At 53.5% G+C, this 70,948-nt stretch overlaps 2 long non-coding RNA genes across 2 annotated transcripts; one reads left to right on the forward strand and one right to left on the reverse strand.

Moving 5' to 3' along the window:
- Positions 1-13,983: 13,983 nt before the first annotated feature.
- LOC131489325 (uncharacterized) lies at positions 13,984-18,950 on the reverse strand. Its single transcript, XR_009250485.1, has 3 exons — positions 18,614-18,950; positions 14,736-14,836; positions 13,984-14,302 (listed from the first exon to the last, which is right to left on the reverse strand). It is a non-coding gene; the product is annotated as an uncharacterized LOC131489325 (long non-coding RNA).
- On the forward strand, positions 18,796-28,803 carry LOC131489326 (uncharacterized). Its single transcript, XR_009250486.1, has 3 exons — positions 18,796-18,868; positions 23,584-23,795; positions 25,598-28,803. It is a non-coding gene; the product is annotated as an uncharacterized LOC131489326 (long non-coding RNA).
- Positions 28,804-70,948: the final 42,145 nt, after the last annotated feature.

Raw genomic sequence — 70,948 nt, forward strand, 5'->3', positions numbered from 1 at the left:
CTGGGGGCATCTCACTGGCGGCTTCCCAGCACTAGGTAACACTCCACGGTGTTTGCTTAGCCTGGGTCTCCCCGCGACCACCGCCCCGCTCCCGGAGTCACAAAGTCTGAGACTAAGACTGGGGTACTTTTTGGTCATTGGCTGGACGATCCCAGGAAGAGGAGGGAGGATGTCAGGAAGGAGGTGAGGGGTGGAGGTCACTGCGATAGGCTACTGGACCTCAACTCTGCTAGGACCTCCTGAGTGTATAGAATGCCCCCCAGGACTGTCCGCTTGAATAATGGGGAGTGGGGACGCTGGAGTATTTCTCCCCGAGCCTCCACCGGGCTCCATGGCTGAGAGGTCCCCAGGGGATATGAAATGCGCCCATCTGGGAGAAGGACCAAACATGCCTATATCAGACAAGGCCAAGAAGGACAGCATATGCTGGAGGCGGGGTCTCTTGGTGTGGGATGACAACTGAAGGGGTGCAAAGGGGATGTGGGGTGGGGGCCCAGAGGCGCCTGCTAGAGTCTGTCTCCCACGTGGACCTGTGTGCAACGCCTCCCACCATAAACACTGCTGGGATGAACATCCTCCAGGGTGTCCCTTTACGGACCTTCTGCGGGGTCTCCCTGGCCTCTATGCCCAGGAGTGGAATCCCTGCGTCGTGGGCTATTTGTACATTTAATTCGGCTAAGTCACGCCCAAGGTTGTCCGCAGGTGGGTCCCCCACATCCTCACCAACGCTCTATATCCCTCAGTTTTCTCTCGTGTGCCAGCGCAGCAGGTGAGACGCACAAACTCTACAATCGAATTTTTATATTGCACTGTATCAATGAACTGAGCAACGATCTAGGCAGATTCAAGGGCAGAAATCTACAGGAGAGAGGAACCCAGTGCCCACCGTGCACGGTGCGAGGCTTTCCAGAGGACCCCCAGAAGTAGAAAAGTGCAGGGACCCAGCGGGTGTGAATCGCCATCTTGCCCCCCCCCCATCTGCACCTGGGCTTGGCCGGGGGCGGGGGGTGGTCTCCACTTTGCCTGCAGAAGGAAGAAGGCCTGTGATCGAGCCCATATCATTTGGGGTTTGCTGTTGAATGAGTCCATGGACACGTGATGAGGCCATAGGCTTGTGGTCTAAAACACACACACACACACACACACACGCACGCACGCACAGCTCCAGACAAGGGAATGAAGACACCGTCACTTTCCTAATCTGAAAATCGTCTCTCGGTATTCCCTGGGAGGCTGTTTTTCAGGGAGAGGATGGAAAACCGCCTATTGATTCCCTTTGATCACGAACTGATAGATTTGCTGGCCGACACCATGAAGCACAGACAAGCACACGGGAGCCCGAGGGCTCCCGGCAAACAGAGCACCGTCTCCAGGCAGGAGGGCGCTCCAGCTGGCTCCCCCTCGTTCCCAGATTTGTGGGAATTTGGCAAGCCAGGTGCTGGACACAGCCACCATCGAATGGCCCTTTAAGTTAACTTACAGTTACAGAAATGGTCTTACAAACAAAAGGTCAGGCGAACTCAAAACTCCCGCTCCCTGGTTATTTTGTTACATTTTACTATCATCTAGGATCTTGGGGTTGTTTACCGGGACTGGATCTGTGTGGGGGACATACCCGACTCCGGTGGGAGTCTTTCCCCCGTGGAAATTGACAGGCTCTACAAATCAGAGGGAGAATTTTTCTTTTTTTCTGTTTGAGAGCGGGTCTTGAAGCGTTCACCAGCACAGGGCTGCCTAAAACCCACGCGGTGGCTAGAGACACAGGGTCCTTGCTGTGTGTGTGCCTGGCAGCAGGAAGCACAAAGATTCCTTGCTTTCTCTGGGGACGTGGGCAGGGCATGATACACCTCGCTCAGGTGCCATGTCAACCAGGGGGGAGAAGCGATCCCTCCCGGCTCCCAGGCCATCTATCCATCCGTCCTCCTCCTCCCCCGGCGCGGCCTCTGGGCAAAGAAAGGCCAGACATTATCCCGGCTGAATGTCCTCTCCTATAACCACATCTAACTGCCCTGTCTCGCTGGCCGCAGTCAGCAGCACAAGAATGAGGCGGCGTGTTTCCGTCCTGAGAATGACTCCCGATAATTGGGACTCCTACTCGCTATTTCTCTGCCCCCCTATTTTGCCCGAAAAATGCCTGGCGGTAATTGCCCATCCTGTGGCATGGAAAGGGAGCCCGTCCTTCTGCCGCTCGGACTCCCAATTGGGCTATTACACCCGGCCCACTTTCTCTTAAATGGCCCTGTGTCGCTATGTTCGACATTTCGAAGAGGGACTCATCTTTCTCACCTCTCAGACAGAAAGAAGAGAAGAGAGGAAAGCCCACGTTCTCTCTCTAGCAGGGGAGGCGGTGAGATCACTTCTCAGCCAGGCCCCCGGTTTTCTTCTTCTCAGTGAAAAGCCCAGCTTCCTCGTTGTCCCCATTTCATGGATGCGGAAACCAAGGCTGGTAACCGATGGCACGGCTCAATCCCATGATAAAGGTGGGAGGCGAGGCAGAACCATGTTCGGATATTAGTGGGCACTTGGACACTCTGACCCTGAAGCCCTTCCCACGTTATAAAACAAAACAAAACAACAAGTCAAAAACGAAATGCCCCTGGGGCTGGTTTTGCTGCAAAAAAAATATTTTTTAAGTTTATTTATTTATTTATGGGGCGCCTGGGTGGCTCAACAGGTTAAGCGTCCAACCTCGGCTCAGGTCATGATCTCAAGGTGCATGAGTTCGAACCCCCCCGTCGGGCTCTCTGCTGTCACACAGAGCCTGCTTCAGATCCTCTGTCCCCCTCTCTCTCTCTCTGCTTCTCCCCCGCTCATTCTCTCTCTCTCAAAAATAAACTTTTTTTTTTTAAAAAAAAGAACATTGTAAGACAATTTTTAAATAAAGCTTATTTATTTTTGAAAGAGAAAGAGGGCGTGCCAGAGCGAGGCAGAGAGGGAGAGAATCCCAAGCAGGCTCCGCGCAGAACCCAGTGTGGGGCTCAAACTCACGAACCGTGAGATCACAGTTCTGAGCCGAAATCAAGAGTTGGCTGCTCAACCCACCGAGCCACCTGGGCGCCCCTTGCTGTGAAAATTCTCGAAAGGATTTTTCACATGTTCCTTTTGCAGTTTGGCTGTAAGGAACTCACCCAATTGACAGCTGGCTAGGATTGCCCAGGGCCATCCTCCGTGAGTTTGGGAATACCTTGCCACGTGAGAAAAATCTGGACTAAAACCGAAGGGGATGTTTGAAAACAGAACTACGTGGTCACAACAATTTTTGAAAGAGAAAGACAAAACTTGGGCGGGTGGTTAGTCTTGCTGGGAGGAAAGGGACTGGAATCAGGAAGGGAGCACCAGGTCAGTGAGCGTTGCCAGTATTGTTCCAGACCTGGGGCGGTCCTCAGGTGTTCATTATATTACTGCAAAGGAGGGAAGCACGGGGGCGGGGTAGGAGAGGCAGGTCATGCACAGAAAGAACTAGAAAGCCTGGCCCCCTCACAAACGATCTTCATATGCAATGAAATTTCTTGGGAATGTCCAACTGAGCCATTAAGTACAGCTGACTTAAGCTCCATTGTGGGGACTTGAAATTCTGCTTTGATTCAATTTTGAATTGGGTGTTTCCTTTCCTTATCTTGCAGCCCGCCCTTTTCCTCCGGGTCTCCAACATTTTTCGGGAAGGCTCCAAAGCTCCAGCAAGGGCCCAGGCTCTGCCTCCGCCGGGATGCCCGGCTGGGATGCCCGGCTGGGATCCTCTGGGGTGCCCTGGAGAGTTGACGCAGAGCTGGAGGCAGAGGTTCGGTGCCTTCTCCCCGTCTCCCGGCAGCCTCCGGCTACTTTCAGAAATGCTGACCAAGCCCATACCAGACCTCAGATGTCTCCATTGCCCCTGTCACGCTCACACAGACACGCGCTCGCACACGCTCTCTCCTTCCAGACACACGTGCCGGCACCCACGCCTGGCCTTTCCATCCGAGGAGGCCCAGGGTGCAGTCCGAAGCCGGGGGGGCCTCCCCGGGCCTGGTTTCAGGGGTGGGGGGGGGGGGGGAGTGGGGTCTAAGTCCCAGAGGAGTCCCCCTCTTCCCCTCCCCCTTCTCTCCCCCCCCCGCCCCCCCACTCTCCTCCCCCTCCCCCTCCCCCAGGGTCTCTGCAGGCCTCACTTGATGGTGAAAGAAATAGTTGGCTAGGATGTTAGGTCTTTGTTGGGGCGGACGAGGACGCAACATGAAAGGTCTGAGAAAGTGGAATGGGGTGTGTGGGGTGGGGGGTGTGCAGCGAGGGGAAGAGGACGGATTCTCCGTATCTAAAAGGGAATTAAAGTGCTTTTACTGGAGTGAAGAAATCAGCTGAAGAATGGCCCGGGAACAAAAGTAGAAAACCTGCGGACAAGCCCCGCTGAATAGGGCCCGATCCCCTTAAGTTTGTAAGCCCCCCTCCCCCGCCCCTTAAGCCTTCCTTCCTTGCTTCTGCCGAGAACAAACGCCGAAGGAGGAGAACACGGCGGGGGGAGGGGAGGGGGGGGCAAAACCAGGGGAGAAAAACCCTAAAATAAAAGGTAATCCCTCGGGCACTTTGCCCTCCTAGTGCCTACCAGGGATCTGATTAAAGGTCCCAGATGAAGCCATTCGGCTATTCACATGCAAGGAGCAGGATTTACAAGAAAAGAGAGAGGAAAGAATAGGCGGAGAGGAGAAAAGGGGAATTATTTGTGTCCCTTAATGCTTGTTAAGTACTCCTCTTTGCTGCACACCAGACAAGACAAGGCTCAGAACTCGCAGAGAAATCTTGTGCAACCCACCCCCTGCCCCTGCGGCCTCCCTTGAGCCTCCCTTGAGCCTGAGGCCAGACTGCGCTACACACGTAAGTACACACACGCACACGCACGCGCACGCACGCACACGCACACGTCGCCGTGAGCGCAGCCGCCAGGCCAAGCCAGCCTGGCTAAAAGAGGGTCAATTAACCTCCTGTCCCTCGCTGACAGTGATCTAATCAAACCAGCCCTCCCTGACTCCTGCTCTGTGCCCCAGAGCCAGGACGCCTCCTGGGTCGGGGTGGGAAAATGAGAACCGGGGGTGAGGAGACACGAGTCCCGAGGGGCAGTTGAGGCTTCCTAGTGAGACTCAAGAAGCTGGTTGAGGTTCCTGCCCTCACCCCTCCTTCTCCCCAGAACCCCTGGTCTCCCCAGAGTTGCTCAGAGATCCCGCCCCAGGACCTTTGCTCAAACCTGGAGTGCCATTTCCTCCCCTCGTGGCAGAGCCACCTTGCAGCTCAGGCTGGGGGAACTATCCCTAACTGACCCACCCTGTTTCCCAGAACGCCTCACGTTTCTTTGTCCTTGGCTCTCAAAAGACCTTGTAACCAGGTAATGACACATTTATTTCTCGGTGCGTTTGATCAACATCCGTCTCCCCTACTAGAGTATCAGCCACGTGAAGGTAAGAACTGTGGCCGCTTCTGCCCCCTGCGTGGGACCCCAGGGCCTGGTCTGGGTCTTGGCCCTGAGAAACTGCTCTTAGGTTCTCGCTGAATGACTGACGGACGGACTGAATGAACGAATGGGTGAACAGGGAAGAGGCCAGCACAGGGCTGGCTTCTCCACCAGGCACCGTAGACACAGTCCTCGGGGCCCACACAATTTTTCACGTTAATTTTTTTTACATCAAAAGGAAAAACGAATGTAATGATATTGTGCATGTAATACAAAATCCAGCCCGGGTTATATGCCTTTATACCAACATAGTCAGAAGATGTAGTTTTAATTTTTGTTTTTTTTTTAAATGGATGAAAGTTCATAACGCAGCTCTGGGCCACAGGAGACCAATGAAGCAAGGGCACTGGAACTCTGGGGTCCTCTTTCCACCGTGGTGGAGGGCGTGGACGGTTCAAGGTCACATGGGTATCTTCCACTCATGTATTTATTCAACAAACATTAGGTGTCCACCGTGTGCCAGGCACTGTCCTGGGCTCTGGGGACACAGCAGTGAGCAAACGGGATGAGTATCTGTGCCCTGCCAGAGCTCATAGTCTGGTGACAGGGGCAGGTATTGGACAGATGAGCACAAAGAAAGATGTAGTCACAGGCCGGGGTAAGTGCACAGAAGGTTCTGTGACCCAAAGGAAGCCCAGGGATTTGCCAGAAGGAGAAAGAGAAAACTGTTCAGGGTGGAGGAAAACGGATGTAGGAAGGGCTTGGGATTGGAAGGAATGGGATCCACAGATGGGACTGGGAGCCACCTGAGAGAGAGGTTGAGGGACAGGGACAAGGGCAGGGGCTGGAGCATGAAGTCGGGCCACAAGTTGGCCAGGCCACCTTCTGAGTGCCTGAAGGACCCTCCCTCGCTGGGCCAGCAAAGGTAGCCAAGGAGACCCCCATCGTCTTCGACTTCCTCTCTCGGCCAAGGAAGGCCACCCAGATGATCACATCTTTGAGAAAAATTGGCATCTTTGAAAGAAATGTGCCAAAGAAATAGGGTTGGCTCTGGCTAATTCCTAGAAGATGCGTATGTGTTATTATTGCTGGGTCAGTGACCGTTCTCCGTGTTCAAGTGGGTTCGTGTGTCTGTGTTATGTTATGAATTCTTTTTGGGTGAAAACAATATGGTTCCCATTAATGATTTATTTCAGGGAGCATGGCACCATTTTTTTCGGAACCCAGTCAAGACAGAGCCACTAAAAATCAGGATTCCATTTTAGAGCCACTCAATTTATGACAAAGGCAAGTTTATATGGTAATAAAATAGATGAGGGGGCAGAAGAGAGAGAGAGAGAAAGGTGGGAGGGTGGGAAATCGGGGGGTACAAGAGGCACTTCACAGTGTATCAGGATATCAGTCCTGGCAGTGTTTTTTTGTCTTTGTTTTTGTTTTAAATATTTATTTGGGGGAGTTGGGCAAGGGCAGAGAGCAAGGAGAGAGAGAATCCCAAACAGGCTCTGAGCTGTCAGTGCAGAGCCCGACACGGGGCTCAGTCTCATGAACCCTGAGATCCTGAACTGAGCCAAGATCAAGAGTTGGGCGCTCTGGACGCCTGGGGGGCTCAGTCGGTTGAGCATCCGACTTCGGCTCAGGTCATGATCTCACAGTTCGTGAGTTCGAGCCCCACGTCTGGCTCTGTGCTGACAGCTCAGAGCCTGGAGCCTGTTTCGGATTCTGTGTCTCCCTCTCTCTGACCCTCCCCCGTTCATGCTCTGTCTCTCTCTGTCTCAAAAATAAATAAACGTGAAAAAAAAATTTTTAAATGGCTGACACAGGGGCGCCTGGGTGGCTCAGTCGGTTGGGCGTCCGACTTCGGCTCAGGTCACGATCTTGCGGTCTGTGAGTTCGAGCCCCACGTCGGGCTCTGTGCTGACAGCTCGGAGCCTGGAGCCTGCTTCGGATTCTCTGTCTCTCTCTCTCTACGCCTTCCTCTGCTCCTGCTCTCTCTCTCTTCTCTAAAAAATTATATAATAAACATTAAAAAAAATTACGAAGAGCAGGGCGCTCAACCAGCTGAGCCTCCCAGGCGCCCCTGGCACCAGTTTTCAACATATTATATTTCTTATTACAAAACCAATGGTCATTATAGAAAACGAGACTATCCAGGGGAATGGGGGAGGGGAGGAAGTCTCTAGAAAGCTTTCTAAATCACACTACCCAGAGAAGCCAGGTATATTTCCTTCCGTCTTTTCTTCCATGCAGACATATCCAGGTTTTACCTTATTCTTATAAAATCTTGGACCCTGCTTTCATCACTTCATATAAAAAAAGCCTTTATGTCAAACTTATTTTGTCTTATTTCAAAACTGTTCTTAAATGATATTTTTGAATTTGTAGTGATGTATTTTACTGATTCTAAGTACAGAAAAGCACCAAAAAATTTACTTCCGATCCCGTTCACTAGAGTGAATCATTAGTGACAATGTATTGTAATGCTTATGTTTTGCCTGTGTGTGTATATACATTTTTATAAATCCTTATTCATATGTAAAGTGCTGTATCTTTTTCTCTTTTGCATTCAGTGGCTGTAAAACAGTCCATCCTAACCAGAACTCTGCTGAAAACTGTTTAGATCATTCCTGGTGTTTTAAATATCATGAATAATAAAATGAAAGTCTTCCTATGTATGATATTGTCTGCATTTCAAATTATTTCCTTGGGGTCAATTCCTAAACAATAACAAAGCAGTCCACACCCCAAGACTCCCCTTGGTAGGGGCGCCTGGCTGGCTCAGTCAGCGTAGCGTCCGACTTCGGCTCAGGTCATGATCTCGCGGTTCGTGGGTTCGAGCCCCGCGTTGGGCTCTGTGCTGATGGCTCAGAGCCTGGAGCCTGCTTCGGATTCTGTGTCTCCCTCTCTCTCTCTCTCTGCCCCTCCCCTACTCATGCTCTGTCTCTGTCTCTCAAAAATAATTTTAAAAGTTGAAAAAAAAATTCTCCAACTATCAAAATGCCAGAAGAACTGGTCTGAGTGTCCTCTTACTGGGTTTCTTAATCCTCAAACAGCTTTTATTTCTTGTACTTTTCCATATTTCTAATGATTAAAGCCGCATCTTCTTTTAAGTGCTTTTTCCTTTTTTTCCATTTCTTTTCATTTCTGCTTCCCTATTAGAAATAGTAAGTCTCATTTACTTATATTTTCTATGCGTTCGCTCATTTGTCACTATTTTACATTTATTGCAGAGTCCGTACTTAGCACACTCATGGTAAGTGTGCTCATGAATTCTAATACATACACACCCACATCACCACCACCGGATGCAGATGTAAAATCTTCCAGTTCCCATAAGGCCTCCTGCGCTTCTTGGCTGTCGATACCCCTGCGCCCAGAGGCACCCCGGTTGATATGGCCACTGTTCTGACTTCTGTTTCCATCTAGTTGTTTGGTCTATTTTTTTTTAACTTTAAAAAAATGCTTATTTATTTTTTGAGGGAGCGTGCAAGCTGGGGAGGGGCAGAGAGAGAGGGAGACACAGAATCCAAAGCAGGCTCCAGGCTCTGAGCCATCAGCACAGAGCCCGATGCGGGGCTCGAACCCACGAACCGCGAGGTCATGACCTGAGCCAAAGTCGGACGCTCAACCGACTGAGCCGCCCAGGCGCCCCTGGTCTATTCTTGAACTTCATGCGAGTGGGCTCACGCAGTACGTACTCATTTGAGTTTCTGGCTTCTTTCCCCCTGCCCCCCACCCCCACCCCCTAGAATAATGTCTGCAAGATTCTTTAATGGTCTGGTTATGCATATAAATGCAGTTACTCTCTTCAAACTTATTCAAACCTGAATCCTTTGCCTTGACCCAGCATCCAATGGGTTTACCTCTATACCTTCTCCTGGCCTCCCCTGAACCCCACCCACCCCCCCAGGCTAAGCAGCCATCATTGCTCACCTGGATGGTTGTAGGTGCTTCCTCTCTGGTCGGACCACCTCCACTCTGCCCTCCCACCCTCACTCTCTTTTCCACAAGGCAGCCAGATCAACCTCTCAAACACAAATCCAATCAAGCCATACCCTGGCCTGCAGATTTTCGTTGGCTCCCCCCACCCCGCCACCCGCCACCACATCCTGGCCCCAAGGCCCCGTGAATCCGGCCCCTGCTCTCTCAATCCCATCACACCCACTTTTCTGTGTCCTCCACGAGTCACCCAGTGAACTCCTTTTACTCATCACAGCCGCCACGTTACCTGGCAAAGCCTTCCAGAACACACACACACACACACACACGTGCATACACACCCCAGCCCTCACCAGTATTCTGTTTCCCAATTTACCACCTCTGTATATTCCCCGCCTACGTTTATCAGAGTCCATAATTACATACCTGTGTGTATATTTTATTAAATCTGTCTTCCCCCGCTCCATCGTAAACTGCTAAAGGCAGAGTCTGGCTTTTTTGGTCCCAGCCACATTCCAGAGCATCCCGTAGGCCTTTGGGCACCAAATATTTGGCTCAAAAAACACTCCCTTTCCCCCAAACCTGGTGCTTAACCCCTCTCTCGTTCTGTAGTCCCAGCTGAGCCTCTCACTGACGGTGCCGTGCCGCCTTTCTGGTCTCTGTGTCTGCCTCCACGGGAGCATGACGGCCCCGTGCGTGTGACAGGTGACGCCTCGTCACCTGCAGGCAAGTCATGAGACTTCTCTCTCTCTCTCGGTCTCATTTTCCTCACCTGACAAATGGGGCCCAAATCCTTACTTTGGCTTACTCGGGAAAAAAATAAGTCGGATCACAAGGCAGAGAAGAAAAGTAACAAAACAGGCCACAAGCCTTAGGAGTCTAGCAGACGTGAGTTCAAATCTCAGCCCCGTCCCTTAATAGCTGTGTGATCTGGGGCAGGTGAACTCCTCTCTCTGAGCCTCTCTGTTCACTTGTCTGTAAAACAGAGGAAGAGTGCCAGAAGTAGCAATGATATATACGTAGCAAAGACTTGATAAACCAGTGACTGTGAGTGTTAAAATATAATTTAAGGAGGAAACGTAGTCTCAGGAAGGGCCATCTGAGCTTGGGTATCTGTGATAAAAATATCAGGAGCTGTGTTTTATCGAGCATGACCTCGATACACAACACGCTTCGTGTTTGTATACTGGGCACTTTGTACACATCCTCCTAGGCACGTGCTTGGGTTAAATCCATTAATATTTAATGAGAACTGACCAGGTGCCAGGCACCGCTCCGGGTTCTGAGGAGACGGCAGTGAACAAGACACACGAGGCCCTCTGTCGTTGTGAGTTCGCAACCAGTCATCCCCACGCTCAGGATTCCCACCGTGTTGACTTCAGGTCACCGCGGCCACCCCCAGGTCAATCAAAGCACACACCTCCGTGGAACACACAGCACCTTGGGCTTTGAAATGCATGTTTTGGGGATCAGAGGATGGGGACAGGGACTGATATCCAAGACCCCTCAACTCTACTGCCCTGTAAGGTCTTCTGTAAAGAGGAAGGAAAAATGAAACAGGAGTCTGGAAGAGACAATCAGGCGCATGAAACGGAGGTAGGTGCCCTCCCCACAAACCAAGGACACACACACACACACACACCTACCTCAATTATACCTCAGGAAGCAGAGCTAATGAAAGCTAGATTGATTCAAAGATAACAATTAGGGAACAATTTTAATCCCCGCTGTGATTGAGACACACAGTTTATTTTTAATTTGTATCCATAATAAAAAATAATAATTAAAAGGGCCGGCAAATTGCAGCTTTTGCCGCAAAATTAGATTGACAATGCCCACCTTCACCCCTGCAGGAATGAGGCCGGCTCTCCCGCCTCCCCTCCCTTCTGCGGGCACATTCCCAGCATGACTTGCTCCAGCGCGGAAGCCACGGACCCCGTTTTAAATATAGAGATTCGTTAATTACAGGAGGTGGGACATGAACTTTCTTTAGCATCTACTATGTGCCAGGAGCGATGCCAAATACATTACAAGGATTATTTCACTTAACCCTCACAGCATCCTGCGAACGGGGAACCCCGGTTTCCTCTCCTTTCACGGGGGAAGATTTGCAGAGACCCCCGGCCACTTGCTGGAGGTCACACAGGTCACACAGGACAAGGCTGGGTCTGATCCAAAATCCACTTGGCCAGACTCACCGTTCCCGTGCCCTTCCTGGGGGTGGGTGTCATGCGCTTGCCTTCCTCCACCAAGGCGCTGCCTCACCCACGACAGAATTTGTCCCCATAGTCCAACTCCAAGCGTGGAGTCTGACATCAAAGGGCCGGCTCTGAGTCTCTGGCCGGTGCCCTGATACGGGGCGGGGCGAGTGAGTCAAGTATCATGAAATAATTTAGGGGAGAAGAAAGGGAGGAAGAAGACGGGGAAGAGGAGCAAAGAGGAGAAAGATAAACAGAAGGAAGAGAAAGAAGAAGAAACAAAGAATTGGGAAGAGAAGGGAGATGGGGAGGGGCAGAGGGGAGAGGAAGGGGAAAGGGAAAGAGCGCGAGGGAGGAGGTAAAGGGGGAAGGGGAGAGAGACGGAGGGGAGAAAGAAGGGGTGAGGGAGGGGAGAAGGAAGCCCCTCTTCTTTGGCACACTCCCCTAATCCTGCAAGTCCTGCATGCCTGGCTCAGAGGCTCCCTCCTCCATGAAGTCCTCCATAACGTTACTCCCTAACTGAAAATAGCTCCTGTCCCCGATTTCCCATGCAGTTGGTGTCTTACCTCCGGCCACATCTGTCTTGTGGTTATTCGTGCACCTGTCCACCCCCCCCCCCCCACACACACACACTAGTCTGAGAGCTCCCGGAAGCTACAGACCCATCTGTACACCCTCCTGGGGTGCCCAGCACTCTTGGGGCCCTTTTCTTTCTTCCGCCCACCTTCCTCCTTAGCCCCATCTCCCCTCTGATCAAACTGTTTTCTTGGAAGGGACCGGAGATGGCAGTGAACTACTTAACAACCGCGGCAGAGAAATCTTGCCGATACCTCCGCAATTATAAAAATGGTTCCCAGGCGGGGAGCAGCGCTCCTAGCAGAGCTGTGAGAAGCCACGTGACGTCGTGGCACAGCTCTGCCACTTGCCAGCCCCGGACCTCAGCCCATCCCGTACCCTTCCGCTGCCTCAACTTCTCCTCCGTCACAGGGCTGTCGAGAGTATTGAGCGAGATGATGCATTTCTGGCATTTAAGACAGAGCCTGGCACGTAGCGAGCACTCAGTAAAAGGCAGGTCACTCCCATCGTTATTAGGAACAAGGGCTGTTAACTCGGTTTCCAGAACGAAAGCGGCAATCGTCTCTTCTCGAGTGTTTCCTGGGCCAAGTTCTGTGCGGCGTTGCTTTCAACTTCGGAACCTGATTATTAGTAATCCGTTCGACAAATTTTCCCAGCCGGTCAGCCCCAGAGCGAGACTAGATCCCGGCCACCGTAACAGGACCAGGGTTCTTGTCCCGAGAGACAAGAAAGAGAAATGCCGGCTGGGATGACCCCAGGAGATCCCCGGAAACCCTAGGATTTCCCCAAGAAGGGCTCCTTGTCCTGGCCTGTTGGGAGGTGTCCAGTTTGGCCTCTCTCCTTGCTATTGGAGAATCCGAAGTCCCTCCCAGATCCTCAGAAGCAGACGGGGGTGGGGCCAGAGGGCCCACAGCATCCCTTAGAAAGCACCAACTTCATCAGGACTCCTGCCAACTAATTAATTCAGACCCAAGGTACTGGCTGTAGCGCCTTTCCAGGATTCCTCAAGTCCTGGTCCCAGATCCAAGTCCTGCCCCAGCCTCCATCAGCACGGAAGTGTCTCCTCTGAATTCCATCTCCCTTCCCGAGGCTCCCCGGGCAACAGAGGACATCAGCCACTGTGTGTTCCCCAGGGCCCCAGCTTAGAAGGGGCACCAGATGGCTCCCAAAACAAGGCAAAAGTCTCCCCTTTCACACCAGCGTGAAGAAGTCTCCGGGTATAAACGAAGCAGACGTCCGCCTCCTACGTCTGATTCTAGGAGCACAGGATTGAGGTTCACCAAGCTAACGTCCCTTTACTAGGAAGCCAAGGTCAAGTCCGGAAGGCAAAAGATCAGGCCGGTCTCGGGTCTGGTAGGAGGAGTCCAAGGAAGTGCAGGCGTTTGGTGGTTTGAGAGACCGGAGTGGAATCACTCAGCCCCTTGGGCAGGTGACTTCACATCTGCATGGAAGGGGCCTGGCCGATGCTTGGTTGGCACCTGCAAAGGTCAGTCCGCGTAGCCCCCCTCCTTTCCTCACACCCGCCCCTATAGACACCCTTCTTCCTCATCCAGTCGCCTAAAAACTAATGGCCTTGCTCTCCCTCGCAATCATCATCTTCGGGGAGGAGTCATTTCATTGATTACCACTGCAGTGGGTAGATTCATCTGAGCCATTAAATCGCCATTTTTGCAGGTCAAAAGCAGTCAAATACAGGCGATTTCATACCACAACAGTAGAAACAAGATGTAGATTCGTATTTTTGCAAAGGCCGCCTCGGCCAATTATCGGATGAGGGGGGAGCGGGAGAAGGACTCCCCACCCACGATACGATTTGCAGACCACATAACCCCAAGCCCCCCACCCCCACCCCGACGCCCACGTCCTCGAAGACAGAGGCTGGCTATTCAGCCATTTTTGAAGGAGAAAAAACATATTCTTCTCACACTTGGCAACAAATTGGCTTAAATAATCTGCGTCACCGTCCCTTGTCTCCTCTGCTAATCATGTTGGTAAATGGTTGGGGGTTTTTTTCTCCCCTGTGGCCACTGCTGCTCGGGAGGAGGGGGATGATGGGAGCAGGGTGGGGGACGGGAGGAGGAGAATGTTTCGTGATAGATGACCGATTCAAGAATGCCTTTGATATTCTTGGTTAACTCCCTCGCAGACACGGAGAATTGGATTGGTCAGACAGCTCCCCCTGCGTGGCACAAACAAGAAACATTAATTAAAAATAATTGCTACCCCCTCCCCAGAATTAAGAGTGTGATGTTCAGATTCGTTTTAAGAAAGGTAATTTGATGCCAATAAATGACAATTATAAAAACTTCATTACAGTCAAGAGCAATCTATCTACCATTGTCCTAATTACACATTGTAGGAATAATGAATGCTAATGATTTAATGTACCATAATTACCACGATTGAAAAATAAAATATAATAATCGCCATCGTTATTGTTATCGATAATACAGATATTTTGGCACGGCCGATCTCCACTTGAGGCTGAGATAAAATTTTGGGGGTTTTTTTTGCCCCCCAGCTAGAAACACTCCCTTCTCCCCGCCCCGCCCCCGACATACCCCCATCCCCATACCCCCCATCATTATTAAGACAAGAAATCTACAGCTCACAATGGAAATGCTTTGCTTCTCCAGGAGGGTCAGAGTTGATGGGTTAAATCCAATCTCCTGTCCCGTGGCCAATAGATCACCTTTGGTTTCTTCCTGAATATCTTTTGAGGTAGGAAGGAAGGAAAAAGCAATTATTCTCACGTGGAGCCAGGATTGCGTTTTGGCTGGTCACTCTCCATTTCTTTTATGAAAGCATCCGTGGCTTCTGATTGCAAAGAGAAAATAGCCAAATTTTCCAGCCAGATATTCACAGTGTCATGTTGTGGCCGGGATTATGGGCTCTGGAGCCAGGCTGCCCAGGGTTCGAGTCCTGGCCCCACCACCCACCAGCTGTGGGGACTTTAATTAAGCCTTTCAACATGTCTGCGCCTGGGTTTTCTCCTTAGAAAATGACACTTAAAATAGTTCCTACCTGAGGCTTTCATGGCTCTACGTTTGTTAAGACATTTAAGACATTTCCCGTCTTTCTTTCCCGCCACTCTCCATCATGCACATCCCCACTAGTCAATTCATCATTCTCTAAAGATGGTCCCCACACCCCTTTCTCCCCATCTTTGCTCCCCCAGGAGTTGCCTTCCCCCGGCTCAGCCTGGGGAGGGTCCGCTGCCCTTGGACCCCCCTGACTTTTGCCACACCTCTCGCGTGTCTGTCAATCTAATCTCTTGTCCTTTCCGCTCCATGTCAAAACTCTCCATTTCTAATCTCGGCATTGCCTTCCCATCACCCCGAGATAACCAAGTACGTTCACGTACTTCTGTTTTGTCTCTCACATAGAATTTTAAACCTAACTCTCCCACTGTATATAGACTTGGGGAACAGCAAATGACCTCAGCGAGTAATTATCATCTGCTTGTGACATGCCAGAGGTTAAGCATTTTACTAGTGTTATTTTATCTAGTCCTGGCAACATCCTCCGCAGTAGGTGTTATCGGCAGCTGTGTTGTATAGATGAGAAAACCGAGGCTCACAGAGTCTAAGACTTTCCAGACACCACACAGCCCGTGTGTGGGCAAAGCCAGGGTTCAAGCGAGGCATCTGGGCTCCGGAGCCCACATCCCACTCCTTGCCTTTCAGTGGGTATTTTATCAAGGGGCGGGGGTTTCGACGTTTTTAAATTATTTTAATAATGGACACAGCAATCCATCCTATGCATATACCACCGTTTATTTTTATCCTGCGATTGGACATTTTGTTTGCATCTGATTTTTCACCCCAATAAACAATTCTTTGGGGCCCATCCTTGTCCATAAAGCCTTGCCCACATTCTGAATTTTTCCTTACGTGACCTTCGTGACCGGGTGCTGTGTGTCGTGACTTTTCCTTGTCGGCGGCTCAGTTTTGCTAAATTCCTGTAAATAGTGCCGAGTTGGGTTCCCGGCACAGAGCTAAGTCACTGGGAGTCAGAGGTGCCTTTTTGAATCTTACCTTTGAGCTGCCTTAGGGCAATTCTGGAGCAGTCTTTAATCTAGGGATAATTTATCACCACTTTTAAGGCAATACTCTTTCTGAGGCTCGTACCTCATGCCCTGTCTATTGTGGGGTCTTTTCACTCTGGCCAAAGGGAAGAGAACTATTCTCCTGCTACGTAAGACCCAGACATTGTTCTCTGCTCCATTTAAGGGTTCTTCCTTCCCTTGGCCTCCAAAAGTTTCCTCTCTCATGTGCACAGACCTAAAGACCTGAGGACAGGCCTCTGCAGGTTTCTGGAAGTTTCTCCCCATGAAGATCTCTCTTCTCAAGCACTCTGTCCCACAGATGCCAGCCATCTTGGAATCCCCGAACTCTGGTCTCTGCCTTGAGTTGGGCTGAAGAAACCACCCAATTCTTTGGCTTTGCCTTCCCCTGCGGCCCAGCAACTCTCATCAGGCTTATCTCGGTTGCTTTTTTCTCTTGGGGAGCAGAGACCGGGGCTGCCTAGTGCCCAACATCTGAAACTGTTGTTCTATGTTATCTGGTTTGCCAGTTGCTTAAGGCAGGACAGTCATTCTTGTCTCTAATGAGTCTCCCTTTCTTTTTTTTTTCTTTTTTTAGTGTTTATTTTTGAGACACAGAGAGCGAGTGGGGGAGGGGCAGAGAGAGGGAGACACAGAATCCGAAGCAGGCTCCAGGCTCTGAGCTGTCAGCACAGAGCCCGACGCGGGGCTCGAACCCGCAAGCCGCGAGATCATGACCTGAGCCGAAGTCAGACATTTAATTAACTGAGCCACCCAGGTGCCCCTCTAACGTGTCTCCCTTCCTTGAAACAGAAGCTTAGTTCCAGCATTTCTGAGAGTTTGGGTAAGGGTAATTATATATAGTGGGTGCCTTCTCCCTCAAACCACCCCTCCAAAACTTATCTTCCTCAACTAATATTTAAAAATTATTTATCACGGAGGGACTCTTGCGCTCTCCCTCTCTCTCTGCCCCTTCCCCACTCACACTTTTTCTCTCTCTCTCGAAGTACATAAACTTTAAAACAATAAAAATTATTTATCATGGAACATGAACATAGAGGAATTTTTAAAAAAACACTCAAAAGAGGGGGCCAGGGCTAAGTTAGGCGAGGGGATATGACACAAAGGAGACAACCACAGTTGGGATGTAGGATTCAAGCAGGTCAACTTGTCTGCTCTGACGGGTCTTAAGATTGCTCAAAGCTTGAGGCTTTATGGTAAAGTTCATGTGCTGGCTTTTTTTTTTTTTTAATGCATATTCTCAGGTCCTGCCTCAACCCTACGTAGGGATCAAATGCCAGGACTCAGGTCCCACGTAGAATCTGCCTTTTCTTCATGTTCTCCCCCAATGCCTCAGACGTACGATAAACCGAAAGAATATGGCCACCGGGAGGGGTCACACGTTTGGCCCCAACTGGTGAGTTAGTGGCAGGACTGACCTTGGAAACAAGACCACTGACTTCCCATTCTGGTCTCCTTCCCACTGGTGGTTGCTGTCAGCCCTCCCTCCCTGAACATCGGAATCGCCTGGCAGCCTTGAAAAGGTTGATGCTCAGGACCCTCTCCTAGAAACTCAGATCGGATCCATCCGCGATGGGACCTGGGCACCTGGACCTTCTCAACGTCATCCAGGCGATTCCAGGGTGAGCCTGGACTAAGGCACGGGCTCTAACCCAGGCAGTGGCCAAGGCCTGAGACCCCAAAATGCTGAGGTCTCAGCCCAAGTGCAATCTCAACCCCCCTCATCGGGATCGTCTTTAAATTTTTTTTTTAATGTTTTATTTATTATTGAGAGACAGAGAGAGACAGAGCATGAACAGGGGAGGGGCAGAGAGAGGAGACACAGAATCCGAAGCAGGCTCCAGGCTCCGAGCTGTCAGCACAGAGCCCGACGTGGGGCTTGAACCCACAAACCGCAAGATCATGACCCGAGCCAAGTCGGACGCTTAACCGACTGAGCCACCCAGGCGCCCCACATCAAGATGGTCTTTAAAAGGCAATGAACAAAGAAACTCTGCTTCGGTGATGACAGTCCTTTTCCAACGTTAGTGAGCATAGAGATCTCCTGGGGAGCTTGTGAAGATACAGATTCCTTGGCCTTGACCCCAGAGATTCCGATTTGGTAAGTCTCAGGGTAGGCCCCGAAAATTCGCATTTCTTTTTTTTTTTTTTTTAAGTTTATTTATTTATTTGGGGGGGGGGGGGCAGAGAGAGAAAGCGAGAGAGAGAGAGAGAGAGAGAAAGAGAGGGAGAGAGGAGAACCCCAAGCAGGCTCCACACTGTCAGCGCAGAGCCTGATGGGGGGCTTGAACTCACGAGCCGTGAGACGGTCACCCGAGCCGAAATCAAGAGTCGCACGGACTGAGCCACCGAACCCTACCACCCTCGTCAGCATCATCACCATCGTCGTCATCCTCATCAATAGGCACACACTGTTTTGTTCACCTCTGTGTCTGCAGAGACTTCTGGAACGCCTCATCCATAGTAGGTACTCAAAACCCACTCGTTAAGCGCGTCAATGCACAATAGCCAGCAGTCTGAGAGCACTCTGGGACTAAGCGCTTCCGCTTTCCTCCGTTAAGCCTCCCGGTCCAGACAAAGGGGCGCTACTTTCCTTTCCATGTGACCGACGACGGGGAAACCGAGGGTCTGAGAGGTGGAGGCGCTCCATCCAGCAAAGGCCTGGTTTGGAGATTTCAGGTCTGGCTGCCCAGCGCCCCCACCCTGCGCCTGGGACGGGTCTCGGGTCTCCCCAGGTTGGGGAGATGAGGCGGGGTGGGGGAGGGGAAGGCCACTGGCGACGCTCCTCGAAGGTGCCCCGCGAGGTTAAAACAGCCGGTGGGCGGGGCGCGGGGGCGCGGGGGGCGCGGGGGGCGCGGGGACCACCAGGGCGCGCGGGCGGGCGGCGTCCTAATTTATGGCACCGGGGGAAGGGATCCGGGAAGCGGCTTTGCGCGCGCCTCTCGGAGGCGGGTTGAGCTGCAGGTGAGGACAATGTAATTAAGAAATTAAAAGGTAATTTCCACAGACGCTGCCGCTCGCCAGGCCCGGCGACCGCCTAATTGATGGCGCGGCCGGCCGAGCCCACGCGACCGCGGTTCCCGAGCGCCCCGCGCCGCGTCCTCCCCGCGTGGGGGTGGCTTCCCGGGGCCGCGGGGACTTCCGGGGAGCCCGGTGCCCAGCGAGGGGCCCGGGCCGTGACACTGGGACCCTCTCGCCTCCGCTTTCCCCTGCCCTCCGACCTCTCTCCCTCCCCCTCCTTCCCCCACCAAAGGTAAGATAGGCTATTCCAAGCTGTCTCTTCATTCTTCTCCCCCCCCCCCCCCCCCCCGCATTAGGTCTCTCCGTGTCGTCTCTATCCCACTTCCAATTTCTCTATAAATTTCCCTCTTTCTCTCCCCCTCTCTAGTTTGCTCACCAAGTTTCTTTTCCTCTCTCTTCTCTCCCCCCCCCCCCCAGGTTTCTGTCTCTCCGTCTCTCCCACTTTCTTCAGTACCAAAATTCTTACCGCTGGGCCCAGAAGAAAGAGTGCGTGGGTGACCTTTACACCCCAGAAGAGATTGCATTTAAGTTACTGCCACCCCCACCGCCTCCACCTCGCATCCCCGCGGGGCCTCGGCATGTGGGTTGGTCTTTAGAATATCCCAGCCCGAGTCCCGGAAGCCCACAGCGATGGCTGGGTTAGACCCACTTGGATCATCTTGCCGAGTCTGAACCCAGGAATATTGAGTGGGTGGGTGGATAGGTGGGTGGATGAGTGACTTAGTGCCAAGGCTGTCAGTTGAATGTTTGGATGGATGGGTGATTGGTTGGACAAACAGATGGGTGGATAGTACAGGGGTGATTGGTAATTGGACGGATGTGTAGACGAATGGATAAACGGGTAGGTGAATGGATAGGAACGCATTGACAGAGAAGCGTATGGATGGACGGGCAGACAGAAGATGAATAGGCAGATTATGAATGGGTGGATAGTAGGTAGGGAGATGAATGGGTGACGGTATGTGTGGGTGGGCGGTTGGGTGGGTAGATGGATGGGTGGGCAGGTGGGTGAAAAGGTGAGTGGATAGATGAGTGGATGTATAGTAATGGTGGATAGGAAGATGGATAGTGGGGTGGATGGATGGGTGACCAGATAAATGGGGGAGCCAGGAACATAAGTGTGTCCCTAGTGGTAACATTTATTTGATGATAAAGTCAAAACATAAGCATTTATAGACAAAGCAGGAACGTGCCATCCCCAAAGATACCTTCCAGCCTTGGGGTCTCGAGGTATTCACCAAGTGTTTCCCCATACAGGGGCGCCAAGGCTGGGCTCATCCCAGTTGCGTTACCACTTTTTCCCGTTTCTTCCTTCTCTTCGTTCGCCAGATGGGCACACCCCTCACTGGGTCAAGGAAAAGGTGAAGTGGGGCGCCTGGGTGGCTCAGTTGGTTAAGCGTCCGACTTCGGCTCAGGTCACGATCTCGCGGTATGTGAGTTCGAGCCCCGCATCGGGCTCTGTGCTGACCGCTCAGAGCCTGGAGCCTGTTTCCGATTCTGTGTCTCCCTCTCTCTCTGACCCTCCCCCGTTCATGCTCTGTCTCTCTCTATCTCAAAAATAAATAAATGTTAAAAAAAAAAAAAATTAAAAAAAAAAAAAAAGGTGAAGTAACAGGGGTGAAGTCACATTGTCAACTGGAACATCCCCCACCCGGGCACGGATATCAATACATGGGATCTGTCACCAGGCCAACCCCATCTCTTGTGGACCAGCCAGACTGCAAGGTCCGGCAGCCACACTCTTTTCTTAAGCCACGATCTGTCTTCCAGAAGGCCCCTCCTTCCCTCTCCACTTACCCAAATACCTGTTCGTCACGGTCTGATTCTCTCTCACACACCTGCGCCTCCAGAAAGCCTCCCCAGTTGTGCCTCCCTCCATCATAAGGGGCCTCGAATGACATGCTAAGAAACGTTGACTTTAATCAGGCAGGTAAGCTGGAGCCGTGGCAAGGTGTTTAATCCTCCACCTGCCTCCTGGTAACATGTCCAATCTAGGATTCTAGTGACCTGTTTCTCGGTGGTTCCCTCTCTCTTCCAACGCCATCATGGACTCCCCGAGATGGAGAAATGCCTTTCGTTCATCTCAGGTTTTCAGTCCCTAGTAGAGAAGCTGGCACAGAGTAGGTTCTCAGTAAACATATCCTGAGTTGGCCAAAGGAGGAGGTTGATAAAACGTAACCACAATGGCAATATAGGTTTGCCTGCTGATTTTTCTGCAGTGTCTTCCCCCATTTCTCAGGGGAGGAAACCAAGACTAATAGAGATTGCCCAACTGTCCCCCCCCCCCAGAAACGTCGCTGCCTCCCCCCACCCCATTCTGAGTCAAGCTGTGAGGAATGTGACCACCCGTGAATACAGAACCAAAAGGGTCCTTTGTCCTGGGAGATGTGGAGAGGTGAGTGGGGGAGGGACTCAGTGGGGGATTAGGGAAGAGCCTGCAGGGAATTCCTTTCTGGCCTGGGCTCAGTAGGGGCTGGAGAGGGATATTTCACCTGCTAGGAGTCTGTCCAGAGCTGCCTCCCACCTGCTGGGAGTACCCAAAGCCGGGGAAGCAGGGAGGCCCCGCCATTCCTAGGCCTGGACACCTGAGCAAAAGGGAGATGGAGAGAGGTGGAAGAAAGGGAGAGAGGGAGGAAGACTGAGACACCTATCTGTAGAAGAATACAGACATTTATATGCACACAATCACAAATACGTATACACTGGTCCACATTCACATGCACACACGTGTATCTGATGAGGAGTTTATGCACTCATCCACCCACTTACATTTCCACACACAGAACCACGCACAACACATGCGTACACAATCACACACCAAAGATGCGTGCACATCCACTCACACACACACACAACAGCACACACCGTCATCAGATGATCATGCAGACACCTACGTGCACATAGACCGCACACAAGCTCCCATGCACCCTCGCACACATGCCTAGACCCAGGCGTACACACACGTAGTCCCTGATAGTCACACATACACACGCGCACATCCTCACACGCACATATAAATGCTCAGCCCTGGGGCGCCCGGGTGGCTCAGTTGGTTAAGCGTCCGACTTCAGCTTGGGTCATGATCTCGTGGTTTGTGGGTTCGAGCTGTGCTGACAGCTCTGAGCCTGGACCCTGCTTCGGATCTGTGTCTCCCTCTCTCTCTGCCCCTAACTCACTCAGGCTCTGTCTCTCTCAAAAAATAAATAAACATTTAGATAGATAGATAGATAGATAGATAGATAGATAGATAGATAGATGATAGATAAATAAATGCTCAGCCTTGCTTGCCTCTAACCCTCTCCCCCACTGCTGGCTGCCTTCTGTCCAAAATTCAGAAAAATTCCTCCTTAACAGTTTTTTGAGCCCATTCACATGCGTGTGGTGTCCATGCACCTGCTAGGACTCCACTGAAGATTCAGTGCTGACTCTCTCCAAAGAGCTAGAGCTGGTGGGGGAGGGGGATTGTGTGTGCAAGAGAGACCTCCTTCCCAGACCTTGCCAAGTGTTTTTCCAGCTGGCATCTCCTTGGGGCTGCTCTGTGTCCCTGAGTGGTAAATACAGGAGGTAGGACCTCAGCTTGCAGATCAGAAAATTTAGACCCCAAACAAGCAGCGTGCCCATGTCATAAAGCTAGTGAGTGTGAGAGCCCAGATCTGAGATGAGTTTGTCCTTAAAGGCAGGCAGGACGCACGCACTGTTTCTTTGGGTCCCCACAGGGGACTTTTTTATTATGAAATATTTAGGACTTAGTAAAAAAAAAATCCCCATCCCACCCTGAAATATCACTGTCCTAAAATTAGTGTTCATTGCTCATTATTTCATGCATGTAACATAATTATGGAGCATCTAACACTGTGGACCCCTCTCCCCCAAAACCTTGTTCTCATGGAAAATCCAATCTGGTGGAATGCCTTTATTTCCTTATGCTTTTGCTAAAAATGTATAGATCCCTAAACAGCCTATAGTTTACTTAATGTACGCTTGAGCCTTCTAGAAGTGGCATTATCCGCTGCAGGGTATCTCAGCTTTGGCTTTACTGGCATTTGGGGCCAGATCGTTCTTTGAGTGAGGACGGCTGTCCTGTAAATGGGAGGATGTTGAATTGCTTCCCTGGCTTCTGCCCGCGAAATACGAATAGCGCCCCCCCCCCAAGTGGTGACAACCAAAAATGTCCCCAGACATTGTGCAATGTGCCCGTGGGGGGTGGAGAGGCAAAATTGCCCCCCCATGGGGAACCACTGACCACTGCACATGTCCTTCTGGAACTTGCCCTTCTTACGTAGGCCAAGTTTGTGTGACCCTCTAGGTCTGTGCGGAGCCCTCATTCATTCAGATTTGCAGGGTCTTTAGAGGGTGTCCTGTTTGTCTTACAGAGTTGCTATGAGTGATCCCTGCCCCTGCTTCCTGGAGCACAGGTGTGAGTTCCTCGAGGGGCACACCCATCCATCTGCCAGATCCTACTGAATCGAGTTCCAACTCCTCAAGAAAGCGATGCCAGGAGTCAGGCTGTTTAAGCTGCAATCCCACTGGTGCACTTTGGGACCCAGGACCAGCCACCCTTCTCCGGGCCCTACTCTCCTCCTTGGTAAGGTAGTTAACGGATGATCAGCGGAATGTATGGGGCGCTCTACGTTGTCTCGTGGAACGCGCCCAGCAGCCTCATGAAGAAGGGACTGCTGTCACCCCCTTTTTAAAAGTAGGGAAACTGAGGCACGGGGGTGTTAAGTAACTTGCCCAAGATCATGTAGCTAATACGTAGCAGAGCTGGGATTTGACTCCAGAGTCTACTGGCTCCAGAGCCCGTGTGTGTCTCCATTCGTTAATTCAATGAGTCACTTATTCAACAGATACTTTTGTTGTGCACCTGCTGTGTGTCAAGCCCCCACCTTGGCAATGATCAAGGCAAGCAAGGTCTCAGCTCTTATGAAATCTACCACATAATGGCAGGGAAAGGGAGGAGGAGGAGGCGAAAATCATTGTGCTTATTTTTTGTCAACTTGTTTACAGAGTTTAGCAATAAATGCTGTGGAGGAAGAAAGGGTAATAGAAGGCTACTTTGGTCAGGGAGGTGCTCTTTGAGAGGGTGATATTTGACCTGGGAACTCGTGGAAGAGAAAACAGACAAGGAAAGATTTAAAACTAATAGCGTTCTAGGAGGAGGGAACAGCAGGAACCCAGGCGCCAAGTCAGGAGACATTCTAGAATGTTCTGGGAACAGAGTGAACAGGGGGAAGAGTGCTCGGAGAGGAGATCGGAGAGAGGCTGGGAGCCCTCCATGTGTTGACCCCTCCGACCCAGTTTTCGCCTCCTTACCGACCCCCAGCGTCCACTCCAGGGAGGAGGCGGGCCTGAGGAGAAAATGATAGTGCAAACCTGATTCACCCACGGGGGCCGTGTGCCAGGGCCAGTGAAGTTTGCTCCCTTGGGCCACCTTGCCAGGTGCGATGACCAGAGGAAGAGCAAACATCCCTAGTTCTGGAATTCCCACGGACCCAAAGTCACTGACCCAAAAAGATTTCTCTCTCGGACATCCTCGGCAGAGCCAAAGCTAGCCCAGGGGGTGCCAGGGGTGGGGACAGAGGTCATAATCCTCTATCTCTTTTGGGACCCGAAGGGCAATTTGCCCATCTCCCTGCCTCTGACACCCCCATGCCTCCAAGAACCTATCCCATATCGACAGGGCTCCTCCTTCCATTCCAGGGGAGCAGGCGGAGGGTGTGGTGGAGGCTAGGACTTCCTAAGTAGGCAGGTCTCACTCCCGCCGCTTGGTAGCTGTGTGTCCTTGGGCCAAGGCCTCAGCCTCTCTGAGCCTCCATTTCTTCATCAAGCAAATGGCAGGACCGTTGAGAAATAGCACATACGCGGGCGTCTTGCCGCCGATGTTAATTCCCACTTTCCTTGGGGACCAATTTTTCAAGTGTGGGAAGCACGCCTTGCCACCTCTGACGGGAGCAGTCTGTGCTTGTTGAGGGCTTGCGAAGATCCGCCTGGCCTTGATTGGATGCCATGATGAAGGCTCTCCTCACCTTCCTTCTCTGGGGCACAGCCTCCCAAGACCTCTCCCTCGTCTTGCAGGGCCCTCCGCTGCCCCCTCCATACCTTTGAATCACAGCTCCCTGACCCAGGTCGGGGCTGAGGGAGGGGGAGTGTGAAGGTGACGTCATGGCTGTCTTGGTGGGTGTGCTGGGGGGCGGGGCTGTCATCCGGCTGCCCGGTCCGCGTCTCTCCTTTCCTCCTTCTTCCTAGGGATGGAGTGAAGGGCTTTCACACTTGTCTGGGCTGACTCCGAGTGTGTGATCACTCTCCCTGGGTGTCAGCGCGGCTGGGAGATTTGTGATACCGCCTGGTTCCTAATTACCTCCCTCTCTGCACTCTCTCCCCTCCCAGCTCCCCTCAGACCCGCTGCCAGCACCTCCATCATCTCTGCCTGCCAGCCTGCCTGCCTTCATCCGCGGAGGAGAGACACGGCTGGAGGCTGAGAGAGGCGGCTTCGCGGGGCCCGGCCGCAAGAGGCCGCGTTACCTGTATACCCAGGTGTGCACACGCAGCCACGCGCAAGGTAGATAGCAGCGTGGAGCGGAAACCCCCACACACCTACGAAAAGACCCAGCTGCCCAGTAGGGTTTATGCCAGGGATGCAAACCCGTTTCAGACAAAGTAGCCACGGGATTCATGCCGTTAACCGGTTGACGGAACGTGGTGTGGGTGTCTCCGTAAATGCTGAAACGGTGTACGAAACATGCCCTCACCCAGGCTCCAGAAAAGAGAAAGGAGCTAGATAGAAGGTGCAAAGCCAGGGCAGGGAGCGTGAGGGAAGCGGGGACTGAGGCAGGAGAGGACGAGGCGCCGTGGGTTGTTGTCATGTGGCTCGCTGTTTCTTGGAAAAGCACAGCAAGTGATTGGCCAACGGGGCTGCTCAGCCCTCAGGGAGCCTCCAGATGGACATGCCTCCGGGCAGTCTATCAGAGGAGGAAAGATGGGATCCATCAGCCCAGCTCCCTCCTCAGCTTCCGTTTCCCATTGGCCAAAGTTCCCCTCCCGGATTCATTCTCCTGCATTTCCAGTTGCCTTGTGAAAGCCATTGGCAGCTTCTTAGGAACCCATGCCTTATCGTGTGGTCTTTGTCCTAAGTCCAGAAATGGCCAGAGAAGCCAGAGACTCTGGGCTTGTAGCTGATTGGCGTTGGGCAGCAGAATCGCACAGGCCCACATGGAGTCTCTTGGCCGCCGTGGTGGCTGGAGCAGAGCAAACAGCTGAAGTCTGGGAAGCAGGGGAGTCCAAGAGAATCTGTAGTTCCTAAAAGTGTTACATATGATTGATCTCAACTTCCATTTCTGATAAAAAAAAAAAAACTCATCAAGCCACATCCTTATTGATGAAATATTAAAAAGACCCCCCTTTCAATTCGGGACTGAGATAAAGTTATCCAGGGTCGTCACCGCTACCCAACCTTAGACCTCAGGTGTAGCCAACGTAATAAGACAAGAAAAAAAATTAAAGTTTAATGTCGGGGGAGGAAGAGACAAGTTTGTCATTATGTATGTACGTAATATGACTGTCTCCCTTAAAAATGCAAAAGAAGCAGCCGACGAACTAATTAACAAGACACGTTATGTGCAAATCATGATGGCTTCTTCTCCCCTCCCCTTTTACATCCGATGTTCCAAGAAAACTCACCTGTTCTGTTCCTTGCACCTGCGCTCTGTGGTTTCCCGACTCTGGACCTTTACCTCACCTTGATCTTCTTGCATTTTCTGAGCTCTTCTTTCCTATAGAAATTGGGACTATATTAGTGTTGCTTTGAAGTTGGTACCGAACAAGTTGACATTATATGTGTATGTACCCCTACTCTTAGCAAACTACCCAGCCCATGACAGAGGATACCAGTCAGTATTATTCCTTATCTCCTTGTCCCTAACACCTAGGACAGTGCCCAAAATATAACCGGAGTTCAAAAGTTGCTTGATGAATGACTTCCATTTAAAACCATTCAGCAAATATTTCTTGAGAGCTTCCGTGTGCAGAGCGATGTCCCAGGTGCTAGGGACGCAAGGATGAGCAAGATTCAAACCCAGTCTCCTCCAGCTCAAGGGTGTCAGAGGAATATAAAGAAAGACAAGAAGCCCAAATGTAGAGAAAGTCAGACCCAAGCCCACTGAAGTCACCCTCACAATCCCCCGGGGTTATCCTTGTAGAGAAGTCAGCATAAGGCATAGAATCTTAGGCCATCGGGTCCTTAGAGAGGCGAGGTCAAGAGTCGACAGCCCTGAGTTCAGATCCTGGCTCCTGCCTTCATCATTTGGGTGAACTCAGGGACATTGTCTCCTCTCATTAAGTTTTGGTTCTTCTTCTGTAGGATGGGGGTAATAGCACTTACCATGCAGGGTTGCTCTGGGGTAAGTTGAGGTCACCAAATGAAAAGAATATGGCACATCACCCGGTGTCTACTGAGCTAACATCCACCCCACCCTCAACTCCTGCTGATGGGGAACGGGAGGCATCACGAGTCCCACCAGGCCGTAACCAGGTCAGACCTCCTGGCTCCAAGGCTGTGTTCATCTTGGGACTTCCCGGCTCCCGGCCAGCTCTGACATCTTGAGAGCCTACAGAAAGTTCAGGAAGGTGAGCCAAGTGGTTTCCGCAGGCCCTCACCAGCTAATACTGAGCCAGTGCAAGCCTGGATCACAGGTGCCATGGGTTAGATCAAGGCAGCCCTTCGTCATTTCTGCTCCACTCTAGGAACCTCTGCATCTCCCTCCTTCCAGGCAAAGCGTCAGGTACCTTGAGTCCCCTTGCTTGGCTGACATCCCCCACCTAGACTTCACCAGTCCCAGCCCCCTTGGAAATAAGGGACATCAGAGCACACAGGGTTTTCCTTCTCTTACCCCAAAGCACCTCCCCAAAACAGATATTCTTACTGAGGAATATCTCTCTGTACTGGCATGGGCAGATACATTAAGTGAAGATAAATTAAGTGAAAAATTGGAAAATGCCACAACGCTGCTCGGTCCAACCCTACTTTTTAAAAATAGACACCTGAAAAAGAAAACGCTGCAGAAATATTAACCCACAGGTTCCCACTGGTTATGTCTAAGGGGGGCATTAGAGTGGATGTTCTATATTACATGTTCCTATAACGTTTTCATTTGCATTGCATTGCTAATCAGGAATAATAGATTGTTTGAAAAGAGAAAGGGGTTCTTGAGACCTTGGCCAGCATGAGAGGTCAGGAGGGCTGCCAGGGAAAAGTTCTAGAGCATTCCATTCTAGAGTCAGAGAGACCACCTGCCCCAGGCTGGGAAAATGCCAGCCTTCAGTGGAGGACTGAGTCGGCCTGGAGCAGAAAAGAAAATCGATCATCTCCTTCCTTAAAAATATAGGTCTGTTTCCTGGGGCACCTGGGTGGTTCGGTCGGTTAAGCATCTGACTTCGGCTCAGGTCTGATCTCACTCGTTCGTGAGTTCGAGGCCCACATCAGGCTCTGTGCTGAGGGCTTGGAACCTGGAGCCTGCTTCAGATTCTGTCTCCCTCTCTCTCTGACCCTCCCCCGCTCACACTCTGTGTGTGTGTGTGTGTGTGTGTGTGTGTGTGTCTCTCAAAAATAAATAAACACTAAAAATTTTTTAGTATGTGTCTGTTTCCCAGTTTTCTAACAAGATGCTGTGTCTAGAAGCACACGTGAGAACAGGGGCTACCTTTTCTCTCCAAAAGGGGAGCCAGGTGGCCGGGGACGATGGGGACAGGGGTAGCAGTTCCACTTCATACCTTTTTGGGGTACCTTTTGAATTCTAAGCCGTGTGAATGTATTACCTGCTCAAAAACTAAATAAAATTTAAATGTGAAAATACAGCACTTTCCAAATAGCACTATTAAATCAGCGAATGATAGGTTAAATGCATACGCAGACGCCTGGACAAACACAGCCATTTGAAAACAACGAGATGATGTAAAGATGCTCGTTAAGAAACATGTGGAAAACACCGAAAAGGAGGCAAAAATATATGTTTTACCCAGAGGCCCACCACTGAAAGACAGCCAGTATTAATATCAGAGTTTATTTCTTTCCCTTCTGTTTTCTACCTGTGGGTGTTGTGGTCTGGATCCTTCTGTGTTAGAGTTTTAGAAATTGCTTTGTAAACATCTAAACATGGATAAACCCTTAGCATGCAGTATCATGGCATAACTTCGAGCATCATTCCTAAAGGCGAGTGTTGGGTCCTCCCTTGTGACGGGAGATCTCAGGAGAACACGCTCCTCCCTCCCTGCATCCTGGGCCGAGTGGCTGGAGGTGGGGGAGAGGAGGGCCAGGTGAGGCGGGTGTTTGTGTGGCTTCTGGGCTATTAACTGAGCTCTAAGCACGCCCAGCAATCGCCACCCATCTCAGGTCTCTCTGGCCTCCCTCCCCATCAGGGGGGCTCGCCCAGGAGTGCCGGGAGCAGGGCCGTTTGCTTTGGGGACCGTTGGAGCTGGGGGGGGGGGGGAGCTCCGCCTGAGCAAGAGTGATGGGGGTGTGGGACTGGAGGAGGGAGCGAAAAAGAGGAAATGATGGATGGGAAGGAAGACAGCCCGCGACAGGAAAACTGTCAGGAAGGGGGGAGGGGAGGGGGGAGGCGTGGAGGGCCCAGAGTGTGGTTTGCCTCTCTCCCGTCCACACCGGGCAGGGCGCCCTTCTTGGGGGGGGAACCGCGCAGCAGCAGCAGCAGCAGGAAAGAGCCAGGGCACAGACCTGTCCAACCACTCCTGAAGACCCACTGTGTGCGGTGCCCTGGGCTCCCAGCAGCCGGTGGAGGGGAGCTGCAGAGGCAGGGCGGGGAGGGAGCCGCAGAACTCAGTCCGGGTCCCGGGGTGCAGCCTGCCTGGTGGGGGAGGGGCCAGGCAGGCACTAGAACCCAGAGGGGAAATGACAGATTTAAAAAGAGACAGACGAAATGGCCTTTGAAAGGGAAAGGGCTCAGCCGGTGGCAGAAACAGAATGCGAGAGGGTGGTGACGGCAGTGACAGTGGGTAGAGAGGACTGACAGGTGTGCAGGGCGGGCCCCCATGAGACCTGCCACCCCGGACATGCTTCGGTGTGCCTCTCCCAACCTTCTCTGGCTCCCTATTGCCTCCCACACAGAGCCCGCCCTTCTCCCCCAGCATTCACAGCGCCCTCAGATCTGCCTGCCTCCTTCCGCGTGTCCCGCCTCCCTGCCTTGGCCCAGGCCCCCATCTGGGGCCCCCAGGGCTCCTGTCCCTCTTGTCCTGTGCCAAGATGATTATACTGTGATGCACGTTTTTTTCCCTAAATGCGCTTGTTTAAACGCAGCGTAAGCTGATTCGAAGAACAGTGTTAAGTAAATGGAGTCACGGCCACAAGGGACACAAACTCCCATAGTGGCACCTGACTCAAGGACAGGAGCGAAGACCTCACTGGGAACTCACTTCCAGACCTCACCTCCTCTGGGAAGCCTTCCAGGATGCCCTCTTCCTTTCCTCTGGCTGCTCCCCGGGCTCTGAGGAGGGGGGGACGGGAGGTGGTGCACAGAAGGAGGTGTCCTGGAGCTGGTGGGGGGACGGGCGAGAGGGTGTTTCCCACAGAGAGAACAGGACCAGGGGACAAGAGGACGGAAGGAGACGGGAAAGGCAGGATGTGCCTGTGTCCCCCTCTCGGTCCTCCATCCACCTTCTTGCCTCAACACCACTTCCTCTGCTCCAGACCCTGCACTCGCGCTGGTTCCTGTCCTTGGAGGGCCACCACGCGGGGCCACCAGGGCCAGGCTGCACCTGGGAGGCTGGCGTCCCATTTTCTCTTCTGGTCCCGGCCTTAGAAGAGGGACCGTCACCCCTACGTGTGACCCCTTCCTCTCCCGCCTCAGCCCTTCTCATCCAGCAGTAGCGAAGGAAGGACCTCTGTACCAGGGGTCAAGTTCAACCCCTCATCATCCATGGGGCAGCTGGGGGAAAACAAGGCCAGAGAGGGCAGACGCCCAGCCCAGGTCACATGGTGGCAGGTGCTCGAGCAGCCATCCGGGAACCCAGAGCTCGGAGCTCCTGTGCTTCCACGGCCACCCGCCCACCTCCCCTCCTTTCCCCACACACTCTCCCCACTCCTCGTGTCTCCTTCCCCCCTCCCTCCGCCTGAGCCCACCTCCTAGATTCCTTCCCCCTCCCCCGCTTGCCCTGCCTTCAGGACAGTTGCCAGTGCTAGGCTCCCTCCTGTGTGTGTCCATCTCTGAGATTCTAAATCTCTCCCGCCCTCCCCCCCCCCCTCCCGCCCTCCTCCCCTCCCCTCCTCCCCCCCCTCCTCCCCCCTGTTCCAGCCTGACTGCTACCTCTTCTTTCTCTCTGTGAGGGGCCCCCCTCCGCCTTCCTGTGTGTTTACTCCTCTGTCTCTCCCCCTCCGATCTCCCACCCCCAGCCCTCCCTCCCCTCCCCTGCCCACCCTCCTCATCAATCGCCGGCTCTTCTGCCCTCTCCCTCCCGTTCTTCCTCCCTTTTCTTCCTCCCTTTTGACGAGCCTCTCCCGCTCAGCCCCCCACACGCAGTCACACCCGCCCTCACACACCCCCACGCACGCTCGCACACCGGCCATCCGTCAGCCCCGTCGCCCCGCTGCCCCCCTCCCCCGCCTCCCGCAGGAGCGGGCACCCCAGCCCGGTCCGGCCAGCCGGGATTGGGGATAGGCGCCTTCCGGAAGCTGGGAGGGGACAGGGGCGAGCGTGGCTTGGGGAGCAGCAGAGGGTGGAGGAGAGAAAAGCGAGTCGCTCCTCCAGCCCGGACCCTGAGCCCCGAGCATGTGGCCAGATATTATTTTAATAAACTCGGCACATCTTGCCCTCACGCCAGCTGCCGCACACCCTCTCTCATCCTGTGGATCTCATTTATTCCTCATTAGCAAAATCACCTGTTTGTCAAATAGGGACAGCTCGGTGAGACATTAAATTGCGCCGAAGCTGGAGGGGGGCTTGGGGACCACGGGGAGGGGGAGGGGGGGCGGAAGTGACTTCGGCTCTAACTTTGCTCTGGCCGCAGAGACGAGTCCCCTCCCCGGTGCTGGCGGGGCCACTCCCACTCCAAGAAGCAGCATCCACAGGGGCCGTGAGGGCGCCATTGGGGCTGAAGATGAAGGATGGGAAAGCATCGAATTTTCCAGCAACACCAGCTGGGAAGGGCGGCAGCCAAGGTGCCCCAGGGAGGAGGAATAGCAGAGCCCCCTTCCGCTCTCTGGAGGGCTGGCGTGGGCGAGAGTCCTGCAGCCACGGCCTGCAGGCCACAGAGCAGTAACTCTGCTCTCCAGCGAGGCCACGCAGGCGGAGCTGGGTTCAAATCCCCGTTCAGACACTCTGTGGCCGTGCAGCCTCAGGGAGCCCCCTTCACCTCTCTGGGCCTCTCTCTTGCAGCTGTAACATGGGGCTCGTGTCACTACCTACCCCGTGGCCTCACCTGGCTGGTTCTTCAGTGGTACAGGCAGTCAGCCCGATGGCCAGCCCAGAGGAGACGATCGGCCACATCCTCCGACCACATCGTCTGCCTCCGGGCTGCCAAGGCAGGGGTAATATCGGCACAGCTCCTGACTCCTCGTTGCCCTGTGCTTCCTCCTTGAAAGCCCCTCTCCCCAGCTTTCAGGACCTCACACAACGGCCAGTTTTTCCTTTCTAAGCCACGAGCTCCACAAGGTCATGGTCCACGGCCGCTTGGCTCACCTCCTCACACGGCGTCCGTCCAGCATGTGTTTGTTGACTGCCTCACGTGACCACTTCCCTGGATGCCACCCTCCTCCCACCCACGGGCCCAGAGCTGTGCCCAAGAGCAATATAATGCAAGCCACAGACATCATTCAAAATTTTCCAAGAGTCTCATCCTTAACAAGTAAAAAGGAACAGGTAAAACTCAATTGAATCGTCCACTCTATTCAGTCCAACGACTCCAAAATGCTATCTCAACATACAACAAATTCTTTAGGCTCCTAATGAAATATTTGACCTCCTCTTCTTCACACCGTCTTCGAAACCCACTCTTTCGAACATACAGTGCCCCTCGAGCCAGATGGGCCACATTTCGGGAGCTGGATAACGACCTACGACCACGGGCCACCGTAGCGAGCGGCGTAGCATCAGGCTCTGTGCGGTCGTGGCCAGCAGCACCCCTTGCAAACTCCTTAGGAATGCAGGGCCTCAGTTTACCCCAGACCTCCTAGCTCAGGACAGGGGACTTTTTTTTCAAACTTCTTTTTTATTTTTTTTATTTAAAAAAAATTTTTTTTCAACGTTTTTTATTTATTTTTGGGACAGAGAGAGACAGAGCATGAACGGGGGAGGGGCAGAGAGAGAGGGAGACACAGAATCGGAAACAGGCTCCAGGCTCCGAGCCATCAGCCCAGAGCCTGACGCGGGGCTCGAACTCATGGACCACGAGATCGTGACCTGGCTGAAGTCGGACGCTTAACCGACTGCGCCACCCAGGCGCCCCTCAAACTTCTTATCTTGAGGGACGTTAGATTCGCACGCAGTTGTAGATAGAACACAGGGAGACCCCGCTCACCCTTCATCCAGGTCCCCCCCGGGGGGGCAGCGTCTTGGAGAACAATGGTACAAATCACAGCCAGGGCACGGATCGGCCCACCTGATTCGGATTTCAGCAGGTTTGTTTCCTCCGTGCTCTGTCTTCTCGTTTCTGCTAATTTGTCGGTGTATTTTTCTGTCAAGGGACAGAACACCCGTCACAAGTATCCCTGGTCCCGTCCCGTGGGAGCGAACGCCACCTCCCTCCTTGCCGCCTCTCTCTAACCTCCACAGGAGCTGCCTTCCGCCATCCCCACGTGATTCTGGCGCCACGTTAACTTTGAAAATCCAACCCACAGAGGGTTATCGCCTCTTCTATTTGCTTCCAAGCCCTTGACTCACGTAAGGGAGAAAGTCTTCATCGAGAGCTAGTGTTTCTTCAATGCTTCTCTAATCCTTGCTCCCTCCCTGTGGGACCTGGAGCAGGTCACCGGGCCTCTTGGTGTCCCATGTTCCGCACTGCACAATGGGAACCATGATAATGTCCCCCCAGAGGACACGGCGAGATTTGTGAAATCACATCTGTGCAAAGGAGCATCTTGCGGCAACTTCTAGGTGTCTATTCACGGTCAAAGAGGGGATCTTCGTGTCATTTTAGCAATCCTTAGAATCAGAAAGAACGATCCATGGAACTTTGCATGGAACTTTGCGGTCCATGCAAAGTTCCAAACGGTCCAGAGGGTCTAGTGGAAACGTAACGTCTTCCGTTCCCTGCTCCCATCTCTTCAACCTCAGAGAAGACTGTTGATCACAACTCTGTACGTATCTTTCTGGACAGTTAGTTTCTCTGCAGACACAAATATACCTGCGTGTATTTGTGTGTGTGTGTGTGTGTGTGTGTGTGTGTGTTTACACAAAGGGTGTCATGCTATATATACTGATCGGCAACTTGTTCTTCTCACCCAACCTTCCATGTGCTAGGCTGTTAACGGAGACGAGCAGGCACATCACGGCACATTCAGCCTGATCCCAATTTTGTCAATACATGCATGGAAAAAGCCTGGAACTCTGAAAAATAACTAACGAATCCTAGTACCCGGCTGGGCGGTGGGGAAGGGCGAGTGAAGCCAAAAGCTGGCACTGACACCCAGGCCTGGAGGGACACGTCCTGCCTAACTCAGCTTCCCCATCTGTAAAGCAGGACAGAGTCAGGGGTTCTCCACCAGGGGCACTTCCGCCCCACTCCAGGGGGTATCTGGCGATCTCGAAGACCTTTGTTGTGGCGATTGGCCGGGGCGGGGGAGCAGGAGGCCAGGGGTGCTGCTCAGCATCCTGTAGCCCATGAGCCCACCCCCCACAACCAGGAAGCATCCAGTCAATTAAGTCTTTGTCGAAGAGGATGAAAACCCTTGATGTGGGAGCCCCCGTGCACCTCGGGGGCGGCTCGGGGACCCCAGGACACAACAGGAAGCTGTTGTTACCACAGCTATTATTTTCATCGTGGTGGGTGTTATAATCACCAACAATGACGAGGAGCTGAATATTTTTTAAAGCTCCAAGACGCGCAACTATGCTCAGATTTTAAAATTATAAAAAAATAAAATAAAATCTCAAAGACGTGAGCTTGTGGAAGCCACTGGACTGATTCACCACCCAGGTGAGCGCACGACTGTCATGTAACATTGGCTCCAAGGACCAGACCACAGGGTGATCCCTCCTTCCCCTGCCCAAGGCTGGAGGCAGCGGGGCTCGAGGTGGGCGAGCAGCCGCGGGCCTGGCTCGAAGCCCCAGCCGGCGGCTGACCAGCTGGCCGAGCCCCTGAGTGGGGCCCAGCTGCCCGGCCCGGCCCGGCCCCCTCTCCCTTCCCCGGCTGCTCCCAGGGAGCAGGAATTAACGCGAAGGCGTCCTTTGCACCTCCCGAGCTCATTAGCTCCCCAGGCTCATTCTCCTCGGAAAGCTGCATTTCTGCTTGTGGTATCACGAGCTGCTGCTGGGTCTGTGATTGTGGCCGGTGCCTCCCCGCGATCCCACCCGGGGGCCACTCCTTCCCATCTGCCTCCCCAGCTCAGGACCCTTCCCCTTTGTCTTCTCCCCGCCACTCCCTCTTGGCTCCGGTCCTCGGTCCTCGTTGGTGCCTCCTCCTTTTCCTCTCTTGACTCCCCTGGCCGCACCAAGCTGCCTGCTCCCCCTGGCTCCTGAATCAGACCCTGAACCCCGAGCCCCACCCGCCCCTCCCCACTCAGAGGACTCCCAGGCCCGGGACCCGGAAAACGGATCTTGACCATGGTCCTTCTACAGATGTGAAAACCGAGGCCCAGAGGGGCTGAGACCCACCCAAGGTCGAAGGATGACTCCGGCAGAATCATCATGCGTTCATTTGTCAAAGATGCACGGGGTCGTCTCTACACTGTGAGACGCTGGCTAGACCCCGGCAACACCGCGGTGAGCAAGAGAGCTTCGGGGAGGCGGGGAGGGCAGGTTGGGGGACAGAAGGCACGAGAGCCAGAGGGCCTGGTTTGGGGCAAAGACCTACCTGTGGGGAAGGGCAAGTCTTGCTTCTCGGGTTCTCGAGCCTCAGCCGTGGCGAAGCACCTTGTTCCCTGTTTCAGCCCAACTCATGCCTCTGCCGCGGACCCTGTCCTTGGAAAGCTTTCCGGCCAGACCAGGGATCGGCACGCTTCTTCTGCAAAGGGCCGGATGGAAGATATTTTTGCTTTGCAGCCCATACAGTCTCCAAGGCAACTACTCAACTCCGCGGCCCTGATGTGGAAGACCCAAACAAGTGGGCATCGCTGTGTTCCGATAAAACTTTATTTACAAAACCAGGCCGTGGGCCGAATTTGCTGACTCCTGGTCTAGGGGTTTCCTAATTCTCAGATGTCTCCTGGTCCAAAGCCCTACCGATTTGCTTTTGGTTAATTTCCGGACGCGTACGTACAGGGATGCCAACTTGGCCTTCGCCCCCAGGGATCCCCAGGATTGTCCGCTCACTGCCAAAGGGAGGTAGGCGACCCTACCCTTCACACTTGCATTGTACCATCCCCTGAGCCCAAGCCGTCTATGCTGGGGTGAGGGGTGCAGGGTAGTGCACTGGTTGAGGAGGCGGTCTCTGCAGCCCAGCTGGACCCCCTCGTGGCCCAGAGCCCGCAGACAGACTATTCCAGCTCTCCGGGCTCTGTTCCTCCTCTGTGAGACGGGCAGCATTGTGGCTCCCACTTCCCAGGGCTGGAAGGAGGCCCGGAAAGGCTCGCTGTGTCACCGGTGACTGCGTGGGGAAGTCTCGAAGCTCAGCCTGGTGCGTAGCACAGCCAGCAAATGACGGTGCTGTCACCATACCGTTGTCACTCGATCAAAACACTCCAGGGGGCAGGCTGAAAAGAGACGTGCCATCGTCCCCATTCTGCAGACGAAGAGACGGAGGCAGAGTCATACGTCCTGTGCAGCGGATGCCGCCCAGACTCTAGATGGACCCTCGTTCCCTGGATGCTGGAGTGGTGGCTTCTTTTTTTTTTTTTTAAAGTTTATTTATTTTGGGGGGGGGTGCATGCACAAGCGGGGGAGGGGCAGAAAGAGAAGTGGGGACAGAGAGACTCTCCAGCGGGGTCTGCACGGTCAGCACGGAGCCCAACGTGGGGCTCGAACTCACGAACCGTGAGATCATGAACTGAGCCGAAACCAAGAGTCTGAGCTGAAGGGAGGCAGCTCGCCCAGGGTTCAGCGCGCCTTCCCCGCTCCCAGCCCCCAGAGCAAGGCAACGACCGGTCGATGCAGGGGTATGAAGGCCCAGCCCCTTTTGCCCCCATTTGGGCCCCTCTGAAAGGCCACCTCCGCTCCAGAGCTCCCCTGGGATGGGCCGAGGCCACCGTGGCAACCGCAGCCCAGCCCGGCTTCTCCCTCTGCCCGCCCTGCTCCCCTCACTTAGTCACACGTGCTTGTCCGGAGACGGCCCCCCAGTTAACCACCTGCACGCTCGCTCAGCTGCCTCTCAGGGTCCGTTTCCAGAAAACCTGCCTCGAGACGCCCAGCTAGTAAGCGGCGGAGCCCAGAGCACAGCCTTTCCTTTGGCGAGGACAGAGATCTGAGCCCAAGGAAGGCAAGGGCGGCTGGGTGTGCTTCCCTTGTCGGCCCGATCTTCGGCAGACGGACGGAAATAACCTGTGCAAAAAAATCGTGACGACTGCACCGGGGGCGTGATGTCTCCCCGCTTCCGGGCTAGCCTGGTGCAGGGGCTCCCGCGCTCGGGCATTTAGCGGGATCACCTGCAGCAGGGAGGGTCGCTAAAACAAAGGGAGCGTCCAGGAAACCCGCTTTCAGAATCACGAGCTGCATGGACAGAGGCACGAGGCGTAGATTCAGAGAGACGTGCATTGAAACCCTGACATCCCTGTCTGCATGCTGTGTGACCTTGGGCAAGTTACCTAGCCTCTCTGAACCTCCGTCTTATTCCGTGGGAGACGGATGTGGAGGGACCTACTTGGCAGGGCTGACTGGAAGTTCCAAAAGGCCACGAACCTACAAACATCCAGCACAAGGCCAGGGTGTAGAACATGAACTCTACAGCTATTAACACCCCCCAGCCACTAGGCAAGCGACTGCACGTGCATGAGCTCGTTAGTCTCGTGACTGGTAACGGTCAGCCCATTATCTTCAACCCCCAAGGCCGCCTCGGGCCGTCTGCCTCCCTCTCTCTTGCCGGGGGAGGGGGGTGGGAGGTTCTCCCCACTTTTGAGGAGGTGACTTGCCCCGGGTCAGACGTCCAGCCAGGGCTCCGTGGTTCTTGCTGTCCGTCCACCCCGGTCCGCTCCCAGGGCCCCGGGCTGGGCTCCTCTGGCGTGAAGTCTTCCCAAACAAGGAGAGAATAAAGAGCTTTCTGTCCACACTAGAAGAAAAACAAACCCCCACCGTCCTCGATTCCCCGCTACGGAAATGATGGATTTCTGTTATTGTTGTTGTTGAAATCACTACCAGGGGAAATAGATCAAGGGACATTTTGCCGGCAAGAGAGCTCACTGTGTCACCGAGGAGAATACACGTCTCCGCCACACTGCCTTGCCTTTCCCCCCAACCCCGCACGCTCCTTTTCCTCTCCACCGACCTCGGGGTGGGGGCAGGACTGGACTCACGGGGGCCAGCGGCTGGTGGCCCTGGACGGAGGAGAGCCGACGAGGCCGCGGCTAGAGGGTGCGAGGACATCTTAACTTGCTCTCCTTTCTCCTCCCCTGCATCCCCCCTTCCCTCCCTCCTGTGCAGATCTGGGCTGAGGGGTGGGGGGGGGGGGGGAGGTGGTCAACCAGTTACAGATTTAATCTGATTTTCCCCTTCGTGTAGGTGGTGATGGAGCGGAAGTGAACGGTGACTACAGATGAGGGGGACACAAGGAAATATTGTCGACAGGGACGACGCCTCTGGAAAGAGACCTGTGTTCTGCCTGAAAAGCAACCGCACATCCCACATCCTCTGGCATCATTTTGGTTTCGCAGTTTCTCTATTTCTGTCTCCCTATAAGAGACGCACAGTCAGTTGTCCATAGAGAATATCTAGAGCTTACAATCCAGGAAGGGAGATAAAATGGGGGTGGGGGGGGGTTCGTACCCTGGTTCTTCTCTAGTGTAGACAGATCTACAGTGGATGGTCTGTTTTGCCTATTTACTTTTTAAAGTTGATTGATTTATTTTGAGAGAGAGACGGGGGGGGGAGGTGGCAGGGAGGGAGAGCAGGAGCGGGGGAAGGGCAGAGAAAGAGAATCCCAAGCAGGTTCTATGCGGTCAGGGCAGAGCCTGACACGGGGCTCAATCCCACAATCCCATGAACCGTGAGAGCATGAGCTGAGCCGAAATCGAGACTCCGATGCTTAACCGACTGAGCCACCCAGGCACCCCTTGCCCATTTCTGTCTTTGCAAGCCTTCTCCATTTCACCAAAAGAGCCACATGCCTCTGGTCTCTGTGGATACTCTCACCACCTTCCCTCTCTCGTCTCCTCCAGCCTCAAGCCAGAGAGTGGAAAGAACAAGGGTTTTGCACTCTGTTTAAACACCAGCATGCGGGGGCGCCTGGGTGGCTCAGTCAGTGAAGCGTCTGACTTCAGCTCAGGTCACGATTTTGCGGTCCACGGGTTCGAGCCCCGCGTCGGGCTCTGGGCTGATGGCTCGAAGCCTGGAGCCTGCTTCCGATTCTGTGTCTCCCTCTCTCTCTGCCCCTCCCCCGTTCATGCTCTGTCTCTCTCTGTCTCAAAAATAAATAAACATTAAAAAAATTAAAAATAAACAAAAATAAACACCAGCATGCGGAATTACCCACCGTGTGACTTTGGGAAAGGTTTTGAAGCCTGAGTTTTTCCATCTGTAAAACCCGATCATCTACCCCAAGACTTAGAGGGCTAAATGAGAATAATCGTGTAGATTAGATACCCAGAAAATAATAATAGTTAACATTTACTGAAGTGCCCCAACCATCGTGCTGAATATTTTTATGTGGGTTCATTCATTTAATCTTCGCAAGAACCCTAACAAACCAGTAACATCTGGTTTGTCCAGAATTGAGGTGCAGAAAGATAAGGCTGCTTGCCAAGGTCACGCAGCTGAAGGATGCAGGGTTAGGACTCAAACCCAGTAGCCTGGTTGCAGACGGACAGCTCTCAACCAGTACGCCCTGGGTGCATACAGCAGGCACTCAATAAATGCTGGTTTCTTTCTTCCTTCTTTTTGCTTTTTTCTCCTCTTGCTCTCCGATCCCTGCCTGCCTCCACTTGGGACCTGCCCAGACCCCAGTCCTAAATCCAAATGTTCTAAGACCCAAAGGTTTCACCTGGTGCGGACCAGCACCCAGATGCTTGACCGAGTTTTTTTTTTTTTTTCCCCGCCCTATTCCATCGACCCAGCCATTTCTGGTTATTGACATGGGGCTGGCATCTTCAGTTTTATCCTCCAGGGTCCCATGGGTCCCGATACCTTGGGGAATGATGACCCTGTCATGGGTCAAGGTTACAAGTAGCACATCCTGTCATTAAAGGCACGGGAGGGCACAGGTTCCAGGGTGTCACCTCCATTCAAAACCTTTGCTTTGGGACAACGTTCCCCGGGGGCTCTCCAAAACCTCTCCGGCGCCGATCCTTCTCTAGGCTCTCAGCAGAGGACTTTGCTGGCTCAGCATCGACACCCTGGAGATGAGAAATGGCCTCATCATTAAACCTCAGCAATTTCTTCTCCGGGCTACGTTTTCATTCCCAATAAATCCCCGATGCCCCACAACCAGGCCACCAGCGGGTCCCCACATTCTCCACCCTGCGTCTCTCGGTGGGCCAGACATAGGTACGCGTTTGGGGGTTGTTATCTACCACTGGGAGGAACGTGAGTGACCTTTACACGTGGTCCCTGGCAAGGGAGAGCAACTTGGCAGGCGAAGAGGTTTGGGTGTTGATCCGAAGTTGGGGGACCTGCTTCAGAGCAGGAAATAATCCAGCCCGAGCAGGGGTCGGGGCAGGGGGGACGCGGCTGGATGGATGTCTGGAGAGACCCTTGCAGGTATGTGGGTTTGCTAGAAGCAAGGAGACGTTGCAGGATCTGAGCAGAGACCTCAGGGCTTCCCTTAAGGATGACGGAAAAGCATGCCAGGCACCCGGCTCAGGGTGGGTCCCCGGGGTTCGGGGACTCAAATGCCATGCCCGTGGCTTATTTGGGAGGTGGTTTCAACTGGGAGGGTGAGAAAGTGAGAAGGGATGAGACGGGAGGAGGCAATCAAAGATATTACCAAAGCAGCTGGCATCGTGTCCAACCGGACTCAGTCCAACCGGACCCAGTCCAACCGGAGCTCATCACCTGGGGCGCCCGGGTCTACGCAGACCGTGCGGAATCCTCAGGGCGAGTCCAGGGGAGAGAGGCCCGAGTGTTCCTATGCCACTGGCTGAGGGCTGTCTGCCTCCTTCTAGGGCCAGGGAGAAAGTAAACATGCTTCCACAAGTAGAGGAAAAGTCTCAGTGGGGGCTGGACCGGACCCTGACTGTGGGAGACATTCACCCACTTTTAGTCGCAACCTCTTGGTGGGGGGTTAGTGTGATCACTGTGTTTCCCAAAGTGCATTCCAGGGAACCCTACTCCTGTGAGAGGCTCTGATGGGGAGAAACGGGATGTTGTGGTTGGAGCACATGGGAAATACCGATACACTCGATTCACTATACCCAGGACATCGTAAGGGCCTGATAAGTCCTGCAGGAAAGAAATTGGTTTCATTTTGTTTGACCCGGGGTTTTGTCAGGGTTCCTCCAAGGTTCGAATCCAGTCCAGCAAAACTGGGCCACGCAGGTCACTGGAATCTTAACCCTCTGAGCTGTAGGAAGATCACGTAGGACACCGTCCAATCGAACTTTCCGCAGTGATGGAAACGTTCTGTGTCTGGCCTATCCAATATGGTAGCCACATGGAGCTTTTGAGGACTTGGGATGTGGCTACTGTCACTAAGGAACTGGTTTTTTACATTTTACTTAATTTAACCTTAAACAATCCACATGTGGCTCGTAGCTAACTTATCGGACAGCCTAACTACACCATCTGATTTTTGCCTGATGCCTGAGTTCACTGTGGAGATTGAACCAACTGGACACAGTGACTGGTGTAGAAGGAGCCCTCCATAAACCATGGTCTGCCTCCATTTATTGAGCGCCTACTGTGTGCCAGGCATCACACCAATCATTCGATTTAATCCTCCAACAACCCAGGGAGGTGGGTACTCTTGTTATCAAACCCGTTTTTCAGATGAAGAAACGGAGACGGGGGAGCCCTCAGTGATTTGCTCAAAGTCCCACAACAAGAAGTAATCCTGGGTCCCGGATTTAGCCTGCATCTGTCTGACTCTCAGGTCCCATAGGTGTTTGCACAGCCCAGACTGGCTTCTAGAACAACCCTCAGCACCAGCTCGAGGGCCCAGCCGTGAGATCCTTCCACCTCTCCTTCCTCCAAGGGGGCATGTCCAGGCTGAGAAAGCACTCGCTGCACCATTTTTAAATGCCCGCTGACCACGCGGTGAGCATTGGACCGGACCCTGCATAGTCAGGGAGGTGGGGAGCCACAGAGGTCACAGGGGCACCCCTTGGGGAGACCCCCATCTGCTGGGGGGCAGCAGGCGAGTAAACAGTTACCCACAACACAGCAAGATAAGACCCCCGAGAAGAACAACCTTCTCATCTCCTTCCCACCACCCCTGCCCGGCCCGCCCGGCACCGCCCCCAGCCTCACAAAGCCACCGGGAGCCCCCTCCCCCTGACGGCCAGCCAGCGTCTTGTGCCCAGCAAGCCAGGGTACATGATCTCATACCTTTCATCCCTTGCCGAGTTCAGATAGATCTCCCCCCCCTCCTCTCCCTCTACAGCTGAAAGTCGGCAGGTCTAGCTAGGGTTTCTACCACTTATGCAGCTCATGAATATTTAACAGCATCTGCCGTGGAGGCGATAAAGCCCTACCAATCCTTGACAAATATGGCCTAATCTTTTCAATTTCGGGGTGCAAATATGCCTTCTGAGTCCTGTTTGTCACCTAGATTAATGGCCCAGGGTCCCATAATCCTTTGGTGCTAATTCAAGTGGTGGCTGGCCGGCGTGTGCCTGCCAGGGGGATGCTGGGATACACACACACACATACACACGCTCACACACACTCACCCACACACACGGAGTGATTAGTCATCTGAGGATTACTTGTAGCCTGTGCGCGTGTGTGGCTAGCGTGTGTGCGGCTTGTGCCTTTGTGTGTCACGACCGTTTACAAATGTTTGGGTGTGTGTTTCCAGAGAGAGTCGTCTCTGTGCCTGTGTGTATACTCCGTCGGTAGGAGTGCCCGCGTGTGCCCGCGTGTCCTTACGCTGTGGATACTGTGTGGGCGTGCCTGTGCATCTCTGTCTGGGCAGGGGGCTGAGGCACGTCAACCAGTTGAACTTTCGATCTGATTTCTTTCCCCCTCGTACAGGTGGTGACAGAGAGGAAGGAGATGTTTTCCAGCGATGAGGAAACCACAAGGAAATATCGTCGACAGGGACAACTCCTCTGCAAACATATCTGCGTTCTGTCTGAAAAGCAACCACACATCCCACATCCTCCGGGGCCATCTTGGTTTCGAAGGTTCTGTATTGCCATCCCTGTGAGATGCGCGATCAGATGTCCATAGAGAATATCTGGACCCTACAGTCTAGGGGAAGAGATAAAATGGGCGTGTGTGTGTGTGTGTGTGTGTGTGTGTGTGTGTGCAAACCTCAACATTTCACCAAAAGGTTGCACTGAGACCACGTGGGTCTGGCCTCTGTTGATATTCTCACCACCTCCATAGTCGTTTTCCCCAAGTCTCTTCTCAGCCCAGCAGGAAGGAGCTGGGGAGGGAGAGGCATGAGCCCCCTCCCAAGAGCCCAGCTGAGCCACCAAGAAAGACCCGATCCTTCACCCTTGGGTCACTGGCATCGGTGCCGCTCACCTACGAGGGCAGCGTGGCAGGTGGACGGGGGCAGCCTGGTCCGGGGTGGGGCCGGGAAGGAGGGAGTGATGTGCAAGGGACAGGAGCTTGGACCCAAACTGGAGACCAATGTAGGATGTCCACCCTCACAGCATGACAAGACTCCTTCGCATGAAACAAGCCCATGTTCAAACATAAGGACAAAAATGCCCCGGTCCCAAGACAGAAGCAATATTTTCGTCAGCACCGAATAGAGATTCTGTGCACAGCACGGCATTTGTGCCTGGCCTTGTTCTGTGCTGAGGATGTTGACTTCAAAACAGGGCCCCTCACCCCCGAATGGGGAAGACACCCTAGAACCTGGAGACCAGAGACGTAAGGTTCTAGCTGCGGTGGCAGGAACAGCGGGGGTTTCGTGGGAGCTCCCGGCCCTTAGCAGACACAGCAAGGGCTGAGTATACGTTTCTGCAAAATAAGAGAGCTTTGTAGGCAAACTGACCAATCTCACCAAAACGGGTCCAAGAGAGGAATGAGACCCAGGAAATGCGCCCAGTGGTTAGCGGCCTTGGCGCTGGAAGGAGATGGGCCACGTTTCCATGTTTGAATTCTTGCTCAGACACTTCAAAGTTGTGTGATTCCAAGCAAATCATTGCCCTTTTCTGTAGCTCAGTTTCCCTAGACATAAATGGGGATACTAAGCCATATGCTTGCTCCCAGGGAAAGATTGTGAGAATTACATGCCCGACACATGGTTTGTACTCATTAGCTGTTGTTGTTACATTATTATTATTACCTGCAGGCCATGCTGGTGGTGTTCCGTCCCCCGCTTCATCCTGTCCTCCTTTGAGGCTAGAGAAATTCAGAGTGTTAGGGATGGTTAAGGAACTTGGCCCACAAAACTCCATCCTCTGTCCTAGGCAGTGGGGCAGAGGGTACCACGTCCAGATCCTTCTCCCATTTGTAAGAAAAGTTTGGATCAGGAAGCCCCTGAGCCTTTGCAACAACCAGCATCCCCACCTTCTAGAGACAACCCCCCCCCCCACCGCCGCCGGGGAATGGCTTCCTCCAGTCATCTCAGCACATTCCCTCCGAATAAACGGGTCCTTTCCTCCATTGCTGTCCAGTTGGTCCCACGAGGAGGCTCAGACTCTGAGGATGCAAGGACTCAGGGGGCTCAGGAGGTGGTCACAGAAAGGGCTGCCCCTCTGTGAGCTGGGAACAATCACCCTGTCCCAAAGCAAGAGGCATCGACAATAACACTTTGAAGAACCGGAGGCTGGACGTGTGTTTCTCAGCTTTTTGATAAATATAAAAATCTCCTTCCTCCCCACCCCAAGAATATGTGACAGCCTGCTCACAAACAGGTGAGAATTGCCTCCCTGCTGCCCATGCACCCCCAAAAACCAAGGAGATTCTCTTCACCCTTATATCTGGTAGTCTGTGCCAAGAAGGCAAAAGACCCAGTTCTCTTCCCAGCTGCTACTGGTTTTTCAAACCGCACCCACCCTTCTCGAGGACATTCTCCCCAGCAACCAATCCACCCACAACCTGAATCAACAAGCTCTATATTTGCTTCTTATGTCCTGGAGCACAGAGACCAAGGCTAGAGGAGCTCTGGGGGACCCTCTGGGTATCTGCCCCAGCCTTTGAAAATGTCTAAATGTGAATATACTAAATGTGGATATACTAAAGAAAGCCAGACTATGTAAGCAATCATTGTTTATTATTGAAGGAAACTTGGATGTTGCATGATTAGAGCACAGTGGTTATGATGGGCCGCCCCCAAGATGGCCACCCCCAAGATGGCCGCCCCCAAGATGGCCCTGATGTTCCCTGCCTCCTGGTGTTTATGGTTTGTGCACTTCCCACCTCTTAAGAGTGGGCTGAATCTACTGACTTACTTGTAATGAATAGAATCGGCAAGAGAGATGTCATTCCCAAGATTAAGTTGGAAAAAGACTATGATTTCTGTCTGCTCCTCCTCTTAGATCCCTAGCTTTGGGAGAAGCAAGCTGCCACATTTTGAGCAGCCCTATGGAGAGGCCCATGTGACAAAAAACTAAGCCTCCAGCCAACAGCCAGAGGGAACGTGCCGGTAGCCACATGAGCAAGCTTAGAAGTGGAGTCTCCCCCAGTCGACCCTTGAAATGACCATGGTGCAGAACAACACCTTGATTTCAGCTCGCAAGGGCCCCTGAGGGCCTGTGGTAGATTATTTCCAAAGATGGCCAGCCACCAATCCCTTCCCTCCCTGTGCTTCCATGCTGTCCCTCCCATCAGGAGGTGAGGAGTCTTGTTCCTGGTCTTGCCTCTTGACTTGCTTTGACTTGTGGAGTGACTCATGGAAAGGTTGTTTTGAGAGTTTCAAGCCCGGGTCTTAAGAACACTGAGAGCCTCTACTTTTTCCTCTTTGAAGCCAGACTCCGTGTAAGAAGAAGTCTGACCGCCCTGAGATGACCATGTTCTGAGAAAACCCCAGCCAGCCATGGTGAGCCAGAGGTCACACGAAGGGATGCTAAGGCACTGGACATATAAGTGAAAGCTTCTTAGACCTTCTAAGGTTTGCAGGCCCAGCTTCCCTACAAACACAGCCACATAAGTGACCCTGGCAGATGCCACACTGGACAGAAGAACCGCCCCGCTGAGCCTGGTTAATCTACAGAATTATGATAAATAATAAATCGTTGTTTTCAGCCACTAAGTCTTGGGGCGGTTTCTCTTATGGCAATACATAACTGAAACAGCAACTAAAATTTTATTTTCTGTTCTACAAATGAGTAAACCGAGGCTCAGAGGAATGAGGTCACTTGACCAAAGCAACATAGCTACTGGGGGTGGTACCAGGGTCTGACCCCAGAAAGTCCGACTCTCACAAATCTAAACACACTATATTATACAGCCCCAAGGCCAAGCATGAATTGCTCCTCCTTCAGGAGGCCTTTCTAGCCTACTCTGAGGATGCTTATCGTGGATAGAAGCCTTTGGTCATGTGTCCAGTGGTCCCTCCTGGATTACATGTATATCTGTCACACTTTTCCAGGACAGTGAATTCTTGATCTGAACCCCCAGCACATGGCAGGTGCTCAGAAAGTATAGGTTGGGTTGATTTGTAAGGCATTTTATAATTTTCAAACCCACTCCTCCATTTGTCCATTTGGCTGTCACCAAAACTCAATGGAGACACAGGACATGGAGAGATGGCCTTTTTGAGTTGATGAGAAACATTAACTGAGATCACAGAACAAGTGAGTGTCCGAGCTGGGCCCAGAGTCTGGATTTGCCAAATCCCAAGCCACTGGCCAAAGGATGCAAACAGATGATTCCAACAAAGAAAAGACAAATGACCTGGCAAGTGGTCTGTGGGCAATGTGTAGCCCATGGTTTCTCAATCTTGGCACATTTGGGACCAGCTCATTTTGTTGTTGTTGTTGTTGTTGTTGTTGTTGTTGTTATGGGAGGCTATACTATGAATTGTAGGATATTTAGCAGCACCCCTGGGTTCTACCCACTATATTTCAATAGTACCATGCCTCCCTATTTTGGAGACAATCAAAAATGTCCCCAGATATTGCCAAATGTCCCCTGGGGCCCAAATTATCACTAGTTAAGAACCACTGGTGCAGTCTTACTAATGATCAAGGAAGAGCAATTAAAACTTTGAGATGACATATAAAACTATCTCTATTTTAAAAAATCATAACCACCAATGCTTGCAGTGTTTCTGGTAAGTGGTGCAAGCAAGCTTCATTTACAGTAGGGTCAGTTGGTATAAGCTTATGGAAATCCATTTGTAGCAACAGTCGTGGAAACGTTTATGTCATTCCATGTAGTAAATCCATGTATCAGTCAGGGTCTTAAAAATCGAATTCTTCCCAAGATCATTCAATTAAAAGAAATCTAATGGCGGAACTGATTATGGAGCTGCAAGCAGGATAAAGAGAACCAACAAGAAAGGTTGAGGAACCCAGAGGCTGGCAACAGTGGGGCGTTGTCCCTCCCCCAGTGCTGAAGGGGAGGAAATGGTGTTAGGCAAGCTCAGGGAGGGTTAAAGAGGGACCGTGGAACCTGTCGTCTGGAGAGACAATCATGGCCCAAGACACAGTGCAGAAGCAGGGAGGAAGCGGGAACAAGTACCCCAACCTCTCTCCTACCTCCAGTCTCCTGCAGGAGACTTCCATTGGCCAAACCCGCTGTAAGACCAAACCAAGGGAGCCTAGGAAGTCGATTCAGCAGGGGTCAGCCTCCCGAGGCATAGAGCATGGCAGAGAAAGATAGAGAATAAATGGGCCAACAGGTAATAACTAGCACCCCCTCAATGCATTACACCCTCCTTTGCAAATTCATTCTAAGAAAAACAATTCCTCGGAAGTCAAAAGATAGATACACAAAGATGTTTGTGCGGTGTTATCTATAACGCCCCAAACTTACATGGGAAACGAAAAGCTCACAATCCAGTGCTTTTTCTATCACGTAACACCTCCCCCCCCCACACACCCCCCTGGACATCCCTGCTCCAGAAAGAGGCTTCGTCCCTTGCCCCGCCTACCCCCTGGGATTTCTCAGACCTGGGAGAGGAATGGAGACGTATTTTACTTTCATTCCAGAGCTTTGTCCACGGGATGTTTTCCCAAGGCCGCTGCGTGGAGACTAAGGTCACATGTGCTTCTGGAGGGCTGGGAAACTTTCCGAAGAATGAGCTCCTGTTGAATGGCTGCCAGCACAGGGCAAGGTGAAGGTGGCAACAAAAGCTGGGGTCCCCGCTTCCCTCCATTCTCTCCGGGACATCCATTGAACGGAGACAAAGCAGACCAACTGTTCCAGCTCCGCAGTGCCAAACATGCCTTAGCTTTGGGAGGCAGAAGCACATCCATGTTGGGGAGGCTCCTCTCTCCCGCCTGCAGGATGCCGCGTCTCCCGGCTGCAAAACCAGGGCAGGCAGACTCCTAACAGGAAGCGAGCAGGGACTCTGCCCACATCACATGCACTGTCTCTTTAAGCTTCATCCTGGCCTTAAGAGGTTTGCTGTAACACCTGCCTTATGGATGAGGGGGTGAGGCTGAGAGAGGTTAAGTCACGGCCCCGAGGACACGCAGCTAGAAAGTGGCAGAGCTGGGGCTGCATCTCCAGGCCATATGCTCTTAACCTTGGAGGTCTCCATACCCAAGAAATAAATCATTATGGAATACGTATACTAATAGAAGAGGCTTGTTTAGGTTTTTTAAAATGTTTATTTATTTGAGAGAGAGAGAGTGCACAAGCGTGAGGAGGGGAGGGGCAGAGAGAGGGGGAGACACAGAATCCGAAGCAGGCTCCAGGCTCCGAGCCATCAGAATAGAGCCTGGCACGGGGCTCAAACTCATAAACCGTGAGATCGTGACCTGAGCTGAAGTCAGATGCTTAACCAACTGAGCCACCCAGGCGCCCCAAAAGAGGCTTGTTGAGAGAGACAGGTCAGGGAGGACTCCCTGAGAATTATTCAGCTTTTTCAAGAACCATGGGAGGAGCATTCACAGGCAAGGGAACAGCAGGTGCAAAGGCTCTGAGGCAGGAGACATGTTAATACGCTTAGAGGAATTGAGAGAAGGCCAGCATAACTGGAGCGATCAAGTTTACACCTCTTTTCTTTGCTCAGATCCTGTGATCAGTTGCAAAAATGGCCACAAAATCTTTGCTGCCCTCCCACCAAGAGATGGAGCCTATTTCTCCCCACTCCCTCTCGCATCTAGACTTGGCAGTGTGACTTGCTTTGGCCAATGGGACCTTAGTAAATATGCTGCACGCAGAGGTTTTTAAAAGTGCTTGTGCACGAGGGCTTGCTGTATCGTGCTATTCTTGGGAATCCTGAGATCAGATCACCAGGCAAAAGATCCCGGGCAGGCCTGCCAGAAAATGAGAGACCACATGGGGCAGGAATGAACAGCCCTCGCTGAGATGCCCTGTATTAAACAACCTATCGGCTGCCAGACATGTGAGTGAGGCCATCCTAGACCATGCAGCCCCAGGTGAGCTAGAACAAACCAGAAAAGCCATGGCAGCCACCCAGCCAACCCAGCCAACCCACAGAATCAAGAGCCAAATGCAACTGGTGTTGTTTTAAGCCACTATGTTTTGGGTCAGCTTGTTACACAGCAAACACTAACTGATACACCCATCTCACCAGTTCCCAGGGTTAGATTTTTCTTTTCCTTTTTTTTTTTTTTTCGGAGTAATTTTTCACAACGGAACTTTTCACCCCCTAACCAGCTTCTCTAAGCAGGAAATCGAGGTAATGAAATGAGTGCTTGGTGGTTGCCGGGCTCACTCAGCAGCTGAGTGATGCTCACCTATATGCGTGTGAGATTTAAATCCCTGCCTCAATTAAATTACAAGTCACTACTTGTGTTGCACAAGGGCCCCAGATCACTCTGTTGGATCTGCTAATACATCTCCCAATTCCAGGGATTCCAGTCTTTTAAGCACCTACGATGTAAGTGCTTACAGTAAGCCCATTACTGTAAGGTATTCTAGGGGTACAGAAAAAGCAAACGACACTCAATTTTGGCTTTCAAGGATCGGAGACTCATTCATGGGGTGGGGGTGAAGGGATTAGGGAAGAGTGCAGAGCCCTTTAAAAAAAATCTCAAACTGCTGAGTCAAGGGCTGAACTTTATATTATGCTTAGATGATGCAGTATTTAAAATATAATAAATGCTAACACCTTCGGTGGGCCACATTATCCCAGATATATTCCACTCGTCCCCTCAGATCCATTCCCCACTTTTTCTTCTATCCTGTCCTGGTCCCAGGAAGTTGACCTGTGTGGACTCTGATGGGCTCCCTTCCCTCTGGTTCACAGACCCAGTCTGCCAAGGCGAGGCTCCAGCAGGAGACTGAAGGATGAGAAAAGTGGAACATTTCCTCTGGAGCTCTGCTCCCTGCGGTCCCCCTGCCCACCCCCGGGCCTGGAAGTGACCGTGGCTCTCCTGCTGCTCCTGTTAGGTTTCTCCTCTCTCCTTTTGGCCCCTCTCTGCCCTCCCACACCTTCGTCATGCGCTCCTTGTAAAGAAACAACGTTGGATCGTCCTCATTTGAGGATGCCATCTATTTCCTCTTGCGGGTTGTTGGGACCTTGTCGGGATTCTCAAACACTCTCCGGTTTGCTACAGTCCCCACCATTCCCTATTGTCCCCAAAGGAACCTGACTGGCCACCTCCGTGTCTATTACCAGCCTGGCTGCTCCATTCATTTCAGTCTGAGACCCCCCAGCCATTGCTAAGTCCTGAGGCAAGAGGGATGCCACTTGAAGAGACCTGAATAGGGAGAGGATAGGGGATGAGTAGGATCTGGAAAGGGGAGGAAGAGAGTGTCAGTCATGCCACACGAAGGCCTCAATCTCCCTTCCCCAGGATCAATGTCCTCCTGAAGCCCCAAGACCAGTGAGGGCTGCAGGGCTCTCTCCTTCACAAGGGGCCCCCTCTGGGTCTGGGACGAATCCGGTCCTGGAGGTGCACCTGCTGGGAGCCACGTGCTCCCCCAGCCAGCCCACGGAGTCATTTGCACCAGTGCACACCCAGAGTAGAGGCAAGGCCTCTGTGATTGTGGAAACAAGTCAACAAAAGGGCTGGCGGCCCTGCAGCCCTCCTCCTCCCTCCCTGCTTCTCATCTCACTCTCTGGGGTCTCCCCTTCCCGGACTCCCCTCTGATGCTTCTAGTTCCCTTATACCCTTTCTGGCCTTCTTTCTCCCCATTCCTTTCCTCGCCCTGCCCCCACCCCAATCCCCCCTTGGGCGCCTCTGCCTTCTCTGTCACTCACCCCTTCCTTCCCCATCCTTCCCATCCCCCCCCCCCACCGCAGTTACCTCCCCGGGACCTCTCCTCCCTGTTTTCTTTCTCTCTCCTATTTTCTCCCCTCTTCCTCTCCCTGTCTGCCCTCCCCCTCCCCACTCCCATCCAGGCCTCTGAGCCTCCCCCCACCACCCCATCCATCTTTCTCCCTTCCTCCCCTCCACCTTCCCCCCCCCCCAGCCTGGCCTCCCTTGCTTCCTGACAGGGAGCGGTTGGAGAAAGATGGATGGAAACGACACACAGGCTCCTGCGTGACTGCCACCCGGTGATGCATTGGGAGCCGTCCTGGCTCTCTGTGGGAGTCATACAGATGAGATGGTGACCCCTTGCCGCGCGGGGTCAAGGACATCAAGGGCAGAGGGCTGGGGCCTGGGGAGGGATGCTGGGCCAGCACGGGGTGGGCTCTCTCTAGACCTCCTCTTCCAGGGGCCCAGCAGCGTGCAAAGGACCCACCATTCCCCTCTGGGGGCTGTGTCCCTAAAAGCGTAGAGGGACAGCCAGGAGCACACGCGCTGGGCCCAGCCTTAGACAAACCATCGAAACGCTCTGTGCCTCCATTTCTCCATTTGTAAAATGGGACTCATGGCACCCACCGCCCTGGGTTGTCGGAGGACAAAATGAATCCGTCGCTGTCCAGAGCTGAGCCCCACACAGCTGGCACAGGAGAGCACTCCTAATCGCATCAGAATTCTCCTGCAAAGTCTCACTTTACACATCGTCTGCAGAAGGACAGCTCATGGCCCGTCAAGTTGCAGGGCAGGTGCAATGGGAAACACACAGCTCAGTGCCCGGGACAGAGGGTGATGGGCACTGAGGTGGCTGGGTCCCCCGTCCCCGAGTTCCAGCCCATGCTATGAGGTGGGTACTTTTATCCCCATTGCAGGGAGAAGGGACCTGAGCCCAGAATGGTTCATCTTATGCACTAACGGAGACAGCCCCTCCGCCAGGATGTTGTAAGGGATAAGACGCGAAGATTCTCCTCACCAGAGATCTACGAACACTGATTCCAGGTATAAAGGGCCTGGTGCAAAGAACTTGAAGTATTGTTCCTGCAGAGCGACCTGGGGAGACCCAACTCGAATTTCTTGGCTCAAGCCAGGTGAGGAGAAAGACCTCCGCCAAGGGCATTATCCCAGGAACTCGCTGAGCCTTGGTTTCCTCATCTGTGAAATGGGGTTGGTAATAATGCCAACCTGGTGGGGTATGTGAGAATTTCATTCACTCGCTCACTCACTCACGCGTTCGTTCATTCAACATATATTTACGGAACATTCTACCCTAAGCCAGGCACTGTTCTGGGCACCGGGGATACAGCGATGGACAAAATATCAGAAATCCCTGCCCCCTGATGCTTACAAACTAATGAGAGGAGACAGACAATAGGAATACACACACACACACACATACACACACACACACACACACACACTGCCAGGTCACATGGTCCCTTTCCCAGCCCCCAGCCTGACTGTCCTAAGCCAGCCCACAGAGTCAGCGACGTTCCCAGAACTCCCCAGCGAGGAGGAAGGTCATGTCCCCACACGACCCCCTCAGTGACCTTCACTCTCTGAAGACGCCTCGCCTGTTTCCACCTCCTCTCTCGCGTTCCTGTCATTGCCACTAGAAGGACATGCCCGCTGGTCCACGAAGGAGGTGGGAGATACGTGGGCATGCTGTCCCTGGCTAAGGTGCCTGGACACCCAAACTAGCGTAGCCCCTTTAAGTCAACCAACCCACAGCACCGCGAGCAAGCCCAGCTGGGATGAACTAAATCCCAGCCACCCGCAGCAAAGTGAGATAAACAGGCAATCGATGTCGAAGCCACCGCACCTTGCGATGGTTTGTTACACAGCATTAGCTGACTGATACAGGAGTCCTGGAAAGGGCACGGGCTTTGGAGTCATTAGACTCTCATGAAAGCCCTGCCACAGACTCACCGTGTGCAGTTTGGCAAATTGCTTAACCTCGGGGGGCCTCGTTGTCCTCATCTGTAAAGGGGGCGTGACCATAGCTGCCTCACAGGGTTGTCATGACAACCAACCGAAGAGCACAGCTCCTGAATCTAAGGAGGTACCCGCTGGATGGTGGCATTAGTATCGTCAGCAGAGTCATTAGCAGGGGCTTGGACGGGACCACGCGGCTTCGCTTCTCCGCGCTCAGGAAATATCCACGGGTCAGTTCGGGAAAGTGGCCCCCATCCTGGAGCTGGGGGTCAACGGAAAGAGCGTTGGATCACGTCGGAAATTTGGGGGTGAATCCCAGTCTCCCACCACCTCTAAATTAGCCTCTTCCGAAAAATCCCGCTGTGTGACCCAGACAAGGGATTTAACTTCTAAGAGCCTCGCATTCTCCCTCTGTGAAATGGGAGTGAATGGACCCACCAGGGCCCCGGGGGTGTCTTCTTTGCTGGCGGGGAGTCAATCCTTGCCCTTCTGGTGCCGCAACTGTCTCCAGGGCCCCCCAGTTTTGGAAAGCTGACCTCCCTCCTCCCTGAGCTCTGGAGTCACACTGCCAGGTTTAGCCCACAGCTCCGGAAAGAGTGCTTAGCACTTCTAAACCTCAGTTTTGCTGTCTGTGAAATGGAGAGCATGAAAGAAATCTATACGGTTTGGGGGAGGGTTTATTTTCATTTGCCTCGCGCAAAAATGCATGCTCAACGAGGATTGGGGAGGGGAACTGGAGGAGGGGGGGGGAGGGAAGGATATGAGGAAGGGGAGGATTTCTGCTCTCGGAGCGACTGGCTCCTTCCCACAGCTCTGACCCCGGCCCCGTGCTGTCCCCTCAGCGGGGCTGCCCGTGAGTCTTCCCGCTTTTCCGGGTCTTGTTTTATGTTCACCAGAAAAGCCACAACGACCTAAAAATTGACCTGCTTGGGGCGCCCGGGGGGCTCAGTCAGCGGAGCGTCCGGCTCCGGCTAGGGTCGTGATCTCGCGACTCGTGGGTTCGAGCCCCGCGTCAGGCTCTGTGCTCTCAGCGCAGAGCTCTCTTGGGATCCTCGGTCCCCTCTTTCTCTGCCCTTCCCCCACTGATGCTCTGTCTCTCTCTCTCTCAAAAATAAACATTAGGGGCGCCTGGGTGGCTCAGTCGGGTAAACGTCCGACTTCGGCCAGGTCACGATCTCGCGGTCCATGAGTTCGAGCCCCGTGTCGGGCTCTGGGCTGATGGCTCAGAGCCTGGAGCCTGCTTCCGATTCTGTGTCTCCCTCTCTCTCTGTCCCTCCCCCATTCATGCTCTGTCTCTCTGTCTCAAAAATAAATAAACGTTAGGGGCGCCTGGGTGGCTCAGTCGGTTAAGCGTCCGACTTCGGCTCAGGTCATGATCTTGCGGTCTGTGAGTTCTAGCCCCGCGTCGGGCTCTGTGTTGACAGCTCGGAGCCTGGAGCCTGCTTCCGATTCTGTGTCTCCCTCTCTCTGACCCTCCCCTGTTCATGCTCTGTCTCTCCCTGTCTCAAAAGTAAATAAACGTTAAAAAAAAAAATTAAAAAAAATAATAAAAAAAATAAATAAATAAACGTTAAAAAAATTTTTTTAATAAAAAGTAAAACTAAAAATTGTCCTGTTCGTTCATTTCGTAGCTCACTGCCTCCCACCCACGAGTAGAAGCCCGGTGGGGACAGGGACAGTGCCTGGCTGGCTCGCGCGGCTGGTACTAAGTGGCGGGTCAACGTTGGCTGAGCGAACGGACGAAAACAGCCAAGGCCGAGATGCCCTAGTCGCAGGGCCCCGCGTGCGCACACGCACCTCCGTCCAGCTCGGGCTTCCTTCCCGCGTGCCTCCCTCTCGAGGCGGCCCCACCGAGCCCAGCTGCCTCTCAGAAGGGTCTCTGGCTGTCTTGTTTCCTAATCAGTCACCTCATCTCCCCTCCACACCGGTGTCACGCTTGTTAGAAAAGCTACGCGTCCCCACAGCCGTGTTTACCGCCGATTTGAAATTATCTATCACTCAGCCTGCCTCCTTGGTCTGCCCATCAATCTTATCACCTGTGGAAGGAGCTGGCCTGGGGGCCACTCTCCCTGCTCTCTTTTGTCTTCCGCAGGCGTCAATTTTCCTCACTCCTGGCCTGCAAACCCCTCCTGTATTGAGCTGCCTGGCCTCTTCCTCTGCATTGATGGATGTTTCTAGATGGATGGGCCCCCCCTCCCCGGCCCCCGCCTCCCACCTTCCTCGAGTCCCTACAGCGATGCCCCCGTGGCCCATCCCCATCCGGCCGGACCCAACCCGAGGGCGAGGTCCCCAGAGCTTAGGGATAGAGTGTGTCCGGTTCCGGGGGCCTTCCAGAAAGCAATCTCTCCCTCCCCTGCCTCCTGGGAGCCCAGCACCGGATTTCCGGTCTGCGGGAGAAGCCCTTGCTCTGGGAAGGGGGAAGCCACGTCTCCCCGGGTGCCGCTGTGTTCCAAACACTGGAAACGCGCAGAGGCCCAGAGAGGTAAACTGACTTACCTAAAGTAACCCATCAGGAAGGTGGCGAGCGGGGCTTTGAACAGAGGTGGCGCTGAGGCCCGGATGCACGTGGCCACCGCCATCGCAACAGGAGAGTTCTTTGGGTCAAAACCGCAGCATCGATATGCCCGTGCCCCTCAGCTCCGGGCAAGAGAGGGGTGTTATTTTAATCATCTGGACCGAGGGTTCCCAACAAGGGGCAGTTTTGACACCCCCGCCCCCGAGGGACATGTGGCAGTGTCAGGAGACGTTTCTGGTTGTCACAACCAGGGAGGAGTGCTCCTGGCATCCAATGGATAGAGGCCAGGGATGCTGACTGAACGGCAGAGAATCATCCAGCCCGAAACGTCAGCGTTATCAATGAGCTCTCCGTGATGACGAAATGCTCTATATCTATCTGTGCTGTCCCGATGGGGGGCAGGGGGGAGGGACCCCGCAGGCACAAGGTGGCTTCTGAGCACTTATAATGTGCCTCCTGCAGCTAAGGAACTGAACTCCGAATTTTACTTAACTTTAATTAATTTAAAATTAAAGAGCCACACCCTATGAGACAGAGCAGCTCAAGGAGGTTTGGAACCAAGTGGATACTTTACATTTTCTTAGAAATGGTTTCCTAGAACTGGATTGAGGAGAAAAGGAAAAGAGAACACAGACTCTTTGAGAGCACTGACCGTCTGCTTTTGACTTCACACCTGAAAAAAAGAGAGAGCGCGCGACAGAGAGATGGGGAGAGAGGCAAGGGGGGCAGGGCTGACAGAGGCAGTGACACGACTTAACAGGCACACAGTGGTGACTAGACATCCAACCCCGCAAAAGTTCTTGGCCGTCCTGAGCCTCGGTTTGCCAGTCTGTCTAATGGGTTAGCTGTTCCCATTGCAACTCGTGGCTATTCTGCATGATGTGTGGTTTCAGCTCACGGCAACAGTCCCTAGAAGTCGTCATCTCATCTCATTGTCTCCACAGCCCTCTGAGGCAGAGGGGGACAGAGATTAGACAGCCCAACTTGAAGCTGAGGTTACTGACACCCACAGGTGAGCAGTGGCTCGTCCAAGGTCACACAGCCCGGGCACAGAGCGAGAACGAGAGCCAGAGCGCCAGGGCCTGGAGTCTAGGGTTCACGCCTCTAGTGTCGGCTGTGTACTCAGGCCAAGTGGGACCATGACGAAGGCCAGACCCTGCTGACCCTAACCTAGCAAGAAGGGGGCTCTGGGTCCCCGGACACAGGACAGACGCACGGGGCTCTACTGGGTCACACCAGCCCCACAGCCCTGAGGGAGCATTTCACCTGTGCCAACTCATTGGCCCCTCACAGCAACCCTGGGAGGGGGCACCGTTATTCCTGAAGAAGTGATCGAGGCACAGAGAAGTGCACTGTTTGCCTGCAGTCACACAGCTCGTGGCTGGTGAGCCTGGAGACTCAGCCCCACCCTTGTTCCGGGCATCTGGTTCCAGACACTCCGGTGCTGATGGGGCATTGAGAGCTGATCAGAGAGGTCTGACGCGGGCCAGACTTAAAAGGGGGCCCACCAAGATTTGGCTCAGAGGGAACACAGCAATTTGAACGTCGAAGCTGAATATGGAGGGCCAGACGTTCAAGAGAAAGGCTGAAGGAGACGGTCCCAAGACGCTCCTACAAGCAACCCAAAGACATGAGCCTCCTTGCAAATGCAGAAGCCTGAAAACAATGTCAGAAGGGAGGCACACGGTTGGCCACTGTGGGCCAGGGAAGGCATCCTGGAGGAGGAGGCTTCGACCGGATCTCGGAAGAAGGAAGAGGCACACTTCGGCAGAGCAAAGGTAAGCCCAAGTAGGGGAACGGTGCGGTGGGGAGTCGGGGAACCCCCAATCTGGTGCCGGTTCCAGCACATACGGGTTCCTAACCCTTGCTAGATCTGAGCTCCCTCATCTGTAACCTGGGGCTAACCCTAAATGCCCCTAAAAGTCTCCGTGAGTTGTAGTACAGCCTCGAAGCGAGTTTAAGGACGCGAGTCAGGGGAACAGACCTGGGTTCAAATTCAGTCTCTGTCCCACATAAGCTGTGTGAGCTGGCGGGTCCCTGAGCCTCTCTGAGCCTCGGTTTGCTTACCTGCTGAGGCCAGGAGTTGGTTACAAGGCATCACTTCCACCTCCAGGCTGGTTGGAGGGGCAGAGGGATGAAGCGATGTTTCTGGAGCCCAGAAGCCCTGGCCGGGAGTCCTCGGATGGAATCTTCCGATGGAAGCTGGAATCACAGCCGGGGACCCTCCAAGGAAGACAGGAGGCTGTTAACCCCGGAAGCTCTCCAAGGCGGGGAGAGAGAGGAAGAAATACCCTGGCTTCTCCCTGCCTCCCGACTCCTGTTGGTGGAACCCAGCTGACACCGAGGAGCCCAGGCTTAGAACAGAGCTGGGGTGGGGGAGGGGGAAAACAGGAAGGGGATATGACGGGCAGGAGGCCCAAGACGGGCGCAAGTGGGGACTATCGTCAGCCCCTTCACAGTGAGATGCAGAAAAATCCAGCAACTTGCCTGGGTTGCTTGGGCTGCTCTTGACGCGATAGGAGGCCGTGTTCCTGAAAACCCCTACGCTATGGCACCTCCCATACAGGGGGCCAGGAAGGGATTTTATAGACGCCAGGGGTATGACGCCAGAGTTGACTGGAGCCCTACTTCTGGAGTGGCAGGGCCAGGCCGAGAGGGCAGATGTCCTGCTGGAGAGAAAGCAGGCGCCGGGCCTGAAGGCAGGCGGAGGGGCCAGGATTTCACCTGCAGGAGGACAGCGCCTGAGCGACCAGGAGAGGAGACAGCCACCTTCTCCAGAAGCGCATTAACAGCAATTTCCCGAGGTGACGGGGACGGGAATCGCCAGCCCGAATGTTGCCCATTTGTAATCGCAAAGCAAGCATTTTTCCACCTCTTAATGGGGGACCCAACCAATCTGCGAGACACCCTATTCCTCTTTGTCTTCCCCTGCCAAGTCAGCAGGCTGACTGATCTCCCCCGGGTGATTAATTTTCCCCTTGACACCCTGGGGAATGAGACATTTGTCCCAAGGGTAGAGAGACAAAGAGGCAGCTCTGAAGTGCAGAAGGGCAGCGGGGCGGCCCAGGCCTGGCCCAGCGTCCCAGGCACCCCGCTCCCGGGGGGCCGGGGCAGAGGGCAGGCTGGCCGGGGAGCAGGGTTTGCAGGCTTAGGGGGCCTGGGTGAGAGTGTGTCCAGCCTAGGGGTTGGCAAAAGGGAACAGCAGAGGTGGAAGAGAAGGCCCCACAGTTCGGGTCGGTGGATATGAAAATCCCACCGCGGGACGAAATGGGATCTCGCTGGACAGTCAGGCCAGGGTTCAACAGCTTCATGGGCTATTTTGTCTTCTGAATTGCCAAGACTCTGGATCAAACCAATTAGGGAAAATGGGGCAGGGACTATATAGAACGCATATTATGTCTTTCCTGCCTCTTCTGGAGTTAAAGCCTGGAGGTCGTGCACACCTCTCCTACACGCCAAAATCTCTGGGTTCAAGTCCTGCCTCAGCCGATTGCTAGCTGTGAGATTTGGGGCAAGCTGCTTAACCACTCTGAGGCTCAGTTTCCTCATCTGTTAAATGGGGCTGATGATTTTACTCACCTCATAGGGTTGTCAGGAGAGCTTCTGTTTCAGGTATCTAAGACCTCAGACGCGTACCCCACACGTCGCAGCTGCTGAAGATGTCTTAGCTTTTACTCTTTCCGTTTATGAGGTTGGAGAACCTCTCGTACTTGAGTCGTTCACAAAAGCCGCCAAAAGAAGAAGAAGAAAACTTTGCATCCTGATCTCGAATGGGAAATCACTCACGTGTCATAATGAGAAGTTGACTGGAAAAATAAACACCACAGAAAGAAGACATTTGCTATTAGAGTCCCTGTGTTCTGCTGAAGGATTCATGCCTGAGCCTGCTCTCTGTTGTGCAAAAGGGAGACTGGCCAGGTACTCATTGGCACTCGAGTGATGTTACAGACCAAGTAGTACCTAGCTGAGACTTTTACAGGCGTGGAATTGAAAGAAGATGCAAAAAGGAATAACTTTCTCCCCATCAGATTCAGGGGCAGGTGGAGTCCTGCATACACAGTCATGAAAACCGTCTTCTGGAGCCACGGGGCTGACCTCCCACCCCACCCAGTGGGCCATGTCATTCTAGGGACACTCCAGCCCTGACTTTTGGTTGCTTGGTACCTCCAGGTCTTGGGATGAGCGCGCCCAGCCCGCTGCTGAGGCCAAGAACCAAAAGCCACTGATGCAGGCTTTCTCGCTGTCTTTTTCCACCCGCTGGAGCAGATCGTCCTGTGGCCACTGAAATCGTGAACCCTGCACGTTTCCTTTAACCAGCTCGTGGTTGGCAAGAAGAGAGTACGATTTGGGTCGCTGGCTGGTTAAAGCTCCAACAGGGTAATAAGGAGGAAGCGAGGGCTGGTAGTTTGTCAGTTTCCCAGGATCTGTGGGAGAGAAGGGAAGTCATCGGGGAGCAGGATAAACAGCAGGGAAACGAGCACTAACGTACTTGTCGCTTTCTCACCTCTGCCGTCCCCGCACTCCCCCATCCAGGTGCCTTGGAGGGAATCCGTGCAGTTTATCGCCGGATTGCCTCAGGAAACCCACACGAGGCCAGTCATGCTCATCGGGGGCTTTGGGACCCTCATAGGAAATCCACCAACAACATTTATTGAGCACCTCCTGTGTGCCTTGTTGAACTCCTCTCTGACTTTCCCTCTGTACCTTCGACAGAGACTGGAATGTGGGTAGCTGGATGTTTGTGGAAGGAATCAATGGATGAATGACTGAAGTGAATTGATTGGCTGGCTGGCTGGATGGATGGATGGATGATAGGTATTTGGATGAATGGTTAATTAAAAAAAGAATAAAAGAAAATGTGCAGATAGAAGGATAGACACATGGAAGGAAGGAAGGATGGGAGGGAGGGAGGGAGGGAGGGAGGGAGGGAGAAGGGTGTTGGGCAGTAAACTAGTTCTCAGGAGGTTCAAATAAATTACCTCGAATACATGGCGGAAGCTCTGATGGCTGAGGGTTTGTCTCACCCGTGAGAAGGAGACGACCTAGCACACAGAACTTAGGGCCAGCTTCATTTTCAGTTTCCCCGACAACAACCTTCCACTCCAACTGGACTCATTTCCCGCTGTCCCCAGCATACACCGCGACTTCCCCGCCACTGTGCCCTTACTCACACGGTTCCCTGTCGCCCGGAATACCCTCTCTGCCCCCTACACATCCAAATCCAACCCATCCTCTGGCCGGATTCAAGGCCACCCGGACCAGGTGACACAAAGCGCCTTCCCGGTTCTGGCTGGACCGGTCCAGGGAATATAACACGAGCTTGTTTGGGTTTTAAATGAGAGCATGTACTTGAAAAGTACTTGGCAATCTGGGGGGGGGGGGGGGGGGAACACGTGGATATCGTAATATCCAAGCTTCTGGGGTCACAGTGTGCCAGGCACTGTACTAAGCTCCTTTGAGTGCTACATTGACTGAATCTTCACAAGAGCCCTGCAACCCTCGGTCTATAGATGAGAAAAGATAGCTCAGGGACGTTAAGTAACATGCTTGAGGTTGCACAGCCACTGAGTGGCAGGGCTGGGACTGGAATGCAAGTTGGAGCCTCTCTCTAACACTTGTGCAGTTGATGACTTGGGGAACCGGTTCCCTCTATTCTTTCTGCGCCTGGTTAGCCCTGCTTCCCCCAAGTAGGCTGTGGAGGCAGGAAGTAGGTGTCAATTTTTCCATAGGTCCTGCCCCCAGGCCAACACTTCGAAGTGAGCCATCAAAGCAAGTTGCCCTTGAGTCTTGAGAAAAATTCTACCCCCCGGGATCCTTCGTTTCTTCCCAAATGCAAGGCTGGAGGTCTCTTGCCATAAAATCCGCGGGTTGGGGCCGCATCCCCCAAGCCTCAGACACAGCGTGGACACTCCTACTTCAGATGCAGGGTCATCTCAGCCTCCGCTGCTCCCCTCCCCCCCAAGAATAGCTCACCCCCAGATCCCTGTTGCATAAGTAACTCAAATGCAAGTCCCTTAAGAAGTCACCTTTGTGAAATGTGTCCATGATGATTGCAAAAAAGCAGGAATTGGTCCCCCATTTTACGGATGAGCTGCTTGGGGGTAGGGACCCTCTCAAGTGCGCGAGGGATGGCGTCTGCAAACACCAGGTCTTTTCCCAGCCTGGGGGCAGTGAAAATAGGACGGAAACGAGGGCTCGGTTTTGCACAAGCCTTTCTAATCCAAAGCAAACAAATAAAGCCAGGGAAGAGAGGACCGGGAGGCAAGCACTCCCACACATCAATGCCCACTGCCAGCTCAGGGGCTTTTAATTGCCTTAGGAACCACCTGGTCTCCATTTAGCAGGAAACTGCCCCCTTAGCTTGGCACAGCGGCAGTGGGGTGGCAGAGGGGCGTCAGGTGCTTCTTGGCTGGGAGCGGAGAGAAGGCTGGGATTCGAGCTTTCGGCCAACCTGGGCTCCCGCTTCCGCGGGATGGACCAACTGGGCCAGGCGGGAGGCTCCTGTCCTGTTGGATGGAGAGGGGTTCGCTCGCCACGTTGCTGGGGTTTTGTTTTCTTCCCCCTGCTCCTGGCAGGGGAGGCTGACAGAGTTGGCCGCGAGCCCTGTCCCTGGAATTTGCCATCTCAATTAGGCCCCAAGATGAGCAAAACACCTGACAGGGAGAGGAGGAGGCGAGATGGAGAGAAGCAGGGATGGGAACCCCTCCAGCCGTGCCTCTGGGAAGCAGAGATCCAGGGAGAGAGGAAGGCAGAGGACCTGAAAATCCTCCAGACCTGCTCGCTTTGGAGGGGAGGTGTGGAGGGGTCACCAAGGACACGCAGCAGGAGAGACAGAGTGTGAGCAGGGTCCGAGGCAGGCTCCAGGCTCCGAGCTGTCAGCACAGAGCTTGACGTGGAGCTCAAGTCCACGGACCGCGAGATCATGGCGTGAGCCAAAGCTGGACACTCAACCAACCGAGCCACCCAGGCGCCCCGGAAGCAGGCAACATTCGAGCAGAGGCTTGAATGAATTCAGGACATAAGCGAATGGGAGAAGACCAATCCAGGCAGAGGGAACCACAGATGCAAAAGCCCTGGGGTGGGACGAAGCCTATGGGTTTGAGTGGCAGCCCAAGGACCAGTATGGTTGGCACGTAGCGAGCAAAGGGGCTTGGTAGGAGGTAAGGACTGGGAGGCAGCAGGAAGTCAACCAGGCAGGCCCTTGGAAGCCATGGGGAGCAGGTAGGACGTGGAGGGTTTGAGCTGGGAGTCGTGTCATCTGGTTGATAATGTACAGAAATCCCTCTGGAAGGGTGGGGGGGTAGTGGGGAGGACAGTAGGGCCCAGAGGTGGGAGCAGGGAGGCCCAGGCAGCAGCCGTGGGATGGAGAGACGTATCTGACCTGGGATGCAATTTGGAGCCGGAACCAACGAGAACCAGTCCTCTCCGTTCACAAGCATGCAAACGGGGGCTCACAGAGTAGGCACAACTTGCCCAAGTCTTCCCAGTGAACTAATGGGCCTGGGACCAGTACCCGGGATTCCCAAGCAAAGCCCTCCCCTGCACCCTGAGTCGTCATCTTAAAACAGCAGTCCGTACAGCTTTTGCAGCACAGAAACAGATGGTCTCGATTGCAACCGCTCAGCTCTGCTCTCGTCACTGAAAACAGTCACGGGCAGTGTGTCAACAAATGGGCGTGGCCGGGTGCCAATAAAACTTTATTTACAAAAACAGGTGGCCTGCCCAGGAGCCAAACGCGGCCCAGGAAGACTTTCAGAAGAGGGGAGTAAAGAGAAATCACTTAACGAAACCTTCTTACCTGATTGAGGTGAATGGGACAGAACGTCTGCGCCTTGAGAAGATGAACACACCCATCGCAAAGAAACAGTTGGCATTTGACTCAAAGCCCGAAAACCTCCAACTCCACTGAGAAGGCTTGCTTCAAGCCCCCAGGGAGGAAGCGCGGAGCAGGAGTCCCCGCTCAGAGGTATCTGTCCGTCTGATGACAAGACCTGGGGAGGTGGGGACCCCCCGCACCACCAATGTCTCAGCTGTGTGGGCTGACGATACCTCCAGACCGCTGGCGCTCAGCGATCGTCCCAGGAGAGAAAGCAGGACACAGATGCTATTCCAGAGCATGAAATGGGTTGGAGGAAATGGAGACATTGCCCCGGGGGGAGGGGGGTGGGGGGAAGCTCCCCCCCTCCCCCCCGGGGTCCCTGTCATCGTATTAAGAAAGGGCCGGTGTGCTGCCTGAAAAGTGATGGTTGCTGTTCCGTTTGATGTGTGTTTACGCATGTGTCTGTTGGGAAGGCATGCATTTCTTTTTTTCCTTTAGATTTGGTATTTGGTTCAACAAAGGCGCCTCGGCCATACCTGGTTCATGCGGCTCCTGTCACTTGGTGGGAGGCTTTTAACTGCAAGCACCACGCGAGCTGAGCTTCAGTTTTTATGAGGCAGGAAACCATCGAGGTAGAAATGGCATCTCATGGGACTAGGCCGGTGCCTCTCAACCTTGCCGGTGCATCAGAACCACCCGGGAATTTTTTTTTTTAATTTTTTTTAACACTTTTATTTATTTCTGAGAGACAGAGAGAGACAGAGTGCGAGCAGGGGAGGGGCAGAGAGAGAGAGGGAGACACAGAATCTGAAGCAGCCTCCGGGCTCCGAGCTGTCAGCACAGAGCCCGGTGCGGGGCTCGAACCCACCAACTGTGAGATCGTGACCTGAGCCCAAGTCAGATGCCTAACCGGCTGAGCCACCCAGGCGCCCCATCACCTGGGAATTTTAAACCCTCCTCCAGCCCTGCCACCCAGTGCCCAGGGCTCCTCCCCAGAGATTCTGAATCAATCGGGGGAGGGCGGGGCTTGGCTATTGGTACGCTTTAAAAATGCCCTTTTTTTGGTCATGTAGATGACACGGTCGTGTAGATAACATGGCTAAAGTGTTAGGGGTACTGGCATATGCAGTGGGCAGAGGCCAAGGATGCCGAACACACCACACTGCACGGGACAGCCCCCAAACAAAGTAGCCACGGGGCCAAGGTCGAGGAAGGCTGGCAAAGGTTCGGCAGCCCTCGGCTGGGGTACGAGTTCCTCTGGGGAGCCACTCCAGGCTCCCAGCACGTGTGGGAGGTGCCCCTCCCCTGGAGCCCCCACAGCAGCGGTGCGCATCCATCAGGGTCCAGGGAGGACATCAGAAGCCGCGTGAAGTGTTCACAAGGGCAGGAATCATGCAAGGACCTGGTGATTCTAGTGCTGAGGAAGCTGATATCCCACAGGGGAGAGGACAGAGGCACCGGAGGTTAGCAAGAGGTGGGAGCCGCCTCCACCCTAGTCGGGAGGGACAGAGGAAGAAGGCGATATCCCTGGAGCCAGGCACTGGAGGTCCTCAGAAGAAACCAGAACCACAGTCAGGGGCTCTCCAGAAGGAGCTGGAGCCACGGAGGGGATGCCACGGAAGCCACCCGCAGAAGAGACGGCAGGGGAAATACCCTAGCTTCTCCCTCCCTCCCGCCTTCCAGTGCCCTGATGGTGTCTCCCACTGCCAAACTCAACTGGCCAGGAGCCTAGAAATGCAGCCGGTAGGTGCCAGCCCTCCAGCGGCAGAGCAAGAGCAGGAAATAGATCTGAAAGCAAAGGAGCTTAAGATCAGCCCACTAAGGGGCGTCTGGGTGGCTCAGTCGGTTGAGCGTCTGACTTCGGCTCAGGTCATGATCTCACGGTCCAAGAGTTCAAGCCCTGCGTCGGGCTCTGTGCTGATGGCTCAGAACCTGGATCCTGCTTCGGATTCTGTGTCTCTCTCTCTCTCTCTGCTCCTCCCCTGCTCATGCTCTGTCTCTGTCTCAAAAATAAATTTTAAAAATTAAAAAAAAGAAAAGATCAGCCCACTAAGCCCCACGGGGGGCTGGCAGTGAAGAGGTGACTGTCCGTGCCTGACAATGCACAGGGCCTAGGGTGCATTTAGGTTGGGCACACCACCCTGCTCCTTTCTGCCTCCAGTCTGGAATAGTTTCAGAGGGATCCGTGGTCAAGCCAGCCTCGGGACTTCCCTGTCACATCCTGGCTGCAATCAATCCAGAGACAATGCTTTGAGCACCTATTATATACCGTTCCCAACGCTGTGAGCTTTAGGGGCTCAGAAGCCCAACAAAACACAGTGAACGAGACAGGCAACTGACATGGGAGACAGACAGCAAGAGAGTAAACAACCACCTTAAATAATTCCAGGTGATTTCAAGTGCGGGGGGGGGGTGGAGGACAAACCAGATGATATAATCAAAAGTCATCAGGAAGATGGGGGAGGGGCTATTTTCGATCGGAAGGTCAACAGAAGCCTCTCTGAGATGTTTAAGCCGAATCCTGAGTGAGGTAAAGGGAGCAGCCCTGCAGCGTGGTGCAGGAAGGGCATCCCAGGCAGAAGGGACAGCCAGTGCAAAGGCCCTGAGGTAGGGTGCACTTGGTGGGTCTGAAGAATGACTGAGGCCAGCGTCATTAATTGGCTTAAAAGGGATAGGAGAGCTTTAGGTAGTGTTGCGACATGACCTGGTTCCTGGGTTTGCACCCTGACTGTGTGGCAACATGCATCAGGCTGAAGAAATGAATCAGGCTGTCATTGGTTCCCTTAGATTTTACCGACTAGTAAATTCTCTCCCATCCTGACCTCAAAAATGGGGGACCATTATATGAGGTTGTCAAGCTTTCATCTCACCAAGACTGCAAATGCCCAAAAAGAAAAAAAAAAAAAAACCTACTGGATCCCCATCATCATACTTTTATAATAGAGAGGACATTTCAGCACCAGAAAACAAGGAGAAAGGAGGAAGGACATAATCTCAGAATAAAGGACAATGCTTTGTATTCAATAGAGTTGACTTTGTGCAAGGCTCCCTCCTTCATCCTGCCTTTGCTCATTTTCTCTGAGGATGGTGGCCATTTCATCACGCCCCGGTGTGCCCTTGACCCCCAGGGCTGGCCAGGAGGTCAGAGGAGCAGCCAGGCGTGGGATAGAGCTCAGGTCCTCCAGGAGGTGCTGTGATGAAGTCCTTTTTCATCCAGAGCCCTTTTGACAAACCTAAAATCCTCCACAGAGAGAAATCAGGGTCTGGTTCCCTTCTCCTCCCACCCTAGGACACCCCTGCCCCGTGTCAAGTGTGAGAATCATTGAGCCATCAAAGGCAGAAGTCCTGGGGCACCTGGGTGGCTCATTGGGTTAAGCATCTGACTCTTGATCTCAGCTCAACTTGATAGCTCATGGTTCGTGAGATCGAACCCCATGTGGGGCTCTGCACTGACAGTGTGGAGCCTGCTCAGGATTCTCTCTTTCTGCCCCTCCCTAGCTCAGGTGCACACATGCTCGCTCGCTCTCTCTCTCAAAATAAATAAATAAACTTTTAAAAAGGCAGAAGTCCTTCCTGGGAGCTCAGAAGATAACACCGAGCCTTAGGTTATACCATATATATATACAGATAGTATTTATTGAGCACTCCTATGTGTCCCCAGCACTATTCCAAGAGCTTTATAAATATTAATCGAGGGCGCCTGGGTGGCTCAGTCGGTTGAGCCTCCGACTTCGGCCCAGGTCATGATCTCACGTTCACAAGTTCGAGCCCCGCGTCAGGCTCCGTGCTGTATCACAGAGCCCGCTTCAGATCCTCTGCCTCCCTTTCTCTCTGCCCCTCCCCCCCTCAAAAATAAACATTTAAAGTAAAAAAATAAACACTAAGCCATTTAGCGACGATAATCTAGTAATTGTAATGTATTATATACAATATGCACATACGATTATTAAGCAGTACCTGTACTGTCTGTAGTATTACATCATTATAACAGTCCTATAGGGCAGGTACCATAGTTCTATGATGAGAAGCCATAACTTGCCCGGAATAAGGCGAGACCTGGCAAACCGGTGCGGCCGGACTCCTGTGCCCGGGACTTCAGGTTTTCCACTGGCCACTTCGGTTTTTCTCCTTTGTTTTCCAAACATAAAATTACACTCTAATACTGACTCCGCTTTATCAAACTGCACGTGCCCCACCCATCCCCCCCCCCCCAAGACTCAGATCCAAGTCCTATTTATTTATTCAGCCGAAAGGCACTGGACACCTACTGCGTGGAAGGTTCTTTACTGGGCACTGGGTGGCCAGCCCCGCGTCCCGGCAGAGAGAGCTGGAGGGGACGTTCTGGAGAGAGGAGCGGCTGGGGCAAAAGCCTGGGGGTGTCAATGATGACAGGGACAGACCAGAAAGATGGGGAGGCAGGGCAGATGCGGGGAGAGGAGGGGTGAGTGGCGGCGGGAGGCGGGGAGGTCAGGAGGGGGCAGCGGGCATCTATGTCATTATCCCACCCATGGCCCATCTCTGGACAGTGAAAGGGCACATCAGTGAAACGCATAAAAGATCCGTGTAGATTCTTTTCCAAGCCTGCTTTTCAAAGCCACGCGTTCCCTCTGGGTTTATTCCTTCAGTCCACAGAATCTTCACGAACACCTTCTCCGTGACGTGCCGGCCACTGAGCACACAGCCGAGCACCAAACAGATCGGCCAACGTCGAAGGTGCGTGAAAGTCAGATGCTCCTTGGAACGAGCCTGTGATCACAAAGCCGTGAGGGGAGGAGCCTGAACAGGCTGTGAGACAATACGAGGCCACCTTACTCTGCCCGGGCTGGCAGGAGGTGGCCTTTGGGCTCTGATTAGACATAAGAGCCACAACCGGCGAGCTTAGAGCTTCTCAACCCTCCCAGGGCTTCAAAATCACCTCACGGGACTTGAAAAATACCCAAGCCCGGGAGTCACCCGGAGAGAAGCCGCGTGGATTGGTCTGAGCGGGGTTCGAAGGTTGGTGACCTTCAGGCACCTGACTGGGGGACGCAGGCCATGTGGGGAAAGGCAGGCGGCACAAAGAGAGAGGGGAGAGCTCGCCAGTCAAAGCGATCGGCCTGAACCAAAGCCCGGGAGCTGGAAAGAGCTTGCCTCTGGGCCTGGCTGGGTGCAGATTACTTTTCCCCCAAATCGGAGAGCTTCGTAGAGTCAGAGGGCTGGACAGACCTTCTTTCCTTCAGACGCCTTTTCCTCCTCGTGTTAAGACCCAGCTTCAAATCCTAGCCCTGCCCCCAGCAATCTGTGCCAGTCTGCAACATCTCTGAGCCTCGGTTTCCCCCATCCATCCATCCATCCATCAGGGCAAATGTTTTCCGGATTCGCAGGAGAAGCAAATGAGATCTCCTGAGGGGTGCTTGAAAACACGGTGCTCGTGGGCCCGGCACTGCGCGGGAAAGTGGGGGCAGAACCGTGGACAGGCCGCAGACCCTGCCCTCAAGAAACTCAAAGGCTAGTGTAGACCATGAAGACATTCACAGATATCTTGTAATGAGAAGGGGGCTGGGACCAGGCGGGTGTGGCGGGGTCCTCACGGGGACATCTGCCTTCCGGCCTCTCCGAGGCTGAGGTGGGGCAGCCAGGGGCCACCGGGAAGGCAGCGAGCCACAGGAGAGGGCGCAGCGGGCACGGCGGGGGGGTGGACAGCAAGGCCTGGAGAGGGTGGGGAGCCGACTCAGGGTGGGCGCTAGGGGAACGGGGCACCTTGCCATTGGGACCCTTGAGGAGGCCGCCCCCAGAAGGAAGTCGACCACACAAAGGGAGCCAGGAGACAGCAGGGGGAGCCTAATGCAACCTTTTAAAAACCAATAAATAATAGCGCCCGGTGATAAATGCATCCCCCATGTGAATGGCGGCTGGAGAACCGGCCCCTTCTTTCTAATCACTTAATGACCCCCAAGAGGGCGGAGGGGGCTCACTCAAGGCCCCCCTCCGCCTTCCCCTCTCTGCACCAGGTCTATAAAGAGAAACCGGCTCCTTAAAGAGGGTCATTTACAAACCCTCCTTAATGGAGGGCGGCAGAGCTCCCGGGTGACACCCTTCTGGTCCCGGACAAGGGTCATGAAAAAGGAATTGGCTTCGGAGGCCCGCGCACATGAGCTCGCGCAGCCCCAGCCGCTCCCGCCCCCCACTCCTCTCCAGCCGGGAGCCCCGCGGCTGGCACGCTCCGATGTATTTATTATTTTTCCCCCCATTGTCTCGGCCTCCCCCCTGCCCGGCCCGAGCCCCCTCCCTCCTCGGGGCCTCCCCCTCCCCAGCCGCCCCTCCGGCCCGCCCTCCGCCTGCATCCAGCCTCTCATAATAGCGTCCTTTTCACAGAGACAAATTGTCCGGCCTCAGGATGCACCTGAGGACTTTCGCCCCTTAACAAATGGTCTTTTAATTTTCTACCAGAAGGGCAGAGGGGAGGGGGGCTGAATCAATCACACATCCGTCTTCATCATTGCTGCTGAGGGACTCTTTTTGCTGGCTGGCTGCCCCTGGGGAAGATGGGGTGAAAGAGAGGGGGGGGGGGCGCCGTCGGAAGGGCCGTGGGGGAGGGGCAGCTGCAGGGAAGCCATGCGGAGAAGAAGCCGGCCGCCTCTCCGAGGGGGATGCCCACCCCCCCCACCTCCCCCTCCCTCCCCTGCCCCCCCCCCCACCCACCCACCTCGCCTCCCAGCATGGTTTGAGTCCAACCAACACCACGCA

This window comes from Neofelis nebulosa, chromosome 11 (genome assembly GCF_028018385.1).
Source record: "Neofelis nebulosa isolate mNeoNeb1 chromosome 11, mNeoNeb1.pri, whole genome shotgun sequence".
Lineage (NCBI taxonomy): Eukaryota > Metazoa > Chordata > Mammalia > Carnivora > Felidae > Neofelis > Neofelis nebulosa.